The sequence below is a fragment of the Desmodus rotundus genome, chromosome 2, assembly GCF_022682495.2.
Source record: "Desmodus rotundus isolate HL8 chromosome 2, HLdesRot8A.1, whole genome shotgun sequence".
Taxonomy (NCBI): domain Eukaryota; kingdom Metazoa; phylum Chordata; class Mammalia; order Chiroptera; family Phyllostomidae; genus Desmodus; species Desmodus rotundus.
This window is the reverse complement of record NC_071388.1, coordinates 81,054,716-81,126,804: the sequence shown is the minus strand read 5'-3', so window position 1 is coordinate 81,126,804 and position 72,089 is coordinate 81,054,716. Positions and strand designations below refer to the sequence as shown.

Below are 72,089 nucleotides of genomic sequence, written 5' to 3'. Positions count from 1 at the left end.
GCATCCTAGCAAACTGACACCGTATCACATCATACCTTCCCCTTCTACTCAATATGAAGTCCTCATGAATTCTGGAAAATTGCACAGTAATTCTTGCCCCCGACTTTTACCCAAGATATTGTAGATTTCTTGCCTGTAATATATATAGCCTTCATCTCTTGCTTAAAAGTAGAGGTCTTTGAAGTCCAATAAACCCAGGTTCAAATCCCAGCTCCATTCACTGAAAAGCCATATAACTTTCATTAACTTCTCTAGGACTGTTGTCTCAGTCTTAGAGAATGGGTGTATTAAGTCATTCAGAAAGAATGTGGGCTAAGGGAGGTGGAATACCTGATATGCCTTAGAGCCAGTCCTGGCACACTATATGCACTCAATGATGACAGTTACAATTGTCATCCATTTTTCAAAGTGCTGTTTAGTACTTGATTGTTAAGCATGTTAGCCTCTTTGGACCACCAACCCACCTTGGAGAGAATATAGAAGAGGGGAATCATGGAGTCAAGTTTGCAGCCCAACCCCACCTGGCCTTGATGCCACCGGAGAATGCTGGAGTTAATATAAGCCATGGGAACCCATTCAGGCTTTTTGAACTCAGTAAAAGCATGACAAAAGCCATGCTGCAGGAAGGACAAAGTGGTAGCTGTATGTAGGTGACCTGCAATAGTCAAGGTGACAGGTCATGAAGGAATGAACTAGAGTGGTGCCTAATGGGAACAGAAAGGGGAAATCATTGAGAGAAATATTACAGATATGCTGTAATCTATAGGACTGGCAACAACTGAGCACAGAAAGAGAAGAGAGTCAGAGGTAACTCCAAGGCCTTGAGATTGATAGCCTGGTAACACCCTGAACAGAAATAGAAATGCCAGGCGAAGGGGAGTGCGGAGGCACTGAGTTGGGTTTTAACCTCCACGTCCCACTCCCAGGGCTGCCCCTGCCGCTGCATGTCACCCTGTCACCTACAGTCTGACCAGGGCAGGCTCCGTGCCTTTCTCTTCCAGTAAAACTTCAAGAAGGCATTTCAACATTGACTCACAGACTAATTAAATTAATTCATTAAATCAATCAATACGTAAACAGTAACCTTTCCCAAAGGCTTGCATTTTAAGAGAGGCCCCCCAAAATGAACAACGGTGAAACCTGGGTAACTGAGAAGCCTAAGTGAAGTACAGGGCGGAGAGCGCCTGTCTTTTAACATTACCACCACCCAGCCCGCTCCGGTCTGCTGCAAACCTCCCAACTGGCTGCAACGCGGCACCACCCTTAACACTTAGATGTTAGCATTGTTTCAAAGGACCTCTTCCCCGTGTATGCTGAGTACTGTTCAATACCCCAGATAAACAAACAGAACTGTTTTCATGCTGTTTAAAATATGTAAAACATCAGCAGAGAAGAGCAGGGCTGAGAAGGTCCATGATGGATCAGCATGCGCCCCCCTTCAGACAATTCTAGTCCTGCATGATGATGCCGGAGATGCCCAGGGTAAATTCGGCAGCCTTGTCTTCCACCCCTGACTACACCCACCTCCTTTACCCCTAACGGAGGCATAACAGAGAAAGTTCTTGCAGTCTTCAAAATAGCTTTTCACAGATTAGAAAATAAATAATTCTTTCACTTGTTTTCCCCTTCTCGGCTATTTGTTCAACCAAAACTTGCATAGTGACCACGTGCTTACCCTACAGAGATGAGGAAAGAGGTAGAGGAGAGGAAAAGAAGGGCGACAATCCGAACTCACATAGCTCCCATCCTCCATGTGTTCTCGGTTCAGTTCCTCTTCATTCGCATCTGTGGGCCACCTTTGCAGCTCCGCCCTTTTGAAACCTCCCACAAGCCTCTCTAGGTTTCTTCTAAATGTGGCATTGCATGGCAGATGGTCCACATTTTCAAAAAGATCTGACCGGTATTCTGTAAGTTCATTACCTCAACGATTCTCCGAGGAGTTATTCCTGGTGACGCACTTACTGTAAGCGCGCACACAGTAGTCTGTGGACACAAGGGTAAGCGTGTAGGGGAGGTTAACTTGTTTCCACGGTTGGGTGCTGAACATGCAGCACAGCATTTACTCTGAACTTCAGACCCCTCCTGTCATGCTTCATGGTGCACACATTTTTTCACTGCACTCTGCCAAACACTACACAAAATGAAATGAAAAGAAAGCATGGTGCAGCTGCTATAGAAAATGACATGGCAGTTCCTCAAAATATGAAATGTGGAGCTACTATATGATCCAGCAATTCCACTTCTAGGCACAGACCTAAAAGAACTGCAAGCGGGAGCGCAAACAGACCCTTGTGCCCGCGTGCTCACGCAGCACTACTACCAACAGCCAAAGGGGAAAGCCAACCAAGTGTCCTTCGGGGGATGAACGGGTACATGAAATGGGCGTGTGCACATGCGATGGGAATTATTCACCCTTCGAAAGGAGGAAATTTCTGATGTGTGCTACTACACGGGGGAACCTTGAGGACATTATGCCAGTTGAAATAAGCCGGTCACAAAAAGACAAACATTGTAGGATTCCACGTCTACGAAGTATCTAGAGGCGTCAAGTTCATAGAGCTAGAAGGTGGAGTGGCGGTTGCCAGGGCTTGGGGAGAGGGGTGGGGATGCAGTTTTTAAGGGATGTGGAGCTGCGGACCGAGAAGGTGAAAAACGTCTGAAGAGGACTAGCAATGACGGATGCTCAACAACGCGAAAGTACTTAATGCCTGTGAACTGCACACTTAAAAACGGGTACAATGGTCAATTTTGTCATGTATATTTTATCACAATTTCTTAAAATATTAAACACTGTTAAGGATATAACAGAAGAGATTATTTCTGAAAAAAACCATCCCTCTTCTGGAAGCGAGTATTTTAAAAACCCGTGACAATGACGCAGTCATAGGCAAGACACTAAGACCCAACAGGCCAGAAAAAAATCCTTTCGACCTCGATCGAGTAAGAACGTGCAGAGCCCTCACAGCTGTGCATCGCAGCCTTGCTTTATCATCCTGCTCCCTAAGGAGACGTTGCAGGATTCTTTTCCCACATTGTGCCCTGATAAAAGTTTAAATCCACAGCTACTGTATACAACCGTTAACGTGCTGCGGTGCTTTAGATGGCCACGAACCATCACAACCTCTAAGGGATGTCACCCCAAGAACCAATTTTTCCCTCGGGGACAATATAGCCCTTTTTGACAAGGCGTGATGTGTGGGATTAGGCACTCTGAAAAAATGGGCGCCGCGACAAGCAGCAAATTTGACTGAAACAATCAGAGCACTTGGGATGCACTCATATAAGCCAATGCTCAAATGTATTTAAAAGTCTTATGCCAATATTAAAAATGTCTGCACTCTGCGAAACATCTAAAAAAAGTAAAAATTAATTTTTAATGTCTTCAAATATCTGGAAATTGCCATTGTATGAATATAACATCTAGGGGATTAACAAAATTTTGAGAAGTTTCATTCAGCTATTTGGGGTCATGCATAGAGAATGTCGCGTTACCAGTGTTGTTCAACAGAACCACAACACGATTTATTTCCCTACATCAGCCATTTTCAACCCCTTTTATCTCATGGCACACATAAACCAATTACTCAAATTCTGTGGCACATCAAAAATATATTTTTTTTGCCAATCTGACAAAAAAAAGTAGGCATAATTTTGATTCATTCATATCGAATGGTTATTGTTACGTTGGCTGTTGTCATTTTTTTAATTTGACAATCTAAGGGAAAGGAAGTCAGTGGCAGACTTCCAGTCAAATGGGGGGTAGGTAAATACGGCTCACCATCTTGCACAACCACATCAAAATTACAACCAAACTACAGAACAATCATCATTTAGAAGCTCCAAGCTGTATGGAAGTTCTACAACTACAGAATTAAAGAAGAAACCACATTGAGATTGGGGGCAGTGATGTGGAATGGGCTGGTCCCACACCTAAGTGTGGTGGATAAAAATAGGGAGGGATATCTCAGAGGCAAGGGGTCCCAACCCACAGCAGGCCCCCCAGCCAAGGGTTCCAGTGCCAGGAAGATAAGTCCCCATAACTTCTGGCTGTCAAAACCAGCGGGGTTGAGGCTATAGAAGTCAGAATCTGTTAGAGTCTCAGGCATCTGCTCTGAAGGGGTCTACGTACAGACTTACTTGGACTCACTCCCTCTGAGCTCCAGAACGGGGGCAGCAGATTGAAAGTCATCAGAGACACATGGCGAGGAAGTGAATTGTCTGGCATCAGGACAAGAGCTGGGGGCAGCTTTCTGCCAGGCAGAATTGCTAGCAGAGGCCTCTGTTCCCTTTCTTGAGCCCTCCCCCAACAGAGCCACAGAGCTGGCAGGTAGGCACCACACCTAAGTCTCCATCAATCTGCCTCACACTGTTTGCTCCACTGTGATAATTCCTTGAGGCCCTACCCCACCTAACTTTCAATCACATCCAAGCTGTTTCCAGTGGCTTTTCCACGTGAATGGCTTATCTTGGCCCTTGCTTCAGATTTTCCTAAATTCTCTCAAAGAAGCAGCATCTGGCTTTAGCAAGCCCCATACCTCTCACTAAGTTGCCCCAGGCCTGGCACTAACAGCAGTCAGCCTTGGTTCACAGCTTGGCACTGCCTGGGCACCTCCAAGCCTAGCACAAGTAGCAGCCATCTGCCGATCGCTTTGTAGCTAATGCTTCCCTAATTTGGTGAAGGAAATAGGCAAGTCTAGGAAGCACAGAGAGTCCAAACAAGATGGATGCAAAGAGGCCCACTCCAAGACACATCATAATTAAAATGCAAAAGGTTAAAGACAAAGAGGGAAATCTTAAAAGCAGCAAGAGAAAAGCAGTTAGTTACCTAAAAGGGATTCCCCATAAGACTATCAAGCTGATTTCTCAAAAGAAACTTTGCAGGCTAGAAGTAATTGGCAAGAAATATTCCAAGAGACAAAAAGCAAGGATCTATAACCAAGATTACTCTACTCAGCAAAACTATTATTTAGACTCAAAGGACAGACAAAGAGTTTCACAGACAAGAAAAAGCTAAAGGAGTTCATCACCACCAAATCAGTATTATATGAAATGTTAAAGGGTATTTTTTAAGAATAAGAAACCAAAAATATTAACAGTAAAATGTCAATAAATCCATATCTATCAACAATTGATTCTAAAAGACAAAATAAATAAGCAGAACAGAAACAGAATCATAGATACAGAGAATGTGTTGATGGCTGTCAGATGGGTCGGGGGATGGCTGAAAAAGGTGAAGGGATTAAGAAGTGCATATTGGTAGTTTCAGAATGCAGCCAGTGATGGGGATGTAAAGTACAGTATAGGGAATATAGTAGGCAAAGAACCTGTATGCAGGACCCATGAACAAAGACAGTGGTGTGCGGATTACCTGAGGGAGTTGCGGGGGGAGTGGAGGGGGGAAAGGGAGAAAATTTGGGACAACTATAACAGCATAAACAATAAAATGTAATTTTTTAAAAGGTCAGTGTCCCTAAAAATTTTGTGGCACACTGGTTGAAAATCACTGTCCTATAGGGTAAAATGACATATGCAGATTTTATAGAAAAACTCCATAATTTTTCTCATGACCTGGAACTTAAGGAGCCTTATAATTCTGCATCTCAAATGGTGGACTTGGGCCAGCACCATCAGCATCATGTGGGAACTTGCTAACGATGCAGAATTACAGGTTCCACCGAGACCTACTGAAACATCCGTAGTTCAAAAGACCTGCAGGAAATTCTTATGCACATTTAAATTTGAGAAACATTGCCTTAAAAGACAAATATTGAAATTGTTCCTTAATTCATCAGAGAATTTTACTTTTTAACCATCCAAATAAATTTATTACTCCGCTCACCTTATACTAAAGAGCCCATGAAAAATGCAAACTAGAAAAGAATCATGTAAAATTAAAAACAGCAACAACAACCAAAAAAACCCACAGGAGATACAAAACATAAAAACCTCTATCCATGTCCACCTCTGAAAGACGGTAACTCACTCTGCAACAGCAGGGATGGTAGAGGGCAGGTGAGTGAATGGGTTTGCCAAGTGCCCAAGGCTCCTCTCTCCGGAAGCAGCAGCAGTGGGCCCTTCCCCAGGGGTGTGACAAGGAATACTCCTCCAAGCCCTAGCTTTCAAGCACAGGCGATGTCCTGAGAGGAGCAAGGTGACCCAGCAGCAGGATTCCCCTTTTAAAACCCCAGCTGTTGTGTCCAAAAATAAGTAAGAGGCTGCCTCTCCCCAAACACGAGCCTAACCACTCCCATCAATTCCACCTATAGCTTCACTCCGAGAAATGAAAGATTTTCCTGCAGGCTTCTTAAAATGTCAAGGGTTAGGTGGTTATCACCTAAAACGTTATCGGTTAAATCTGAACAGGGGGCACGTTGTAGCCAGTTGTGAGCTAGGCAAAGGGAAGGACCCTAGGGTATTCAGAGCCCTAGACAAATGTTGACCTCTCTCCGTTGTACCTCTACTAAGCCCCAGTGGCCTGGTGGCAAACGCACTTGCTACAGAGACAAACCCTCTCAGAGTCAAATCCAAGCTCTGCCACTTACTATCTGGGGGACCTTGAACCAACTGCCCAAACCCTCTAAGTCTCAATTTCCTCACCTATAAAAGAGGCTAATTATAACTACTTCAGATGCTATTACGAGGGCTAATGGGATCTTGCTGGTCAACTTCCCAAATAAGTATTTAATAAATGTTCAATCCCTATCCTCTAACTTCCCCAAGGAGCATAAAATATTTTCATCCCCGAAGTCTGGAAGGAAAGTGTTTTACGTCACAGATGGTCCCAAATGAAAGGAACAGGAAGTGCTTTACTCAGAAACCACACATGCTGGCTCCAATGAGCACCTTCACGAAAACTGTAGGGGCACAGTGCTCTGAGTCTGCTCAAGATTACATAACCCCGAAACTGTCAGTTAGCAGAGAGCCGAATTCCCCTCTGAGATGTGTTATTCATGTGTCCTCCTCTCACGGAAAATAATGGAAATTCAAATTGATTAAAAAGACGCTAAATCACTACAAACAATCTTAGTTCACAAGAATCACAGTACAATGCCCATAAGTACACTTCACGGTAACTTTGAGGAGACTTCAAAAAGTGAATGATTGAAGAGATCTAAGAATCGAAACCATCCCACTGCCCATTTCCATATGACTACATCAGCCCAGGCCCAAGTAACATCTGGAAATATCCACCTTGCTCACCCTCGAGAGTTCAGCATCAGGCCCAGAAAGCCAAAAGGTAACGTTCTGCTTCCTGATCTTCTGGTAACCTGGGTGGGGGATCAAGAGACAGCCAAATCATTGTCGGCTATCAGCCAAAAGGAAATGGTTTTCTCCAGAGCAATTCAGTGTGGGTCTCAACGATTATAAAATCTTTTCACTTGGTAGTGCTGCCCATGGCTCTAACTTCTGAGACGGTTTCTTTTGCTTTCTGAGAGCAGGACAGCTTTCAGAACAAAGTAGAATGAGAAATGTTTGCCTCCATTTCCTCAGTGAGGAAAAGTCTGTATCTACACAAATTAGGCCGTTAGATACAAGTCTGTATCTAACTAAATTAGGCTATGGTCTTCTCTTCCACGGTGGGAGAGGTGCTACCAGGTGTTTAATTATGTGTGGCATACTCTGATTTCTTGTGCTAGCTAACTCATACCAGACTGGCTCTTCTATTGGCCCAGGGCTCCTCGCCTGGACCCTGCCCTACTGGGTCTTTAGCCTACGCAAGGTGTTACAATGGAGAGAGACGGTGGACCATACACTGTGATCCGGAGCCACATAAAAAGAGGTCAGGGTCACCAGCATGTTCACATGACCTGTGTGGTTGAGCCCCTCCTCCATCAGGCATTACTGAGGGCAGTGAGTACGTTTTGGAAATTTTTCTCCTTTTATTGTCTAAAAACGTACCGTAAGAGAACCAAAAAAAATACTCCACCCGACCAGATGATATATTTTTTCAGATGCCAGATTTAAAGTGGGGGAATACATATTACCAAGAGCTTAAAATTTACATATTAAATGTCATCCTCTCTGGGACACCCCCACCCCACAAAAGCCAGTTCACTTATCCTTGTGGAGAGAATCAATTCATCCTACCTAGAAATGTTCTTTTATTTGCACAAAATCCTCTAAAATACTTTATACAATTGTTATATATGGGTGGGTCCCACAAAGTCATTAAATTTCAGATCTCTCTTGTTCACAAAATGGTCTTATAATATTTGTCTTTACTGTCACAGAGGTAATGTAAGAATTAATGAGGACCTGATGTAAAACATTTCCATCTACTCAGGTATACTTTTTCATAAAGAAGTAATTCTATGCCCACCCTTGGTGAGAAAGTATACATCTAAACCCACACTCGAACCTCCTGGGAGATTTCTGCCACGAGGTGTCACTGACTAAAGATAAATTGTTACATTATATTTATGCTACTTTTCATCACTTAACCCATCCATCCTCTCCATCAGCATCTTAGTCTGCCCTGGGCCTTCAAGGCAAAAGGAAACGATTCACAGACATTACCAAACTATACAAACATCCTGGATTTTCTTTCCCCAAAACACTGCCCCCAATATTTTGCCCCAAAACAAAGATGGTTATCCAAAGATCAGAAAGTGACTCCAAAGGAAAAACTCTGTATATGGGGACAAGGGGAGGGAGGAGCAGAAGCTTAGCATTTAAGATCCTTTTTCATACTAAGTATCAAATAATAAAAATATACCTCTGTGTTTGAAGAGTCAAGTCATTCAAATATGTAAAGGCAAATCAATTGCTTCCAGCTGTAATCAGCGGTCATGCCCCGAGTACGTGAGAGCATGAGAAAAGAAGACCGGTCAGTTTCCTTTTGAGGTTACATGATAAGCAGCGGCAGTTAAGCAGCCTTTTTCTCTAAGAACTCGGCGTCTGACCTCCTGGCAAGAGAAGGCCAGCCCCTCTCATAGCCCCCTTTATAGAGCTCGCTTTCAGTTCACCCCTCTAGAGAGGCGGGAGTGGGGTGGAGGGGTGCTGGAGTGTGGGGGGCGGGGGCGGGGGCGGGGGCGGGGGGGAAGCTAAAGAACTGTTCTCTAAAACACAGAGTACGGTCAAACTCTCCCTTAAAAGAGCTGCGTGGGCACAGAGGAGGGGCAGAGGAGGCAGGGAGGGGGCAGCCAGGACTGGGTTCGTGAATTTTTTTTCTGCATACTGGAAATTCCCAGGCCGAAAAGGTACTAGCTCGAGTCCCGGACATTCCCCTCGAGGGAGGGCTCCAAGACCTGGACTGGAACCACGCAGGGGAATCAGAAACAAATCAACAAAACGTTTTTCTTAGGGATGCCTCTGTAAAATGTCTCAATAAATCCATGGCCAGGCATTAGCGTTGCCTCATTAGATTCACCTCTTATTTCAATTTTTTCTCTGTGGCCTCTGCATGTGTGTGAGGAGGGGGAGACTATCTGCAACACAGCTTTTGCAATCAGTAAGGATTGCTATCCTGTGCCTTTGTTGACAAATTACAGGTCGTGGAATCTGCGACAAATAAAGCAGTGGTCCTATAACCTGAAGGTCACGCTGCTTCCAGGTTGCGTGGGGCAGGCAGAGTGGGTGAATTTAAAGAGAATGAACCACTGCACAATACCGAAAGGATTTTTCCTGACATTTGGTTTCACTGTGCCTTTTCTCCTTCTGGGACATTCTACGGCAATCTCTGCACTGCTTCCCCACACTCTCCCCGACCCCGCCCCGGCAGTGCTCCAATCCAGCCTTGTAATTAGACAGGAAATGCCTGGCCCTCCAGTAGGAATGGGCATCTAGAGCTAAATACCAGAAGGTCCTTCTTATAAGAAGCCTAACTTCCTCTCATTTAATGCAGAATATTAAAAAGCAAAAAATAATACACTTAAGTTCACACTTTCAAAAAGTTAAAATGTAAGTGCACTTTGAAGGAAAGGTTAGTATGAAGTTGGTGAGGTGCATTCTGTGCCCTTCTACTTTCTGTATCCTACAAAGTCCTGCCCTTGGACCCTTGGGCTGTGGTCTCACTTTCAAAGAGGAAAAGAGCACCTTGGCAATCTTATTTATTGCACACGGAGGAGTCTGGCATCCTAAGGGCACCGATAACGTACTGTGGTCACAAACACTTGGGAAGACAGTCCTTAACGCACGAGAATAAGTGGAATTTCTGGCGTAAGTGACCAGGTAATGTTGAGAAGCCGAATTTCCTAGACCCACAAAGACAACGTTGAGCAGTTGGTTTTTTTGCGGGGAGGAGGGGGGTGTTTTGTTGTTTCCCTCAGATGTTCACTTTCCGGTACCTCTCTCAGTGATTGCTATTTCCTTCGGTAAGACCAGAAACAGGCTCACCTCTGGCATGTGACACGTGGAGATGTAAAGGCTCACGACATAGAGTCTGGTCAACGACCCAAATAACATCAATCTGAAACTTAGCACCTGAAGCCAGGAACTGTCAGTCAACGGTTTTTAATAAAATGACGGCTGTTCAGAATGGTAAATGGATCGTATAAGAACACCAAAGGTCTTTTTTTGTATTTGCTAAAGAAAGGTTGCTGGTAATAGGATGACGTCTTTTAAAATCTAATTTGCATAGAAGGGCCGTAGGAATTTTCCCTCTCACGAGTTGCATCAAATCAGTCATTTGAGTTCTAGAATCTGAGCAGATCCACTAGATGAAATGCATGCTGTCAGGTTCCAAAATAAAATCCATATTTTAACCCAACTAAATTATATATAAACACTGTTTTAACATTTTATGATAGACCTAAATGTCCAACTATAAGGCCAACATATATAAATAGTAACATCATTGGCTGAACTCTTGGGGCAACTTTTATAATTATGTTATGGAGACTACTCAATGCAGAAAAATTCTGAATGTTAGGAAAACACAGATACAAATTACATATTCTGTGATAACGGCTATGTGGTTTAAAAAAATCTGTAAGAAAATATATCAAAATGGTAATGGTCATTGAGTTCAGACCATAGAAGTATGGATTCTAGATTTTACAGTTTTTAAAAATTATGATGAAAACCATCACGGGGATGCAAAGTACAGCACAGGGAATGTAGTCAGTACTGCTGTGATAACTACATAAGGAGTCAGGTGGGTACTAGACTTATAGGGACAATCACTCATAAGTTACAGGAATGTCTAATCACTAGGTTGTTACCCTAAAACTAATATAATATTTTATGTCAACTGTAATTGAAAGATTAAAAAATTTAATTGTTTCCATTTATGATGGAAAATATGTATTTAAAACAAACTATATTATTTGGCTGGCATGCTAATATTCACAACCATATGGTACTGGACTAAAATAAGCTTTTCAGAAGAAATTAAAATATATTTTAATTATTCTGAGAAAGACTTAGATAATATTTCAAATTCTACACTTACGCTTTTTTTTTTTTAAGTGTCCAAACCAGAGAGTAAAAAGCACAAATTAGAAGGGGGAGAGATGACTGAGAATACTTCCAGAAACTGTGTCATCAAATCTTTAGGACCTTATGGCACTAAATCAAAAAAAAAAAAAAACAGAAACTGGACAAGATCACAAGTAATCATTTGCACAAACAAGCAGCACTCCAAAGCCCTAGAGAAGCAGTGTCCGCTCTCTCCTTGAAATTCTCCAGGGAAGATGATAACTCGGCCTCCTCCAGCAATCCTTGAGGAAATGCTCAAAACTTCTTCCAAAACAAGGAAACTTCTCTTTACAAAAGTCCAACAAGTTGTGGTGAAAAGTGCTAAGGGCTCTCACATACCTCACTTAGTTCAAAACCCAACTCAAGTTCCTCATCTATGAAATGAAGTTAAGCACCACCTACACTATTAGATCATGATCAGAATTAATTGTTATAGGTAAAGCCCCTGAAATAGTAGACAAGGCATGCTTTAAGCATCCGTCTTCATCTCTAAAGCCTCCCCCGTTTCTCACGCATCCATTTAGGGTAAATAAAACTAGACTATAATCTACTGTGGCCAAAAAAGAAAAGAGCACTTACAAATGGCCCCAAATTAACTTAAACTCATTTAAATTTACTCAACTACAATTTATTTGAAGATAGCCAGTAGGAATAGCAGCTTTTGAATCCCAACCAGGAGAGAATTGTATGTACCTTGTGCCCAAATCAAGAAATACTCGTCATAGAGTTCAATATCTAACTTTAATTTCCAATGAGATTTTAATTTCTAATTTTGGTATGCTGTTGAAAATGACATAGTAGGCAGTTAGACAGGCATGAGCACAGTAGGGATGACAGCCCAGGTATGGAAGGTCACCAGGACAAAACTGGGAGGACAAGTAATGTAGGGTGAAACTTTGCCCCCAGAGTGAAAGTCTCCTCCCCTGGCATGTGTCTGGTCACGTGGTTTAGACCCTCTGACCTTTCATATCACCATTAGGACCCTCCCCTGACCTTCCCTCCCCGGGCATGCCTCTACTCATGTGGTAGACCCCCTTAGAGGAGGAACACCAAGGCCAGAGAAGAGTCTATTCAGCTCCTACACAAGCCGTCGCACAACCACTCCCTTAAGCCCTCAAGACAATGAGGTTCTGATCAGCATCAAGTGATCTTAGGAACAAAGCCTCAGGTCTCTTGACCACAGAGACAGAGTTTTGGTCAAACGAAAGGTAACGTCTTGGCCTCAGTTATGTTTCTGCTCCAGGCACAGTAAAGCAGCAAGGCCAGGTGATGCCCTCGCTGACCTCAGGACCAACTGCAATGACTAAAGACCCCCTGCCCTGGCCGATCAATCAGTAAAGACCTCGATCCTGAAAAGACATACCGGAAAAGCTGATGAATATTCTATGTAGATCCTCCTTTGAGACCTCCAGATAAAAACCCTCAAGAAAAGCACCGAACAAGGCTAGCTCGCTCGTGCTCGCTCTCTCGCGCTCTCTCTCTCTCTCTCTCTCTCTCTCTCTCTCTCTCTCTCTCTCTCAGAAGCACACCCATGCCTTTCCCTCTCCCCTTCCCCCAGGTGCATTTTCTTTGCCTTTCTTTCTCCTAAGCTCAAGGGCCCTTCTTCTGCTTCTGTAACTTGTTTCCTGAGTCTATGGGGCCCAGCTGGCTTACTTCTTCCTTGACTCATTTCTTCTGCTTCTGGGACTTTCTAAATAAACTTTCACCTATATTTGAGTTCCTTGGCTCTGAATTCTTTTCTTAGCCAAACTCAAGGACCGAGGTCTAACATCTGGTGCTATTTCACCATTAACAAAAATAACAACCAAAAAAGAAACAACTGAAATAGATGGAAATGATTTTTACAAATTTACCGTAACAGTAACACTCTTTACATAAAAGTCGATTTTTAAAACCCTCAAGCTTCAAAGCACAAAAATAAATTTCCATGTATAGATTTTACTCTTCCAGTTCCAAAAGTGGTTATTTTAGAATAAGTATTCACAATACAAAATTCAGCTGAACTAAATAAATAAGTAAAATAACCCAATGCAAATGTCAATTGAATACTGAGATTTCGTACACAGTACTTTCCTGTCTCCCTTTTGCTCCTTTTCTAGAGAAAAGCAGGACATCGTAAATATTCTCACTAAAAATTCTGGGCAAGGACACTGGTCTTTTCAAGTAATGCAGAAAAAGTGGATTATCACGGGAACAGACTGGCAGTCTTCAGTGTGGTACAGGAATCACTGATTAGAAGCCGCGTTAGTTCGCCCGGCTGAAGAGCGTCTGACGGTGCTGTTCATGCCGATGTGCTCAATTTTCTTTGTCAGATAAGCTACAGACACTCCAATGCCAGCCAGATTGGTCCCTTCCATTTAGGTCAGAGCATTTTTCACACTTTTTAGCACAGTAATCTCCCCTCCCAGGAGAAGTTAGTTCAAACACACTTATTTGCATCTTTGGTTGCAAGGACAATACGGTGTGTGAATGGTGTTAATGGCTAAGTCCAGACTGGAAAATATCCCATAGGTAGACATAATGTAACCTGCATTTTCTAAGCTCCTTACAAGTCATTATATAAAATCCAGCCCTTTCTGAAAGTTCATATATCCATGGTGGCCATCTCTCCACAGGGCCATCCATAAACCTTCTGTAATGCAGGTGATGGCAAAGGTCACTGAAAGTGATTCCACCAGTCCCCTTTCAGGGCAGGCTAGGTCTCCAAGGGGCACACAAAGGATAAGAACATGTCTAGTTGGTTCTTTACAATAACTTCATCCGGATGGAGCTTGTGGGGTAGATAATGAGCCAGGGTCATCTCCCAGGCATCGACGAGATATACTCCAACCCCTGAGAACATCTTCCGAAGGACGGTGTCCAGCTGAAAGTTGTACCAGTCACTGTTGAAAAGGCTCACCTCAGGCCCCAGCTCCTGGGCGTTGGCTGTCCGGATAACTACTACAGTCTTAGGGCTTCGATCCAAGAGCTGGACCACTGCTCGACGGATGTTCCTGAGCCGCCGGATATACACTTCCAAGGGGAAGGTGCTGAAATGCGACCACACAGCAATGGCAACCACGGTGTTCTTCCCTCCCACGATACCATTCAGCTCATTCGCCACGTAATGGAGCTCACTGCTAAAGACGGTTGTGAAGCGGATGGGCGGACCGTGGCAGCGGTACTTGAGCAGGATGTTGTGCTTCTGGTCCACCGCAAGGAAGGGACCCACATTCTTGGGACTACCCAAGTTAAACTCCATTAAATCTGAAATAAGGAAAACTCAAATTCATAAAAATGTTCAAATCAAGTACATATATTTTGATTATTCTTTTCTTGGCGGCTTCAGAAAGTTTTTAAAATAAAAATACAACAACAAAAAGACACAATACAAATATAAAGGGAACACCTAGGTTCACTGCACTTTGGCCCGCTTTGCCTCAATTGGCCTTGATTCTAACATAGTTATTATTTAAATCACTCCATAAACATAACATTACACGTAATAACATCAGTGATAGATTCTATACCTATGTCTATGCCTAAGAAGCAAAATAATCTGTTTATCTCTGTTAGGGCAAGAAATCTTCCTGTTTGTACTGATTGTTGAATATCTAAAAATCAACTTAACATGTACACATTATTATTGGAAGAAATAAATATTTCTTCCAGGGCAAGGGCTATAATTTCTGCTTTTTAAAGAACACATATGGTAATCAAATACCTCTTCTTGCTATTGTATAACTAAATACCCCTTTTTGCTATAAGCCAAAGAAAGGAGCAATTCTGTTCTTTTGACTTGCAATTTCACCCTATGGATGGAAAATCATGTTAATATCTTAGAGAACTTCTAGCTCTGTCATAAGAATAACAAAGACAGACGCACAACTTAGAATTCCCTTCTCTCCCTCCCCTTTATGTAGGTTGTGTTTCAAAGTCCTGCTCCTTTGAGATCTCCTGAAGATCCCAGAAATCACTGGTTCCTTGTTACTCCTAACAAACTATACAACTCATCACTTAATATGCCCCACAAGGAAAGAACCCTGTCTCACATTCCAAAATATTCCAATGGATGCCTTTCAGAAAACAGACTAAGTAATCTTTGGCAACTCAATACAACGAAATTTCCCAAGCACCCACTCAGTGCCAGCCACTACAGTGCTAAAAGCCAGCAAAGCTCAGATGAAGAATCCACACTCCTTGCCCTCAAGGTGTTTCCAGTCGACTCTGAAGAAGTAATACCAAACTATAATTGCACTACATTCCTCTGAGGGTTAAAGTGAAGGTTTCACTCCCCTTCCGTCCCAGGCTCCTCTTCTGGACTGTCCTACTTAAACTACTACTACTTAGCATTTAACCCCATTTAAACTGACTAAAAGCTCAATCTACCATTCTTTCTTTTGATCAAGATCAAACACTGACACAAAGCTTTATCAGTAAAGGGTACGGTGGAAAATGATCGAGACAATGTGATCGCTGCTATCAAAGGAAATACCAAACTACGTCATTAGAATTAAGAACCAAGCAACTCCTGGAAGGCCCGGCTGACTGGCCGACATCAAGCCGTGGCTAGCATCATGCCGTACAAATGATTTCCTTTCTCTTGATTTTTAATTTGTGCTTTATGGACTAGAACTCAGCTATGTCTGTTTCAATAAAAAAAAAAAAGCACAACAGAAATAGGAATTAACTTTTCACTTTTTAGAGTCCTATCTACTTCCTCCTTTCCTTCCAAAAATTAAATGTGAAGCCCCTTTGAGAAGCAAATGTCCTGTCCTGGGTCACACAGCTAATCAGTGGTAGAAACTTCAACAAGGACCCAGTACTTCCATCAATATGGTACAACCCCACTACTGATGAAAACCATCACACATCTTTCCAGGGTTAGGACACCTCTTTAGTCCAACAGAGAAATACCTGCTTTTTCACTTGATGCCCTTCTTCAGGCACCCGAGTGAGTCTGCTTATTTCAGAGCTGATTTCGCGTGTGTTGGAAAGAGTTATGCAACAAAAAGCAAAGTACCAACCTGGAACAAACGCAGTTAGGTATTCAAACCATTGCCTGATTGTTGAGTCCCCAAATAAATACACCACTTTTTTTTGTAAGCATTCTGTGACGTTGTCAGGGTCATTAAACCGGCGCATCTGGAAGTTTCTAGGCCTCCACTGATCTTTGTAGTAGTACCCGGAAGGAAAGGTTCCTGAGCCTTGAGATAGTTCTAGGTTGTTAGTTTCTGAAAAGAAAAAGAAAAACATGAGATATTTTGAAATTCTCCTCCAACAAGCCACACATGAAAAATGTCCCAAGAAATACAATTATGACCCAATATTTGTTAGCCTGACAGCATTTGGCTTACATTTCCTGCTGTCACGTCTCAAAGAAATCCCAGACTTTCCTCTTATTTCAAAAAGTTCTCCTTTGCACGAAAATGGGAAGATCTGAAATGGGTGTGAGGGTGTTGGTAAACAGAAGGGGACAAGGGGACTTTTCCTCTTTTTTTTTTTTTTTGAGCATTCCCTCTGATTAACCATGTGTTTACCAAAGCCAAAAATGAAGGCAAACAAAAAGCGAGGAAATGTGTAGATATAAGCACTGTCCAGCATTGTCTCAGAATAGAAGAGTTTCTCATCAAAATGCCTGTGAGGCAATTTAACAACTTAAATTCATATTTTACATATGCATAGTAATAATCCACTGTTTCTAGGCCCGTTAAAAGGAAAGTTTTAACCCATGGTTCCTACAGTCAAATATTAACTCAGGAAACTAGCAGAGAACCAAACCAATGACATGCAGTCTAAATAATTATTCCCCACACACAAAAGGTTCAGAAAACTGATACGCTTAATGAGCAATAGTAACAGCACATCGGCAGCATGTACTCATGGTTGTAGCCTAACTACACATGACAGCACAGTACCAGGACCCCTTTCAGAGGAAAAGTCAACATCCTTCTGCCCTAACACCTCCTTGGAAAATGCCACTGTGGAAACAACATGCTTTACCGGCACCAAAACAGAGAGGAACTATCAGTATTTCTTGCAAGTTCACTTTGCACCAGATGCTGTTGTAAGCAATTAAATGTATTGTTTAATAAGATGCTCACAGTAACCCTTTAAGGCAGGTCCCATTATTATCCCCCTACCTTTCAGAACAGTTACACAACATGACCTGGGCCCCAGGGCTGGTAAGCAGCCAAGCCAGGAATTGCAGATCCAAGCAGGTGACCCCCAAAGTCCCTGCTGTTAACCATCGTGCTACCTCGCCTCTCAAAAACAGATGTTTGTAGATGCCAGCCTTTAGATTTTGGCTTTTTCCTGAAGGAGTACACTTACTCATTTCTAACACTGATTCAAATCCAGCACCTTCAGAAAACCAGCAAACATCTTATATCACTTCCTTACACACCCCAAGATTCAAACCTCGATCATAATCCAGTAATTCTATAGTCTCACCTGTTAAACCACAATTCAAAATCCAAATGTTTATATGAGTCCTAAGTTTTAGTCCTCTATTTGTGACTATTTTCACCTAATTTGATTTACTGATATTATCCCTATTACTCAAAATTGTTTTGGTTTTAGGCCCTTCAAGAAATATGCCCTATTTAGTGGATAATACGTATTTAATCTTTTTTCGAAGGCCGTTGCTAATTTTTTGCGGGTTCAAGGACTAAATGGAAAAATAAACATCACTTCTGAAAGTTTTATTTGGCAAATATAATGATCAAAAAAGGGGGGTAGGCTATATTCTTTTGTTGTTGTTACAAGAATTAGGGGGGCAAAACTGCCAACGTGCTGGAGAGGTTTGTGAGGTTTGTGAATCACGGGCTGTGGCGGTGACGTATCAGAGTTGAGTTCTCATTCAGAATGATCCCTATCAACACAGACACTGTAGGAGGGGTTGCCACGGGACAGTGACCGGGCACACCCTGGATGGGGATGCAGCCAGGTATCTGTAATTCCCTAACCCATTTGTTGCCCCAAGATTCTTTCAAACTTTGAATGAAAGATAAAGTACAGCAACTGCCAGACCTTGTTAGGCATTTAGACATTTATTGAATAAATGAAGAGATGGATGAAGGAATGAGAAGAAAGAAGGGATAAAGATGAATTAGGCTGCTGGCTAAAGAAAAAACGCCCCTTCATTCTCTTCCTTCAAATATTTATTTGGTTTATTCAAAAACTACTTCTGAACATGTACTAAGTGTGGCTTTACCATGTTACCACACTTTGCCCAAAGCTCACTCAGTTCTATTGGAAGATCAAGCTGCACAGGCCAGAGAGCTCCAAAATATTTACTAGGATGGGAATTAAAAGTGATTTTGAAGTTACAGTTTTTACCACAGTTAATTCAGTAGACTCGGCTATTCTCTGTCAAATACATGTTATAAAGAAAAGTGTGTATCACACAGGAAACAATTACCGTTTCTATTCAAATGGTAATTATATTTACTACCACACTTAAGACAAGCAAAGCAAATCAATTACTGAACCTGACCTTTAAACTTGCAGCTCTAGGTAACAGAACATATTGAAATGCATGTACCTACATTGCCCTCTTCTGGTCAGCTGGGACAAAAACATTTCCTGACAGGATTTTAAACAGCCAAGTGTCAGCATTTCTTAGAACTCAGAATACATTTTCACATAACATAACTGAGGTATGAAAGCCTCTTAAACCAGTAATATGACCCCTAGTTACTATACATGTGGAATAAAAGTAATTTTAAAAATGAATAATGCCTTACTATGCAATTTTATGGTTATCTTGAATATAGACGGTGAAGTTTACACAGAGATGGCTGTAAAGGCAGATACAACATCTTCAAGCAAAACACAGGGGATAGTTTTAATTATTCACAGGCAAGGTCCCTGCTTTTCTAAAATATCTTGGCTTCTTTTTACAGCCCATGGCTTAAATGTTCCTCCAAACGCTGTCATTCATTCATTAGCCATAAGGAGGGCCGTTTAAACCACAAATGGGACAAAATTAGAGAAAAGCAGAGATAAATTTTCCTGAGTTATCTAGAAAGAGCTGGAGAGAGATACAAGACAATTAAGGATGGGTATATGTGTGCACAGTCCCTTAATGTTATGGCCCAGAATTACTCACAAAAGAACAGTAAAGGCCAGGCAGCAGGGGAGTGCACGGTTATGACAGGAAAGAAAGACAAGACAGAGAAGGAGCAGAGCCAAATAATCCCGTGACCAGGGAACACCGTGAGCACAGGGATACCTGGAGGCCACCCCAGGGACACAGGAGTGAGGACAGGGAGTCCAGCCGTTGAGGCACACTCAGTCAAGTGCTGGGGATATGAGGGTCCTGGCTACACAATTATAAGAGCTTGAATTTGAAGTTACCCTTGAAACCCCCTACAAAACACTGGGAATTTGGTTTTTTCTTTATATTTTTGTGCCCTAGAAGCTAGGCATTTTAGAGAGGAAAGCTAAACATGCTGTATACGTAGAAACACCTGCAGATTCAGAGAAGGCTGAGAGGGACCTCAGAGAACAGCTCGCCGAAAGGTGAAGACAGCGCATCCCAGTGACTTGCCAACGCTCCTCAGACCGTTGTGGAGACGGGCAGTGGGAGAGGGAGGTACTGTTTTCAAAGACGTACATTATATTCCTGATACAGTTGTGGAAGTGGGCTTCCTTCCCCAGATGGAATGTTAGTTGGAATTTTTATGTAGGATATGAGCCTTTTGATTTTCTAAGTCAACTGGACCTACATCTTGGTTTCACTGCCTATGAAGTAAGCTCCTAGTTATTGTAAAGGGCTGTGAAAATTCAGTGCTGTAAGAGTGTGAAAGCACATTTTTCAACAGTAAAGGGCTATACTGGAGTGCAGGAAATGTTCTAAACATTCTATATCTTAATCTGGGTGGTAACTTATTAGTTTTCTATTGCTATGTAACATAGCACCATAAATTTAGTGGCTTACAAACAAGGTGTATTTATTCCCCACAGCTCTGTAGGCCAAAAGTGCGAGGTGCGGCACAGCTGGGCTCTCTGTTCAGGTCTCACGAGTTGAAGTCAGGATGTCAGCAGGCCAGGTTCCTTTCTGAAGACTCTGAAGAAGAATCCACTTCCCCACTCATTCCAGTTGGCCAAATTCATTTCTTTGTGGTTATAAGGAATTTACTTCCCTTTACTCTCCTTGTGACAGAGTCTCTCGTTTCCTTGTCAGCCAGGGAATCCCCTTCATTCAGCTCCTAGAATCTGCCTCTGTTTCTTGCCATGTGGCTTCCTTCATCGGCAAAGCCATCAACTCAGAATCAATCTCCTTCACATGGAATCCTTCTCACATTTTTCAGTCTTTCTTCAGAAAGAAACGGGTCCCTGTTCAGGGCTTGTCTGATTAGATCAGATCTACCCAGGATAATCTCTTTCTTTTTTTAAGTTCAATTTGGCCATATAATTGAAGGGAAGGGATTAGTAAGGGCAAGGATCACTGGGCGTCACCTCAGAATCTAGCCTACCACACTTACAAAGGTATGTACAAGTGTAAAACTCCATGTACTATATGCTTATGATCTGTGTGCTCCATTATGTATAAGATATATTCCAACAGATAAAGAAAAACAGTGAAGAACTACAAAGATGTTCATATCAGATCTAGTCCTATCCTAAACTGTCAGTAAGCTCCCCGCAAAATATGAGCTCCGGTTTAGTTTTGAATGAAGTTAGAAACCATCAAAGTCCCTCAGCCGTGAGGTCATGATAGTCGGGGGACCTCAGGACAGTGCTTGTAGAATTCAGCAGCAACTGTGACACTGAGAAAGCCTGTCAGAAGCCGGCCCTCGTCCTGGGTAAGGAAGTCTCATCGAATTAAAAGTTGTGCTGCTTTGCTTTTGACCGGAATTACACCCATGTATGGGGGCAGCACTGGCAATCTCAAGCAATCCAGCAGCCGCTGAATATGTACTTTAGGATAATTTTACCTTATAGAAAAATCATTTAGCTAATACATAAATAACAGAATTTCATAAGGGAAAAAACCCTCTGAAATATAAGATTCATAACTGAAATAATAAAAGGAGAAAGACTTTGAACGCTTCCAAGGCCAGGACGACAAAAAAAAAAATTCAACATGGGCCTGAAACATCTTGTGGCGCCAGGAAGGAAGCACTCAACAAACAAACCAACGCGAAGCAGAAAATGAGGAGAGCATGTCGAAAGGGCATAGAAGCCAGACTGGAAAAAGTTCCCAGCTGCCAAACTATTTTGAACAACAAAAAAATGGTTGAATTGAATTATAGTCCAAAAGTTGAAACAGATAATCATGAGTCAGTACTGATAATAAATGGGAAAGAAGGGACAACTTTTTCTTACAGAAAAATTCCAATTAACAAATGTCTTAAGAATGATACATACAGCAAGTCATCATTAGAAAACCACAGAAATAACTGCTACAAGATTTACTGATGAATATTAAAATTAGTGGGTGAAAGTTTAAGCAGAAACAGAGTATGTAGTCTCTGTATTAGTTTCCTGTGGCTGCTGTAACAAATTACCACAAATTCAGTGGCTTTATTCTCTTACAGTTCTGGAGGCCGAAAACTTTAAATCAGTATCACTGGGCCAAATCCAAGGCTGCTGCAGAGCCACACTCTCTCTGGAGGCTGTAGGGAAGAATCTGTGTCCTTGCCTCTTCTAGAGCCTCTTCAGGAGTTGAAGTCAGGATGTCAGCAGGCCGTGTTCCTTTCTGAAGCCTCTGGAGAAGAGTCCACTTCCCCACTCATTAAGTAGACCTATTCTTTAGCTCCCGGCCCCTTCCCCATTTTTAGAGCCAGTAGCACGGCAGCTTCTAATCCCTCTCTGCTTCTACCTTCACAATATCTTCTGCCTTCTATACACAATCTCCCTCTACCTCCCTCTTAAAAGGACACTTGTCATTGCATTTAGGGCCCACTGAGGTAATCCAGACAATCCCTTCTCATCTTAAGGCCCTTATCTTAATCACATATGCAACATTCATTTTGCCATATAAGGTAACAGTTACAAATTTGACGGATTAGGATCTGGGGGAGACATTATTCAGCCTATACATTTTCAGAGTAGCTCTCAAGAATACTGAGTAAACACAAAGATACAAATAATAAGTCTTAAAAGTAAAGAAATAAGTAAAAATAAGTTTACAGTGAAGAACCCTGGCAGATACCACCTTAATCAAGTGATCGAGGCTAACATCATTAGCCATACATATCAATATCACGTACCCCTTTTAAAGGGCACCGAGGTTAACAATGCACATGGTTAGCAATGCACATTGACATCAGGTAGTCCCTGAAAAGGATACAACATCGTTTCTGTGCTTTTCCTTCCAAAAATGCGTAAGCGCATTCTAATCAGAGGAACACATTAGACAGACCCAAAGTTAGAGATATGCTAAAAAATATCTAATGAATGCTCTTCGGAAGGGTCCAGGTCATGGAAGATACTGAAAGACTGAGAACTCCCACCAAGGGAAGACTACGGAAACATGGCAAAGAAATGCAACGTGAGGTCCTGCACCGGATTCTGAACAGAAAAGGACACTAGTAGAAAAACTAATGAAATCCAAATAAATTCTATAGCTTAGTTAATAATATTGTACTGATGTTAAATTCTTAGTTTTGGTAAGTGTTCTGTGGTCACTTAAGATGTCAGTGTAAGTTAAGCTGGGTAAAGGCTATGTGGGAACTCTAGCATTTCTGTAACTCTTGAATCTAAAATTATCTGAAAACAACAAAAAAAAACTCTTAAAAGAGATGAAGGAATGAAGGGAGGGAGGGAGGGGCAGTATGAGTCCTTCATTTAGGATCTTTGAGGAACCCCTCATAGCAACAGGGTGAACTTCAGTGAACTTCTGCCAAGCTGGACTTCCATAACATACACGGGGGTGAGCAAAAGTAGGTTCACGGTTGTGAGTACGTGAAACAGTTTATTCTTGTATTATCATTTATTAATTATTATATTATGTATTTGTATCATTTACCTTCTTATTAATGTTATTGTTATTATTGTATATCCTTACTTCCGATTTTTCTTTTATGTAATGATGGCTGGTAATTTAACCTCCTTTTGCCCACCCTTGTACAACTACTGCCCTTTTCTTTCCAATTGTGTATGGTACCTGCTCCAAGATGGTTTTCTTACAGCCAGGCTATTCAGCTCCTACTGATTCATGGTTGCTTTCTCTCTCTAAAAATCTTTCTCTAAAAATCCATCAAAAGTCTCACTAATTACTGAATCTGCCTTCTTTCTAAACACAATCCTATGTCACAAACCCACAATCACTTCTTGGATGAAATTCAAGACCTGTCAGACACAAGTAAACCATCCAAAACTCCTCCCACCAACCATCCCACCGGACACCCAGAGACATGGCAAGGAGGGCAATCCAAACAACAGGTTCTGCAGGAGAGAAGGAGAGACGCAGTAGCGGGACAGGGCTTCCCACGGTATCAAAGAGGAGGAGGTGTGAGGAGTTCAGTACTACTGGGGATAACAGGTCTACTACCATCTCAGCTGCAGGGTTGCGGGCCAGGCAGGGAAAGATAAGTAATGCCATTAATTATGTTCCACATGTGTATCTTCTCCAATTAGTAATTCACTGGGTTTAAGTAAATCAAATACATCTCCTCATTAGGAAAAGACTGGGATTTCTTGTGGTACATGATTGCGGGCACCAGACATACAGACTGGTGGTGTTCTGCCAGCACCGGGGGCACTGACAGATTTTATTTCGTCCACACAGTATTTTAAAAGTTCCAAACTGGATGTCAGTGTTTGGAAATCTGCAGATATCATACTAAAAAATTTCTGGGTTTTCATGGAAAAAAATCTATCGATCTTGCCAAATTGGGTCTATATTTCTTCAAGGAAATGATGCAGCAGGAACTGAGAAGAGGCTGTTCCCCACCTTTAGACGGTCTTTGCTCTTTAGTTCCTCTCCACCACTCACACAAGACATGCATGTGACTAATACCCACCCTGCTGGATTCAAGCGTGTTATGTACCTAGTCCCTGTGGCATTAGTGTTTGCAATACCTGCTGTGTGATAATATACATGCTTTTAACATTAAAAGGACATTGCTTCCATCTGCACTTGATGTTAACCGAAAGGCCAAGAAGCGACTGCCTGCCACCGGCATGAGCCTCCATCATAATGTGCATCCTTTCTTTCTACTGAAAGTCACTATAGCTAATTATATCTATTTTGCGAAAACACAACACATATATTAACTCTTCTGAATTTCATTCCTTTAAGAAACATCCTATACCAATGGACCGGAGCCACCTGGAAGGTTTATTGAAACACAGACTGCTGTGCCCACCGCCCAGAGTTCCCGATCCGGCGGTCTGAGGTAGCACCCGAGAGTGTGCAGTGGTGGCAAGTCCCCTGGGAGTGCCGCTGCTGCCAGTCCAGAGACTCCACTTTGAGAACAACTTCCTCTCACTAACCAAGTGCTTTTGATTTAAAACATGTCCACTCATTTCTACCATTTTACACTCACTTCCCCAGTGTTACTCAGTTCCTGAACACAGCTACAGCAGTGATATCCAAAAGCACTTCCAGTGATGATACACACGTTCTTTATAAAATGTTGTCCGATATGGCAGCCACTCGCCACGTGTGACTATTCAGCATGTGTGACTAAAGAACTGAATTTTTAATTTTATTTCATTTTAATTAGTTTTAATTTAAATAGCCACATATGACTAATAGCGACTCTAAAGGACAGAATAGCTGTGAAGGCTCTTGAAGAGCCAAAGAGAGAGGGGAGTGGGGGAAGAAGACAGCTCTTACAGGAGCGCAAATAGCCAAACCCTTATGCACATTGGTCTAACTGACTTACTTTAATCTAACAGCTCTTCCGTGCTTGCAGTCGCGCTCACAAGTAACCGTGTCACATTACAGGGAAAACAGGGTTTTCTAACATCAGTGAAACTACAGAGCCTCCCCCCATTGGCAAGAAAAACAACAAACCATAGAGCTCATTCCTTTTTACCTTTTATTCTCCTGGGAATTACAGTCACCCAGTCAGGTCCACTGGAGTTGATTGGCATTTTGATATTGACACCACTTTAAGAGGAATAAAAAGAGTACAGGCTTAGATTCAGGGATGCTTATTTAATATGTATCTTCACAAATAAAAAATGGATATGATTTCATAGACCCTCGTAAGAGAAATATTCTCACAAGTATTAATCAACACAATAACTAGTAACTAGCTTTCTTAGAATAAGCAGGTCGTATAATCTGAATAGGAATTAAATAGGTTAATTTTTCACTGCTTAGCCTTCAACCCAAACTCCAAAATGACAAATTCTGGCTTGAACTGCTTACTCCCCCTGGACTGGGAAAATGGTCCATGCTGATGACTGTATCTATTTTGTCACTACCTAGTATTCACAGTGCAAGTCTATGCAATTGAAGTCACATGTCAGAGTCCTTAGGCCTTTCCCAGGACTAACGTGAGCCCTATCGCAGACACTCGGCCCTGATATGAGCTCAGGCAGCACTGTGTTCATCATTGCTATGGCCCTTTAGTGTCCGTTCCCTTTACTAAAATACATGCTCCTTGAAGACACAGATTGTGTCCCATTCGACTTTTGTTTCCTTTACTTACCAGCACAAGCCCTGGACTAGAGTTTGTGCTTGGAAAGTAGTCGATGGAGGGCCATGTGAAAAAAGTAGGGGAGACTGGAGACCCGGAGAAGAATAGTGAAACCTCCATGAACTACTCCAGAAACTGGGTCACAATAATGAGGTCTGTTACACTGAGACCACAAACAAATAAAAATAAATAAATAAAATGCTAACTTTCCAAACTTTTGATATGGGAACTTGCAGTCATGATTTTTTGCCTCATCAAGAAGTAGTCAAAAAAATATTTGTCCTTAAATAATTCTTGAACTTTACTGTGTGCTAGGCACTCTTAGATGCCAGGATATAATAGTAAACAAAACCCCACAACATCTCCTTCTTTATAGAACTGACATTATAATGGGGGAGAGAGACCAAAAACATTAAGGAAGGAAGTATATGGGGCTACATTAGAGACTAACAAAATGTCATAGTTAAATAAGTGGCATTTAAGAGTGCACATGACTTTTAAAAGAGCACATACAAACTTGCTTTCACTGGCTTGGGGCATTAAGGTAAGGAAACGAAGAAAATTTCACCTCTGCAATTTGCCTGAGAAAATGTTTGACGTCACTCCCTCACTCTAGTCGAGCAGAAGCAACAAAGCCGCAATTCCAAATTAAGGGACATTCTACAAAATGATGACATCAAAATTCTTAAGACTGTAAAAAACAAAATAACCTAGAGACCTCTTCTAAATTAAAGGAGATTAAAGAGATAACTAAATACATTGTGTGTGAATACAGAGTCAATTAGTTAAAATAAAAAAGGTAATTAAAAAGGACATTATTGGGACCGCTGGAGAAACTTGAACATGGACTTCATATTAATAATATTGCATCAATGATAAATGTCCAAAGTATGGTAACTGTGTTGTGGTTAAATGTTGGAGAAAGCCCATGTTCCTAGGAGATGCATACTCATGGGGCTCAGTGCCATGGTATCCGCAGCTTACTTTCAAATGGTCTGGGGGTGGGGGCTGGAAACTATACACATACACACACGAATGCACACATACAGAGAGAAAGCAAACGTGGCAAACCATTAACAACGATGACTCTAAGTTAAAGACGTGGGTGCTCACTGTTACTACTTGTGCAGAATTTCTAAAGATCTGAAGTCTTTTCAACACAAAGTTAGAAAGAAAAAAGTATAGAAGATGAAAGTGTAGGTAAACACTGCTTGCCTCCTTGCACAAGAAGAGCAAAAATTACAACTAGACTACAAAACAAATAGCACCCACAATTGTCAGAAAAATCAAGCTATATGGAAGTGTGACAACCAAGGAATTAAAGAAGCCACATTCATCCAGATGCGTAGGAATGGTGGAGATGCTGAGACACATGGAGATGCAGAGACAAGGAAGGGGCAGTCCCACACTCACATGTGGTGAATAAAAATACCTCTAGAGCAAGGGATCCCAGCACCACACCAGACCACCCACCCAGCCCAGGGTTCCAGTATCGGGAAGATAAATCCCCATAACTTCTGGATGTAAAAACCAGTGTGGGTTGGGGCAGAGGAAGAAACTGAAGGATTCTCGGGAGTCTCCTCTTAAAGGGCATGCAATGGAGTTAGGACTTATGCCGACTCACTCCCTCTGGACTTCAGCACCAGGGAAACAGCAGGAAGAGCTTGGCATATGGGAAGAAACTGAAGTGTCTGGTATCAGGGTAAGTGTCAAGAGACGGTTTTCTCCCAGATAAAACTCTAGAGTCCAGGCAGCAGCACTGCACCCGCTCTGAACTCTCCCCCATTGAGAGCCACAGAGTATGGAACAGGTTGCCCAGCCCTGGCGATTACCTAAGCCTCCACCCCATCCAACTTACTGGTGCACTTTTCTACAATAGACCACGCTATTAAGACAGGAAGTCAAAGCAGCTCTACCTAATTACACAAAAACAAACACAGGGCAGCTGCCAAAATGAGAAGACAAAGAAATATGGCCCAAATTAAAGAAGAGAACAAAACTCCACTGAAAGAATCAAATGAAATGCAGATAAGCAATCTATCAGCTGCAGAGTTCAAAACATTGGTTATTAGGATGCTCAGGGAACTCTTTGGGTACTTCAACAGCATAAAAAAAAAGCCCCAAGCAGAAATGAAAGTTACACTAAGTGAAATAAAGAAAACTTTACAGGGAACCAACAGTAGAGTGGATCAAGCTGAGAATCAGATGAATGATTTGGAAAATAAGGAAGAAAAAAACATTCAACCAGAACAGCAAGAAGAAAAAAGAATCCAAAAAAATGAGGATAGGCTAAGGGCTTTACGGAACTTCTTCAAACACACCAACTTCCACATCATACGGGTGTCTGAAGGAGAAGAGAAAGAGCAAGAAACCGCACATCTATTTGACAAAATAATGAAAGAAAACTTCCCTAACTTGGTGAAGGAAACAGACATGCAAGTACAGGAAGCACAAAGGGTCCCAAACAAGATGGACACAAAGAAGATCAAGACACCAAGATACTTCATAATTAAAGTGCAAAAGGTTAAATAAAGAGAGAGTCTTAAAAGCAGCAAGAGAAATGCAGATAGTTACCTACAAAGGAGTTCCCACAAGACTGTCAACTAATTTTTCAAAAGAAACTTTGCAGTCTGGAAGGGACTGGCAAGAAGTATTCAAAGTGATGAAAAGCAAGGACCTACAACCTAGATTACTCTATCCAGCAAAGCTATCATTTAGAATCAAAGGGCAGATAAACTGCTTCCCAGACAAGGTTACGCTAAAGGAGTTCATCATTACCAAGCTGTTATTATATGAAATTGTTAAAGGGACTCATTTAAGAAAAAGAAGATCAAACTATGAACATTAAAACATCAATAAATTCACAATTATGAACAATTGAATCTAAAAAACAAACTAAGCAAACAAGCAGAACAGGAACAGAATCATAGATATGGAAATCATTTGGAAAGTTATTAGCTGGGAGAGGGAAGGAAGAGAATGGGGGAAAAGATGCAGGGATTAAGAAGTACAAATTGGTAGGTACAAAATAGACAGGGGGATGTTAAGAACAGTATAGGAAATGCAGTAGCCAAAGAACCTAAATGAATGATGCATGGATATGAAATAAGAGGGGGACTGCTGGAGGGAATGGGGGTTACTGGTGGAGGGGGGCAATGGGGGAAAATTGGGTCAACTGTAATAGCATACTCAATAAAATATATTTTATAAAAAGAAAATTAAAAAGTGTAAATCATGCTATAATAAAGGGAAGCTTTTTATGTAATAAGCTCATTCTTTCAAAAGGTCTTCCCTTGTATTAACAGGATCTTTAATGCAAAGTACTGTTGTTCTTTCCAAAACCAAAACTTTTTTCCTTAAGAGTAAAAAACAAAGACTAAATCACCTTATTTACCCAGGGACCCAAAGACCAAGAGTAAGCTTCTTAATCCTTTCTGAATTAAGCAACACTGTGAACCACCACGGAAAAGAGGTTAAAATGGATATCAGCTTACCATATTCAGGCCATAAGGTGAAAACAGTATACCTAAAGATCCTTCAAATGATCAAATTCAATCTCTCTTTTTCTTTTCAGTTAGCCTGATGCAAAATTTCAGAATTTTAAGAGTAAACAAATGCAAAAAATAAAATCAGCACCAGAACTCTGTCAAATGTTTGTTCCAAAAACTTATTCCACCTCATACACTGTTTTGCCAGCAAAGTTCCAGGTAAGTAACTTCTTAATGTTTCTACTACAAAGTGTCATCAGCCAGCCTCATCCAGGATATGCAAGTAAGGGCAGGGACAGGCATTACTTTACCCTCCTAGGTTCACAGGTGTTTTTGGTTTTCGTAGTAGGACTGGTGTTAGACATATTTTTAAATTTTACACCAATTTCATTCTCTAACCTTTCTCCCACGTGGACTCTGAGTGCATTACAAGCTACGTTTCTTGCTCTTTGTTAGGCCACTAAGTGAACTGACAATACAACCCATAAGCAGTCTTTATACATAGACAAAAAATGCACAGAAATAAAACAATTTGCTCGTAGTCATCAATAAGTAGCATGTCTGAGATTGAACACAACATTAAAACTAAATCTAAAGTCCTTTTGTAATAATCCATACAAAAAACTAGGCCGTCTTCTCAAAGACAGTACAGTAAATACATTGAGCGGTGCTCCCCCTGCTGGCCTTCTAAAAGCATGGCATGAGTCCATCAACAGTTTAGGTGTAGGTAAACTGTTGGGAGCAAAGCTGACTCCAGAACTGGAAAATCAGAGGGTTTATTTTAGAAGTTCCTTTGGACCACATACCTTGTGGTAGGAAGTCTTCCCCTACCTACCAATGATTGGACGTAAAATATAAAATGTTCAGGGTGCGTATTAGTACTCAACAAAAATATCTCTCTACCACGGAATGTTTAAGAAGTATATATTCATTTAAAAATTTTTAAAGTTCTTTACATTCTTTCAAATAATTGTATGTTTGACCATGTAGCTTTTATAACTTTTTATGTGTTAGGAATATTATTTTAATGCAGAACTATATGCAATGTTGAAGAAAACAAAAATTTTAATTCATACTGATTTCCCTGCATTCCACTGTGCACATCAGTAAATATACTGATCACTATGCTAACAAAGTTTTATATTTACATTCAAGAATAGAAAACTGTTAACTTAAAATATATAGTTTGCTGTGGTATTCCTGGCTCCCCATGCTTACCATGAAATTAAGCCTGCAATGCTGCTATATTCTTCATCGTTTTCCCTCAGTAAATGTATATGTGACTTTTTAACAACTATGTCACTTAAAATTATTTGTTTATTAGACATGAAGCTAAAACACTAACTACAAGACCTCTTACCAGCCCTGTTTTTAGGTGATTTTTTATCTGTTCTGTGAATAAATGATCTTGCTTATATAGCTATAGATGTGCTACATAGTTCTGAAATAAAACACAGGTAATGAGGGTAAAAAAGTGAAAATTCGAGGGGAAAGATCTTTAATTTGAACTGAAATAAGCACGAAGCTTCACTTTTAAACAACTAATCAGAAAACATAAATCTGTATTTTCTTATTCACCACCTCTCCTGAATTGGTTCAAACTCAGAGAGATATAAGTAACACAAAATCAAAACAAGAAAGTCTCCTAACTATAAAAATGTCTCCGAAATGGGACAAAGGCAGTGAAAGGGAACACTTAAATTACCCGCAAGAACAAGGAGCACGCACCTCTGGAAGAAAGCACTCTCTGCAGTAGTGAGGAGGCCCTTCAGGTATCCGCCTTTGAAATGGTTAATTCTGCTGCTGCAAGGGAGCTTCTTTGGTTTGAAGCAGAACCAGGGCTCTCCAGTGTAGAGATCTGTAAAGTTACATAGGGGAAGACTCGTAGGAAGACACAAGTTGCACTCAGTAGTTTCAGAAATTCTTCCTGAACGAAAGAGACTCTTGAAATAGACCCTGTCAGGTTTCTCCTCCTGTAAGTGCTGAAGAACTCTGACCCCTTCACCAGGGTGGACCAGAGATATGGACACTTTAACTTTGCCTGGCCAGAGCAAAGTGAAAAAGACCTTGTAAAACCCATTCTGGTAGTCTACCACTCTGCCCACGGCCCCAGCCTGCAGCTCAGGGGAGTGAATTCTGGCCTGCAGGTAGTCTCCACCATACTTCTTGGGCTTTCTTTGAAAATCCTGTATGTGAACCAGCACTTCTAGCTGGCTTCCCACCTTGAAGAAGGCTGCAGAGTTCAAGATGACAAAGTAGCTGGAAGACGGGTCACTGCTCTTCAAAAAGGGAACAGGGCCCACATCAGGCACTTGCCACTGTAAGGCAGCCAGCAGGGAGTCCTCCTCCATGCGCTCCTGGCTAGACAGAGTCTGGTGCTCATAGCCACAGTAGGGACTCCGGCTACTTCCTATCACCTGGGATGAAGCGAACTGCCCACTACTGTCGATGAATGTGGCCGAGACAGTCTCGTGGTCCAAGTACTAAAGAGGAAAACACAAAAACAGAAACCACAGTTACTATAAATCTCCTCATATTCAACCACATAAATCTCTGCTTCAGTTTAAATTTAAACGTAACTACTGGGGATGACACTGTTTCAAAAACTAAGCTCGTTAGTTTTACAAGGCCATATTGTGAGAGAACAGTCATAGAGGGATCCCCACACTCTTATGAAATGTACCTCCAGGAGCTTGATCAGGTTCCCATAGTAAATACTGGAGGAAAATCTCCCTGTGCTTCCATTAGAAGTGAAAAGGTATCATTCCAAAATGTACCCGAGCATCCTGTTCTTCTTAACAAGGCCTGACCGCAACAGAAAGTATTTTACCAGAGGCTAATCCATTGAGGTTTTATCAGTGCCTAAACAAACTGGGATAAGGAACATACCCAACTCCAGCCTATTTCTAACCATTCTGTCCAACTTCAGGGGTAAGGGGAAGCCTAAGATGCATGTTTTAAGGTCACAGCCCAGGAACACAGGCTCACTAGGGGACTGAGGCTTTAATCACAGGACTATAAAAAATTTCATCTCCCCCACACCTTACCACCACACCACTAGACGCCTATTTATAGTAGTTCCTTTTACCCAGTACATCATGTATAGCTTTCAACAAAAAAAATTACAAAACATACCAAAAGGCAAAAAAAAAAACCCATAGTATGAAAACACAGAACAAATATCAGAAATAGACTCAGTTATAGAAAGGATGTTGGAATAATCAGATCAGGAATTTAAAACAACTATGATTAATATGCATTAATATTTAATGGAAAAATCAGACAACATGCAAAAACAGATGGGCAACATAAGAAGAGAGAGGGAAATTCCAAGAAAGAATCAAAAAGAAACGCTACACAGAGCAGAGAGAATTTTTAGAGCAGGGGAAATACTCTGTATGATACTTTAATGATTGACAGATACCATTATTGTTTGTCCAAACCCACAGAATATACAACCAAGAGTGAGCTCTACAGTAAACAACAGACTTCGGGTGATTACAATGCATCACTGTAGGTTCATCCTTGGAAAAAACCGACAATAATAATGGGAGAGGGTATGCATTTATTGTGGCAGGGAGCACATGAAAAATATCTGTAACCCTTCTGTAGTATAAACCCTGCCAATTACTTTTTCTTTTTTGTCATGAAAGTGCCTGACTTCAATTGCCCAGGCACCCATTTCAAAGAGGCATCTACTTCAGAGATGGCTATTTTTATTTTTTAAAAAAAGAAGAAGAAGAAGAAGAACAGCCTGGCTATGTGGCTCAGTGGATTGAGTGACGGCCTGAAAACCAAAGGCTCGCCAGTTCAATTCCTAGTCAGGGCACAAGCCTGGGCTGTGGGTCAGGCCCCCAGTAGGGGGCGCACGAGAGGTAACCACACTGATGTTTCTCTCCCTCTCTTTCTCCTTTACTTCCCCTCTCTCTAAAAGTAAATAAATAAAATCTTTAAAATAAATAAATGAAAATTAAAAAAAATTTAAAAAGGACACACACACATATTGCCAAGCCATACAACTAAATAAAGAGCTAGGCAGCTCCCTTCCTCACCAGGCACCTTTGTTTCAAGAGCCTTTGATTTAGATAACTATTTGGGCCACTACTTTTTCTCTTCTCATGTTTTAAATTCTCACTCATGTTTTAAATTCACCAGTAAAAAGTGAACCCATGAAATCCCAGGCCCCCACACTTGACCCCCCAAAAATAGAATCCCAGGTCCACAGTCCCCCTCTTTCTCTACCCACAACCTCACTGTGTGGCCCCAGGTGTGCAGTGTACACGCTGGGACCTTTGAGTGACAAGTCTTATTCTTTTTTTTTTAGAAGTTTCCAGATGGTTATTGCTCGGTGTGCCCTGTAATCACAAGAAGAACCACAAGGGCCAGTCCAGACACAACTCCGGTTATCAAAGACCGAGACTCACAGAAAACACTTCTCTCAATTCTGTCAGAAACACAAAACTTCTCATAATAAAGTCTTTAAAATAGAAACTAAAAAACTCGGAGAAATGCCAGAGATCAAAAACACTGTAAAAGAAACGAAGAATGCCTTTGAAGGGGTCATCTGAAGAAAGAATCTCTGAGCTTGAGGCCATGTCCACAGAAACTTCCAAAACTAAAAAGCGAAGAGAAAAAGGGGGCTCCAATGCACATGAGCTGTGGGACAAATCCCACACACCCACACGCTGGAAATTGTTGCATAAGCTTCTTAGTACGTAACCCAGGACTCTGCATCATATATTATGCAGTGAGTTAAACTGCAAGGGGGAAAAGACAAATAAACAGTAGCAACAAGGCAAAACCAAAAATTACTCTCCTCCACAGCTAATATAACCTATTACAAACCACTAAAATAAGGCCCAGGTTCCCGATCTATGCCAAAAACACTTCAAAGTACTACACAAGGTTAAAATGATCCCATACAAGGTAAAAATAGTCCCCAAATACAGGAATTTTTAATGATCTTCTTAAGAATCTGTATTGTTTTAACTCTCATGTTCTTCCACAAAACTTTTACTTATGAAATTCAAAATATAATAACTGAATACAACTTTTAAATACAGATCTAATAACGAGAAGAATGGGGGAAATACATTAAAGTTAATGTTCCCTTTCTATTGCAAATGTTCTTCTCTATACACCATTCTTACGTCTTGGGCTGTACCAAAACAGGTGACAGGCCACATTCTACACTTACATGCAGATATCTTCAACTGAAAGTTTTATTACTTCACGCACATTGGAATGAAAACAAAAGCTGGAGTACCAATACTTATACCAGACAAAACAGACTTTAAAACAAAGGCTATAATAAGAGAAAAAAGACATTTCACAACGATAAAGAGATCACTCCAACAAGAGCATATAACCCTTGTAAACACCTTTGTACCCAACATAAAAGCACCTAAATGTATAAAGCAAATCATGATAGACAGTAGTACAATCACAGTAAGGTACTTTAACACCCCATTGTTATCAATGGGTAGATCTTCCAGAGAGAAAATAAACAAGAAAACAGCGCTCTTAAATTACACATTAGACCAGATGAATTTAATGAGATTTTTTTGAGGACTTCACCTCAAAGCAGCAGAATATACATACTGTTCAAGTGCACATGGAACATTTTCCAGAAGAGACCATATGTTAGGCCACAAAACAAGTCTCAACATATTTTAGAAGACTGAAATCATATCAAGCATTTTCTCTAAGCACAAGAGTCTAAAACTAGAAATCAATTACAAGAAAACTGAAAAACACACAAACACATGCAAACTACTAACATGCTACTAAACAATGAATGGGTTAACAATGAGATCAAGAAGAAATCAAAAGATATCTTGAAACAAATGAAAATGAGAACACGAAGCCCCAAATCTATAAAACACAGCTAAAGCAACCCTCAGAAAAAAATTCATAACAATATAGGCCTAACTCAAGGAACAAGAAAAGTCTCAAGTAAATATCTAACCTTACTTATAAAGAAACTAGAAAGAAGAATAACAAACTAAGCCCAAAGTGAGTAGAAGAAAGGAAATAATAAAGATCAGAGCATAAATAAACAAGTCTTAAAAAAGAAAAATACAAAAGAGCAATGAAACCAAGAGCTGGTCAAACAGACTAAGGCTCTTGGGAATCTCACCTGCAGCTTGCCACCTGAGTCAGATGTTTCAGTACCCCGAACGCACGTGCTGGCACAAACAGCAGAAGGACTGAATGGCCCTTGGCTTTTGCTCCCAAGTATACCAGGGGGCAGAGATCATCAGCTAAAGCTTCATAGAGCAGTCAGTTACAGTAAGAATATCCATCCCAATAGAGGGTAGATAGAAGGATTATTTATAAGACCCACTTCAGCTGTTGCCCAAGCCTCCACTTGCAGAAATGGCACGCATATTTACAACAGCACAGGGCTCTCTCCACAAGTCCCTTGGGCAATGAGTTACATGCTATGCTAGGGCCAACATATTACAACAGTACTACAGCTCCTACTGCAGAGCACCCCACAGAGATGCCCTCACCAGTGAAAGGTATATCCCCATTCCCCAAAAAGCATGGTATTTTTAAATTATATTTTATTGATTATGCTATTACAGTTGTCCCAATTTTCCCCCTTTGCCTCCCTACACCCAGCACCACCCACTCTCTCAGGCAACACCCACACCATTGTGCATGTCCGTGGGTCCTGTGTGTAACTTCTTTGGCTGCTCCATTTCCTATACTGTACTTTACATCCCCATGGCTATTCTGTAACCACCTATTTGTACTTCTTAACCCCCCTCACCTCTTCACCCATTCCCCACAAACCCCTCCCATCTGGCAACCATCAAAACACTCTCTGTATCCATGATTCTGTCTCTTCTTTGCTTAGTTTGTTTCTAAGATTCAATTGTTGATAATTATGTATTTTTTGCTATTTTGCTGTTCATAGTTTTGATCTTCTTTATCTTAAACAAGTCCCTTTAACATTTCATATAATAACAGTTTAGTGATGATGGACTCCTTCAGTTTCTCTTATCTGGGAAGCTCTTTATCTGCCCTTTGATTCTAAATGATAGCTTTGCTGGGTAGAACAATCTTGGCTGTAGGTCCCTGCTTTTCATGACTTTGAATATTTCTTGCCAGTCCCTTTGAGCCTGCAAAGTCTCTTTTGAGAATTAGTTGACAGTCTTGTGGGAACCCCCCTGTAAGTAACTAACTGCTTTTCCCTTGCTGCTTGTAAGATTCTCTTTTTATCTTTAACCTTTGGCATTTTAACTATGATGTGTCTTAGAGTGAGCCTCTTTGTGTCCATCTTGCTTGGGACTCTCTGTGCTTCCTGAACTTGCATGTCTATTTCTTTCACCAAATTAGGGAAGTTTTCTTTCATTATTTTTTCAAATAGATTTTGAATTTCTTGCTCTTCCTTTTCTCCTTCAGACACCCCTATGATGTGAATGTTGGTATGTTTGAAGTTGTCCTCATTTTTTTAGATTCTTTTTATTTCTTCCTATTCTGTTGGTTGTTTTTTGCTTCCTTATTTTCCAAATCATTGATCTAATTCTCAACTTCATCCACTCTACTGTTGATTCCCTGTAAATTTTTCTCTATTTCAATTAGTGTATCCTTCATTTCTGACTGGATCTTTTTTATGCTGCTGAGGTCTTCACTAAGTTCATTGAGCATCCTTATAACTAGTGTTTTGAACTCTGCCTCTGATAGATTGTTTACCTCCATTTTGTTTAGTTCTTTTTCTGGAGTTTTGTTCTGTTCCTTCATTTGGGTCATGTTTTTTTGTCTCTTCATTGGGGCAGCCTCCCTGTGTTTGTTTCTTTGTGTTAGGTAGAGCTGCTATGACTCCCTGTCTTGGTAGCATGGCCTAATGTAACAGGTATCCTATAGGGTCCGGTGGCACAGCCTCCCCTATCACCCAAGCTGGGTACTTGAGGTGCGCCCTCTGTGTGGGCTGAGTACACTCGCCTCTTGTAGCTGAGCCTTGATTTCTCTTGGCAGGTCAATGGGAGGCATTTACCAAGGCCAGTCAGCTGCAAGGACTGGCTGTGACCTCTAACCATTAACCTCTGCCCTCTGTGGAGGGTCAACAGTACAGGGGCAGGGTGGTGGTGCTCTGATGTGGTCTGTAGCTGTCCACTGGGTGCTCAGGCTCTGAGGTTTCCCAGGTGGTGAAGGCCAAAGTCAGCCCCCACCGAGTTCTGCCCATTCCCCCCATATGAGCTATAAAGCAATCTGAGATGGCTGCCAATTGTGCTTGGCTTGGAGATTCCATTGGGAAGCCGAGTTCTGAATCTACAATGGCTGCAGCTAGTGCCATGCCTTGGGACACTTAGCAAGAGGTATGGGGACTGGGGGTTCACTGAGGCTGGCTGTTGTTTGTTTTAGAGAATTTAGGAAGTTGTAAGGCATGAGCCAAGACCAGCCATTCATATGGAAAAGTCACAGTTAACATCTTGGGTGGATCCATAAGTTGAGTGGGATGGTCTCAGGTGATCTCCAAGGCAGGGCAAGTGTTAGCCAGGTCGATGAAGTCTCAGCTATGGTACCCACCTGGTGTCTCTGTGGTTCTGTAGGCATAGGTTTCAGAAAAGGGGAAGTGCCCTCTGCCCATCATCCTGTCTAGGAGAAAGCTGTCCCCCAGCTCTTGCCTTGATGCCAGACATTTCAGTTCCTCCTTGTATGCCACTGGTGCCTTTCAAGCTACTCCCCTGGTGACGGAGATCAGAGGGAGTGAGTCTAAGTAAGTCCGTATGTGGGATCTTTGAAAGGAACTGCTTGGGACTCCAGAAGTTTTATTCACTGACTCAATCCCCACAGGTTTTTTCAGCCAGAAGTCATGGGGACTCATCTTCCTGGCACTGGAACCCTGGGCTGGAGGGGCCTGGTGTAGGGTTGGGACTCCTCGCTTCCAAGATATTCTTCCCGAATTTTTATCCACCACATGTTCCACCAGCCTATTCCATGTCTCTGCCCCTCCTACCTGTCTGGATGGATATGGTTTCTTTAATTCTATAGTTGTCAGACTTCCATTCAACTTGATTTCTGATGATTCTGAGTGATGATTGTTCTATATTTTAGTTTTAATTTTCATGTGGTTGTGCGAGAGGTGAGCCATGTTTACCTATCTGCCATCTTGACCGGAAGTCCTAAGCATGGTATTTTAAAACCACAGCTGCATGCCCATTTGCAATCTCCCAACATGCACAGGTGGGAAAAGTTCATTGCCTAAGCAGTTAGGAAAATAAATTTGGCCAATACCAGCATGGGGTTGTCTCACTACGAACACTTGGGAACTGTTACACAGGACATTCCACTGACCACATCTGCTGGAAAGCTACGGCCTGATGCCTTGATGTCATAGCTGAAAAAGGGCCAATATCCACTACTGTTCAGAGCTCCTCCAGGCATCGAACCAGGGGAGGCTAGGGAGACAGTGAATGGGGGCTGGCTGGCAAGTTCCCCCAGGTTGGATATGACACTTTTTGACAGAGAGTAATGACTGTCTGGCGAGCAAAAGTGGTTCCCATTGATCCTGTTGGTATCTGAGCCTAGACCCTCTATGTATGACTACAATAGACAAAAGTCAACACTAAAGGGCACTGTAATTGACCACTTAGCATCTTTTGCCGCTGTGTTCAAACTGCAGATGATCCCAGCACCCTCGCCCCTTGTACTACGTGCCTGGTATGCACCACCTGTCCAGATCCACAGGCTACATTCATTTTGACTAAAAAGGATGAAACTACTACTGTTGTCATAATTGCAGGGGAGGGCCACCCCAACCAAATGCCTGCTAAACATTTGTCTTACTGCCCTTAATTTGCTCTTCCTGGGGGAATGTCAGGGAACACCTTCCTCCCCAGGGCTGCCACTTACGCAGAAATACACAGCCAATGGGATGGCTGGGCCTGTGGATTGCTGCCCACATCCAGCAGAGAAGGAATATCTTGGGCAGGGCTCCCATCAACCTCTCTGGGAACAATGAATGGGACAGGCATCCTGTGTGAACCTGGGAAGTCTGACTCCGGGGACTAGGCTAATGGTCCCTCCTTTAATTGTGAACTTACTACAGTCTCTGGTTACACATCACACTAACTCTTTTCTGATCCTCACTGGCTATCACATTTGGGACAGCTTAGGTGGGGTATGAGCTGGACATTAAGGACCAAGTCATGCACAGTGTGCTCACAACACACCCCCTCTCCTTCCTGCCCCATTCCTCTCTTCCTTTCCCACTCTCACTCGTGTTCCCTGGGAGCCCCACCAACTATTCAAGACCAGCAGGCTGACCCAGGCAGCCCAACCCAAGAATCTCCAGACCCTTGGTGCTAAGCCACTTGAAATATTCACAAATGAAAAGGAATTTTTAAAACATGAATTGCTTAATTTTCCTAAATGACAACGCATTGCCAGGCCAATGATAAGGGTAACTCTGATTCAGAGCCAAGAGGAAATACCAGGGGTCATCCTGCAGCCGCTGTGAGCTGTGGACCAGAGGTTGCCGAGCCCACATCTGTTTCACGTCCCTGCCAGCTGAAAACAGCACTGCTGTTTCTGCACTGTGAGCTCAGGGTGCTTCTGACTGATCAAGCAACAACCCCAAGTGACTGATCCGGGAGTGGGCATGTGACCCAATCTGGGGCTCTGAGGAGGGTGCTCAAGGTCTCTCCTGGATGCCTGCAGCCATATCCAGATGCCCCCGGCCCCACTCTGCAAACGAAAAGATGCAAGCGGTCTCTTGAGAAGGGTTCTGAGGAAATAAATTGTATTTTACACTGGAGATGCACAAGTAAGCAACCACCTTTGTTACAGCAGCATCACGCAATCCAACCTCAAATGAGATAAAAGCCACAGATAAAACCTAACATGCAAAGGAGGGCACAGCTGAGAGACTTACAGAGAAACAGAGCCGAAGCTATGCCCACTTCCTATTTCTATCCTAAATGAGTAATATCTCTCAACATTACACTGGTACTGTTTCTATAGTCAGAAAAATATATATGCTTAAAATGTCAATGAGTAAGGAGAAAACAAATAAATACAGGTCATGCTCAAGGAGAGATTACTGAAATATTAGACGACAATTTGCCCTCCAACCTTTTGCTGGTATTGCTACATATGCCTCCTTCTCATGTTATGTGATACTTCTAATTAAAATCGAGTCTGGCTTTTTAGAAAATGCTCACATGCTTCAGTCACAAAAAGAGTTTAATCAGATCAGAAACACAGAACGGAAAGGGGATTAATGGAGGGGAGGCTGCCAAGTTTCAAAGCCTTTCCCACTCCCCTCCACCAAGTTTTTTCTTTCTTTTTTTCTTTTCTTTTTTTTTTTTTTGTCAATTATCATTACAGTAATAAACTGAACCCTTTAAAAGCCATGACAACATTTGCGTCCTTGACAAGATGACCTCTTAGACAAGGGAAAATGTTTTACCACACTCCAGTAAAAGAGCTACTTTTTATTTTCAGTGCCAGAATTGTCTTAATCATTTATTTACAGCCATCCCACCTTCTCCATTACTGTTCAGTCTATGTTTGTACAAATAATTGAGCTGATGATGTTGGCTGACATGCAGCCCAGAAGTTTCCAAGAAATAGTGCAGGACTATTAGGGGAATTTGATAACATTCCTTCCTGACTCTAACATTAATGATGTGGGACTCTGGCCTACTGTCTGAAGTCTTTCTTTTTTTTTTTTTTTTTTTTTTTTTTTTTTTTTTTTTAAATTTATTTATTGTTATTTAATTACAGTTGTATGCCTTTTCCCCCATCCCTTCACCCCACCCCAGGTGAACCCACTTCCCTCCCCCCTCTCCACCCTCCCCCTTGGATTTGTTCATGTGTCCTTTATAGTAGTTCCTGTAATCCCCTCTACCCACTGTCCCCGCCCCCACCCCCCACCCCCGCCCTTGCTATTGTTACATTGTTCTTAACTTCAATGTCTCTGGTTATATTTTGTTTGCTTTTTCCTTCTATTGCTTATGTTCCAGTTAAAGGTGAGATCATATGGTATTTGTCCCTCACTTCCTGGCTTATTTCACTTAGCATAATGCTCTCCAGTTTCATCCATGCTGTTGCAAAGGGTATAAGCTCCTTCTTTCTCTCTGCTGCGTAGAATTCCATTGTGTAAATATACCATAGTTTTTGGATCCACTCGTTTGCTGATGGGCACTTCGGTTGCTTCCAGTACTTGGCTATTGTAAATTGTGCTGCTATGAACATTGGGGTGCACAGATTCTTTTGGATTGGTGTTTCAGTGTTCTTAGGGTATAATCCCAGCAGTGGAATTACTGGGTCAAAGGGCAGTTCCATTTTTAGTTTTCTGAGGAAATTCCATATTGTTTTCCACAGTGGCCTCACCAGTCTGCATTCCCACCAACAGTGCACTAGGGTTCCCTTTTCTCCGCATCCTCTCCAACATTTGTTTGTGGATTTGTTTATGTTGGCCATTCTGACTGGTGTGAGATGATACCTCATTGTGGTTTTAATTTGCATCTCTCTGATGGCTAGTGATGCTGAGCATCTTTTCATATGTCTCTGGGCCTTCTGTATGTCTTCCTTGGAGAAGTGTCTGTTCAAGTCCTTTGCCCATTTTTTAATTGGGTTGTTTGTCTTCCTGGAGTGGAGTCGTGTGAGTTCTTTATATATTTTGGAGATCAGGCCCTTGTCTGAGGTATCATTGGCAAATATGCTTTCCCATATTGTTGGTTCTCTTTGTAATTTGGTGCTGTTTTCTTTAGCCATGCAGAAGCTTTTTATTTTGATGAGGTCCCATTTGTTTATTCTTTCCTTTATGTCCCTTGCTTTAGGGGATGTGTCTGTGAGGATGTTGCTGCGTGGAATGTCTGAGATTTTCCTGCCAATGTTTTCCTCAAGGACTTTTATGGTGTTACGGCTTATATTTAAGTCTTTTATCCATCTTGAGTTTATTTTCGTGTATGGCGTAAGTTGGTGATCGAGTTTCATTTTTTTGCACGTAGCTGTCCAGATCTCCCAACACCATCTGTTGAAGAGACTGTTTTTGCTCCATTTTATGCTCCTGCCTCCTTTGTCAAATATTAATTGATCGTATAGATTTGAGTTTATTTCTGGGCTCTCTATTCTGTTCCATTGGTCTATGAGCCTGTTTTTATGCCAGTACCAGGCTATTTTGATTACCGTTGCCTTGTAATACAGTTTGATATCAGGTATTGTGATACCTCCTGCTTTGTCCTTCTTTCTCAAAATTGCTGCTGCTATTCGAGGTCGTTTATGGTTCCATATGAATTTCTGCAATGTTTGTTCTATATCTGTGAAATATGTCATGGGTACTCTAATAGGGATTGCATTGAATCTATAAATTGCTTTGGGTAGTATGGCCATTTTGATGATGTTAATTCTTCCAATCCATGAACATGGTACATGCTTCCATTTGTTTGTATCTTCCTTAATTTCTTTCTTCAGTGTTGTGTAGTTTTCTGAGTACAGGTCTTTTACCTCCTTGGTTAGGTTTATTCCTAGGTACTTTATTTTTCTTGTTGCTATATCGAATGGGATTTTTTTCCTGATTTGTGTTTCTGCAGTTTCGTTGTTGGTGTACAGGAATGCCTTTGATTTCTGGGTATTGACTCTGTATCCAGCTATTTTGCCAAATTCATTTATTAGGTCGAGTAGTTTTTGAGTGGAGTCTATAGGGTTTTCCATGTACACTATCATGTCGTCTGCAAACAGTGACAGTTTCATTTCCTCCTTTCCAATTTGGATGCCTTTTATTGCTTTTTCTTGTCTGATTGCTGTGGCTAGGACTTCCAATACTATGTTGAATAGGAGTGGTGAGAGAGGGCATCCTTGTCTTGTTCCTGATCTTAGTGGGAAAGCTCTAAGTTTTTGTCCATTGAATGTGATGCTGGCTGTAGGTCTCTCATATATGGCCTTAATTATGTTGAGGACTGCTCCCTTTATTCCCACTTGGCTGAGTGTTTTTATCAGAAATGGGTGCTGTATCTTATCGAATGCTTTTTCCGCATCTATTGATATGATCATGTGATTTTTGTCTTTGCTGTTGTTGATGTGATGTATTATGTTTATTGATTTGCGAATATTGTACCATCCTTGCATCCCTGGGATGAATCCCACTTGGTCATGGTGGATGATCTTTTTAATATATTGCTGGATGCGGTTTGCTAATATTTTGTTGAGAATTTTAGCGTCTATGTTCATCAGCGATATTGGCCTGAAGTTTTCTTTCTTCGTTGTGTCTTTATCTGGTTTTGGGATTAGGATGATGTTGGCTTCATAAAAAGAGTTTGGGAGTCTTCCATCAGTTTGGATTTTTTCGAATAGTCTGTGAAGGATAGGCGTTAGTTCTTCCTTAAATGCTTTGTAGAATTCTCCTGTGAAACCATCTGGTCCAGGGCTTTTGTGTGATGGGAGTTTCTTGATGACTGCTTCAATTTCCTTTGCTGATATTGGTCTGTTCAGGTTTTCTGCTTCTTCTTCAGTCAGTTTTGGAAGATTATATTTTTCTAGAAATGTGTCCATTTCATCTAGGTTTTCAAATTTCTTAGCATATAGGTCTTCATAGTAATTTCTTACGATCCTTTGTATTTCTGTGGTATCAGTTGTAATCTCTCCACTTTCATTTCTAATTCTGTTTATTTGGATCCTCTCTCTTTTCTTCTTGATAAGCCTACTTAAAGGCTTGTCGATTTTGTTTATCTTTTCAAAGAACCAGCTCCTGGATTCATTGATCCTTACAATTGTGCTTTTAGTCTCTATGTCATTTAGTTCTGCTCTGATCTTGGTTATTTCCTTCCTTCTGCTTGCTCTGGGCTGTCTTTGTTGTTGTTCCTCCAGTTCTTGTAGGCGTAGGGTTAGGTTGTTTGTGTGAACTGTTTCTAACTTCTTAAGGTAGGCCTGTATTGCTATGAACTTCCCTCTCAGGACTGCCTTAGCTGTGTCCCATAGGTTTTGGGTTGTTGTGAGTTCGTTTTCATTTGTTTCCAGGAAGTTTTTGATTTCTTCCCTAATCTCGTTCTTGACCCATTCATTGTTTAATAGCATGCTATTCAGTCTCCATGATTTTGAGTGTTTTGGGTTTTTACCCTTGGGGTTGGTTTCTAGTTTCATACCCTTGTGGTCAGAGAAGATGCTTGATATGATTTCAATTTTCTTGAATTTGTTGAGGGTTGCTTTGTGTCCTATCATGTGGTCTATCTTTGAAAAAGATCCATGGACACTTGAAAAGAATGTGTATTTTGCTTCTTTGGGATGAAAAGCTCTGTATATATCAGTTAAGTCCATTTCCTCTAGGGTATTGTTAAGTGACACAATATCTTTGTTAATCTTTTGTTTGGAAGACCTGTCCATTTTTGATAGTGGGGTGTTAAAATCCCCTACTATAATTGTGTTGCTGTCAATATCTTTCTTGAAATCCTCCAAGATTTTCTTTATGTATTTGGGTGCTCCTATGTTGGGTGCATATATATTTATAATGTTTATGTCTTCTTGGTGGATTCTTCCTTTGAGTATTATGAAGTGACCTTCTGGGTCTCTCTTTATGGCCCTTCTTTGGAAGTCTATTTTGTCTGATATGAGTATTGCTACCCCTGCTTTTTTTTCCTGTCCGTTTGCTTGGAAAATTTGTTTCCAGCCCTTCACTTTCAGTCTGTGTAAGTCTTTTGTCCTGAGATGGGTTTCTTGTAGGCAGCATATGTGTGGGTCATGTCTTCTTATCCATTCAGCTGTTCTATGTCTTTTGATTGGAGCATTTAATCCATTTACATTTAAGGTTATTATCGATAGGTAGTTATTCATTGCCATTATTTCCTACCTGTGTTCCTCTGTCTTTCTCTTTTCCTTCCTTTCCTTAAAGCAGTCCCTTTAGCATCTCTTGCAGAGCTGGTTTGGTGGAGCTGTATTCTTTTAGACTTCTTTTGTCTGGGAAGCTCTTTATTTGGTCTTCTATCTTGATTGAGAGCCTTGCTGGGTAAAGTAGTCTTGGTTGGAGGCCTCTGGTTCTCATTACTTGGAATATTTTTTGCCATTCTCTTCTGGCTTGGAGCGTTTCCATTGAGAAGTCAGTTGCTAACCTTATTGGGGCTCCCTTGTATGTTACTTCCTTTTTCTCCCTTGCTGCCTTTAAGATCCTCTCTTTGTCTTGGAAATTTGCCATTTTAATTATGATGTGTCTTGCAGTGGGTCTCTTTGGGTTCCTCTTGTTTGGGACTCTCTGTGATTCCTGGATTTGGGTGACTTTTTCTCTCCTCAGATTAGGGAAATTTTCCATCATTACTTTTTCAAACAGGTTTTCTATCCCTTGCTCTTCTTCTTCTCCTTCTGGTATTCCTATTATACGGATATTGTTACGTTTCATGTTGTCCTGCATTTCCCTTATTGCCTCTTCATTCTTTCTGAGCCTCTTTTCCTTTTCTTGCTCCTTCTGGGTGTTTTTTTCTACTTTATCCTCCAGCTCGCTGATCCGATCCTCTGCTTCATCAAGTCTGCTTTTAATTCCTTCTACTGTGTTCTTCAATTCAGAAATTGTATTCTTCATTTCCTCTTGGCTCTTGTTGATATTTTCTATTTCCTTTTTCATGTTGATATAGTTTGCAGTGAGTTCATTGTAGTTTCCTTGTAGTTTCTGGTAGTTCTCTTTGAGCTCAGAGAGCTCAGTGAGCTTCCTGATGACCATTGCTTTGAACTCAGTATCTGATAGTTGACTTGCCTCTTTTTCGGTTAGCATTCTTTCTGAGACTTCCTCCTTTCCTTTCATTTGGGAATTGTTTCTTTGTCTTCCCATTGTTTGTGAGGCTCTTCTTGTTGGCCTCTGCTTCTTAAATTGCTTTGTTCTGAATCCCTGGGTTTATGATATGAACTTCTATGGTAGAATGCCAATGGGATTCGGTGGTGCTGTCTCCTTACTCTCCTGTGCTCACTGGTCTTGAGCTGACGTTTATGTGTTTAACACGGTCTAACTCTAGTCTTTTCAGCACTCCAGGTTTTGTTGTCGCACCTGTGGGAAAAATAGAAAGGGGGGGAGAAAGAAAAGGAAAAAACAAACAAACAAACAAACAAAAAAAAAAAACCAAAGATGGGAAGGAGGGAAAAAGGAAATAGGAAAGGAGGAAAGGGAGGAAGGAGGGAAGAAGGATTAAAGAAAGATCGGAGGCAAGATAAGAAGGAATTTTAACAAAAATTAAAACATAGAAATAGATAAAAGAAGGCAGGAAGAAGACATAAAAATGGTAAAGGATGGGAGGAAGAAGGAATGAAAGAAAAAAAAAGAGAGAGAGAGGAAGAAGGAGTTCAGGTGGAAAGGAAAAGGGGAAAAAAAAAAAAAAAAAAAAAAGGGGAAAAAAAAAAAAAAATCTTCTGTTGGCTTTAAACCGTTCAGGTTATTTCTGCTGTTGTCCTGTCTGTGCAACGGGAGGGGGTGGTTGGAAGGATTGGTTTTACTTTTCTTCCTTCCTGGGTCACACTCTTCACTGTTTTGTAGGTGTGGTCCCTGGCAGGCAATCAGGCCGTTGATCAGCCAATCCAGCAGCTTTGTTCTTGGGACTCTCGAGTGGCCGCTCCAGCCGCTTTGGCTCCGGACGCGTGCGCGCGCAGCAGGGGAATCCAGCCGCTTCGGGTTTGTGACGTTATTTGGGCTCTGAGCGCGCAGCCGGCCGACCAATCGAGCTGCCCAGGCTAGGGAGGCTGGCGCGCTGCAAGCTGCTGGTTCAGCCGCCTTGGTGTTACGACTCTCGCCAGCCCCTTTGTGCTTGGGAAGTGTGCATCCAGCCGGCCCTACGCTTGGTGAGCGCGCAGCCCGCCGCCGAGCCAGAGGCTCTACGCTTGGGAGCCCGATCCAGCCGCCCGGGGCTTGAGACTCTCGGGTGGGCGGGGCCGCCCTGGGACCGAATCACGCGGTCCTCGGTTCCGAGGTTTTGGGTCTGTGGGTGGAGCAGCTAGTCTCTGCTCCAAAAGATCTCGGAGGTTTCAGGTGTGGGCGCCCCTCCGGGGTTTCACGTATGGGCCCCGTTCGCTAATCTGCGCGCGCGCTACCGCGCGCAACCGGACCTCAGGTGAGCGCCGGTGCTGCTTATCCCCGCGTTCCCCGTTCGCAGTCCAGGGGCGGAGGGGGGAGGGGCGCCAGGGGCCTCGGCCACCACCGAGAGTTCTCTAACTAGCCCCTGAGTGTCTCTATTTTCTTTTTCTTTTTGAGAAATTCCTCCTTTTCAAGCCCCCCTGGTCCAATCAAGCACCTGGCTGCTCACAGCGCAGCCTGGCCCTCTCCCAGGACTCCTGCAGCAGCCCCTGCGCCAGGGCTGGCGCCTCTGCCGCCCTTGTACCGCGCGGTCCCGGGTCCCGGGGACCTTATTGTCCTTGAGCACTCTTCTTACCGTCAGATCTTTCAATGTCCTCTATCTTTGGTCTCTAATCTTCGTATATGCTGGAGTACTGTTGGCTGTTCGCTCTGCTCCTCAGATCAGCTAGGTATTTCCCTGGCGCTGAGTGGAAGTGGTTTCCGCTCCCACCTATGTTGCCGCCATCTTCCAAATCCCTGTCTGAAGTCTTTCTTTCGCCCTTTGCCTACCTCTTCAGCTATCCCAGACCTACACAACTATCTTGTTTCTCTACTCTTACACCCAGGCTGCTGAATGTGGTTAAAGAAAAACACACACTCAGAACTAGTGAAGATGAGTGCCACACACACTTACGGTCTTGAAATGTATTGCCCCTCTGTCGTCCTGGAGGATCAGCTCCATCTCCCAACCTCATTCTGTCAAGTCCCTGTACAGAAACCTCCTGGGCTCCACCATCCTTCCAGCTTCTACTTCCTGCACAGGCAAGAACTCCCTCAATGTCATACCTTCCAGCAGCACATGAATCCACATTGCCAACGATCACCACATCTTTCCTTCTTAGGTCAGAGGAAGGAGCATGACTCTTCCTACATAATAAACGGTAAAACGATAACAACACTCTCAATGCAGTGTCCCTCATCCTACATAAAGCTGTATGACCCGTTTGTGCTCTAGATCCCATCCTTTCCTCCAGCTTCTCTATCATCTCCTTCCCCTCAAAATCAAGTCCTTCAGACTTCCACTTCCACCCAAGATCGAGAAACAGTGAGATTTACCTCTCCACCTTAAAGAATTTTTTTTTTTAAAAAGAATCAAACTACATATAAAACATGGTTTTTCAGACACTGGACATCAGACAACAGAAGATATGATGCCTGAAAGACCAGAAACTAAAGCGTTGCTGACTGTTTCACTTTGCTACAGCCTTGAAGGTGTTTCCAAGCTGCAGCACAGGGAGGGGAACCCAGGTGGAGCCTGGCGAACTACTCCAGTTGAGGTGACGGAGCTGAGAGCCTCAAAAGACCAAAGTGATCAGAATCCACAGGACAGAGCAACAGGAGCAAAGAGGTGCACGTAGAGAGAACTCGGGAGGTCTCCAGCGGGTCCCACTCCAGTATTCAGCAGCGTACTTAAGAGCATATGTGTGTAATGCGACCCCTAGAAGCTGGGGAAAGAACCCCTAAAGATCCTAAAAGAGAACAGTAACCTGAGCTCCCACACAAGGCTGGGATGGTGGGGGAACCAAATGTGCAGTCCATAGCAAAACCCAATAAACAAAGAAATACCGTCATTAGTTTGAACCTGTAACCTGAGGAGGACCACAAGTCAACAAAATTAAAGAGGACAGCACTATTTTATATAGAAACTACTCCAAAAATTTTGGTGCTAGCTCACGCTGGGGCTGGCAGGTATAGGGGAGGCAAATACTAAGTACATTCTTGGTGCCAGGCACTGCTGAGGATCCAGTACGACATGGTCCATGCCCTTGAATGCTATACAGTAGTCTTCAAAACAGACTCATCATCAACTCCCTCGCTGAAATACTCCTTTAGTTTTTTGCCAGGAGTGAGCCAAAAGGACCCCTCTTGAAAAGGCTTTCCTTCATCACCCAAAAGCTACTCTAGAGGAGTAGCCCACTTCCCTTTCTTTATAGTACCTTTCACAATCTCTAATTATCCTTCATTATTATGATGATTAAAATTACTTATGCTAATATTTTCTCTCATGCACATTTAGAATATAAGCTCCACAGATGAAGAACTCTTGTCTGTTGTCTTCACCACTGTACCCTTGATGACTAGCACAGTTTCTAACCATTGCAGGCACTCAAAGACTTATTACATTAATGTAGACAAGAACTGTGCCCAGGATAAGTTTTCTGATGGTCAACATTTCCCAAGGTATCTACATGGAACAGCATGCTGAGTACTCACCTCCACCTGAGTAACATTGATGACCAGCACCACCACCATCAGCACTGCAAGCAGGCAGCACAACGGCCGTGGTTTTAAGAAACTGAGCCCCATCATCTGGCTGTGTCTTGGTCACCCATGGCTGACACCATGCTACCTTCACTCCTCAAAACACCATGTCTTTGTTTTCCTGAGCTGCAGGGGAGCTTTCAGCTTAATTTGCTTTTTTTCTGCCGGCATCTTTAAGAGTTCTTCGTGTAAAGGAGCAGCTGGGACTGATTTAAGAAACACATTTTTCTCCAAAGGACTCCTGCAAAGAGGGGAAATCAGAAAGCACATCACCAAATGTAACAGCCTGGGATGGGGTAAGAGGAAAATTACCGCGTTTCCTCTTCTTTAGCCTCGAATGCCCAAAGTCAAGCTGAGAAAGCAAAGAGCCAGAGCGGAGTAACATCTAGTCCCTGCCAGAGAGTTTCCTGAAACCCAACCCCAGGCTTCTGTGTAAATACAATTACATTGATCACACTACCAATCTAGGTTTTACCTTTTTAAGAAAGCAAAAAAAAACAAAAACAAACAATGTCTTTAAATTCTCAGAAACTGCAAAGTTAAAGTAACTGTTAAATTTCTACAGAAGTCTGAGTAAATAAAATTACTTCAATTCCATTACAGTTCAAGTTACATCACATTACTGGAGTAATTTTATTTACAGAGCACTAACAGGAAACATTGTGACTTCATGAGGAGTTCCGGTGCACTCTGGAAAACAAAGAGTGCTGTCCCTCTGTGTGGCAGGAGACGGGAACCCTTTGGGTCCCCCGCCCCACCAACACACATGTGTTCCCGCTGCTCCCTCAGCTGAGTAACAAGGCACGGGAGGAAACACAACCGTCCTAAAGATGAAGGAAACGAATGCTAATCTTAAGGAATGAGTGACAGGACACCCAAATCCTTCATCACATCCGCTAGAGGCAGAGGACTTCAGATCTGCTGCTACTGTTCTCCCATGTGATGAATTCAAAACGTTCTCTCCAGTTGCTGTTTTGATAGAGGTAAGCAGAGAAAGTGCTGGTATTTTATTCCCAGTGAGGCTTTCCATGGAGGACACGGGGCACAGGTAAAGGTGAAAAGGGCAGACAGTCATGGTGCGGACCTCGGAATGCCTCAGCTGCACCACCGCTCCCTGCAGCTTTGTGTTGGACTGGTAAGCCCTCCCTTCCCTCGCTCACCTACTCCCCCCGTCTAATTCACCCCCTACCACGAGGACCATGGCAACCCTTCCTCATCCCAGCTCACTGAGGAGGCAAGGCTAAGCTATTGCAACATACTCTCCATCCTCGAAATTCCCACAGCACTTAAGATTTTCACTTCTTAGCTGATCTCTGTATTTGTATGTATTTCTTGTCTCCCACCTAGACTATACCATTTATGGCTACATTAAAGAGAGAAACAGAAACCATATATCATAAAAAATACAACTTTATGATGATAATGTATCATACTTTTTGACCCTGTCACAGTACTTATCTCTTTACACGGTTATCAGTTGATTCAACATCCCACATAACAAATAATTATGGAGGCCTAGTCTGTACTGCACCCTGTACCACGTGCCAGAAATCCCCCTGGAAAAGCTTATACTCATATTAGGCAAAAGGCAGGTTCCTGCTAAATAAGGAAGAATGAATCCACTGGCCCACCTCCACAGGGATGCCAGGTACTGTGAAAGCCTGCATGCACTTAGCCATTTCATAACCCCCAACACTGCCCCTCTGCAACACCCACGCCCCCACCCACGCCCTCACCCACGCCGAAGCCCACCCACGCCGAAGTGCCTGGAAATTCTCAAAAGAAAATGGCCGTGAAATACAAGAAGTAACGATGTCATCAGGGCCCCAACTGCTCCTCTGTAGAAATTCTTCTCGAGGAGTTGGCCATAAGAATCAGGTTTCCCTGATGGCCAGAGAGGGAGAAGCCCAGAGCTGAGACTCCGCAGGAATTCAGCTGCACCATGGTAGGCATGGCCTGTACTTGGAGAACACCGTCGGTTTAGACGTCAGTGTGGCTCGGAGCGAGGGAGCAGCAGCACGGCAGTGGTCAGCGGTGCAGAGGGACGGCAAGGGCAGCAGATCCCACAGCTAAAGGAACGGCAGGGCCACACGCAGCAGTGCAAACATGCAAAAAGCCCCTCCTGGCCAGGGGCTTCTACTGAAAATCATTATGGAGGATCATGCCAGGAAAAGACCGGACTTCCTGCTACGAGCAGTAGAGCATTAAGATTTGAGAGACCATTTGTATATCTAACTAGGTGGAGCTTGAAGAGCACCAAACAGACCTCTCTTTGAAAACACATATACTAAAATTTTGACTAACAGTGGTCACCATTGGCCAGTTTTCTTCAAAGTACTCCTGCAAAGAAGGGAGACCTCCATCTTTATGTCCTAATTGTACACCAGGAAATAAAAATCACAAGCATTACGAATAAAGCTGGTCTCTAAAACTAATAACTAAAGATATGACAGAAGGAGAAACAAGGTATTAAATCTAATATGGGAAAACAATTTAAAATGAAAGATTTAAGACTTTAAAACAAAGCCTATAGTAAGAGACAAAGAAGGACACTACACAATGATAAAGGGAACAACCCAACACGAGGCTACAACCCTTGTAAACATGTACGCACCTGACATAGGAGCACCTAAATATGTAAAGCAAACATTGATGGACATAAAGGGAAAGATTGGCAGTACTGCAATCCGAGTAGGGGAATTTAACATCCGACTTCCATCAATGGAGAGATCATCCAGACAGAAAATACACAAAGAAACAGGAGCCTTAAGTTACACACTAGACCGGATAAATTTAATTGACATGTTCAGAGCATTTCACCCCAAAGCAGCAGAATGCACATTCTTTACAAGAACACGTGGAACATTTTCCAGGATAGATCACGTGTTAGGCCACAAAACAAGTCTCAATACATTTCAGAAGATTGAAATCATATCAAGCATCTTCTCTGACCACAATGAAAAAACACACAAATATATGGAGGCTAAATAACATGTTACTAAACAACGAATGGGTTAACAATGAGATCAAGGAAAAAATCAAAAGATACCTTAAGACAAATGAAAATGAAAACACAACAATCCAAAATCTATGGCACACAGCAAAAGCAGTCCTAAGAGGGAAAATTCACAGCAACACAGGCCTACCTCAAGAAACAAGAAAACTCTCAAATAAACAATCTAACCTTACACCTAAAGGAATTAGAAAAACAAACAAACAAACAAAAAACAATGCCCAAAGTAAGTAGAAGAAAGAAAATAATAAAGATCACAGTGGAAATTATCAAAATAGAGTCTAAAAAAAAATACAAAAGATCAATGAAACCAAGAGCTGGTTCTTTGACAAGACAAACAATATTGATAACCCTTCAACCAGATACATCAAGAATAAAAGATGACCCAAATATAAAATCAGAGATGAAAGAGGAGCAGTAACAACTGACACCACAGAAATACAAAGGATCATAAGGAAATGCTACCAACGATTATATGAAAACAAATTAGACAATCTGGAAAAAATGCATAAATTCCTAGAAACTTACAATCTTCCGAGACTGAAACCAGAAAACAGAAAAGCTGAACAGAAGGATTGCAGTCAACAAAACTGAACCAGTAAATCAAAAAGCTCCCAACATATTTATCCAAAGAAACCCAAAACACTAAGGCAAAAAAATATACGCACCCCTATGTGCACTGCAGCATGATTTACAATGGCCAAGACATGGACACAGCCCAAGTGCCCGTCACTGGAGGACAGGATAAAATAGCTGTGGTACATTTACACAATGGAGTATTACTTGACCATAAAAAAGAGTAAAATCCCATCATTTGCAGCAGCATGGATGAACCTAGAGGATATTATGCTCAGTGAAATGAGCCAGAGAAAGACAAATACCATACGGTTTCACTCATATGTGGAATCTAAAGAACAAAGTAAATGAACAAACAAAATTAAAAGAGACTCAGAGACACAGAGACCAGACTGGTGATTACCAGAGGGAAGGGTGATTGGGGGACTGGGTAAAAGAGGTGAAGAGACTAAGAAGTTCAAATTAGTAGTTTCAGAACAGTCACAGGGATGTAAAGTACATCACAAAACTATAGTCAGTAGATGGTGATAACTATGTGTGGTGCCAGGTGGGTACTGGAAATAGCAGGGGAAACACTTGGCACACGATTGTCTAATCACTATGCTGTACACCTGAAACCCATACAAATAATACTGAAAGTAACTATAACTGAAAAATAAATCCCAACTAGCACAGGTGAATTCCACCAAACGTTCAAAGAAGAACTACTACCTAGCCTCCTCAAACTATTACAAAAAATGCAAGAGGAGGGGAGACTCCCAAGCTCATTTTATGAGACCGGCATTATCCGATTCCAAAATCAAATAAAGGCACTACGAAGAAAGAAAATTACAGGCCAATACCCCTGTGATGGGCACAGATGCAACAATCCGCAACAAAATATTAGCAAACTAAGTTCAGCAATACAAGGAAAAGATCATACACTATGATCAAGTGAATAAAAACGCTGTGGTACACATATGCCATGGAATATAACTCAGCCATAAAACAAGAAATCTTACCATTTGCAACAGCATGGACAGACCCAGAGGGTGCTGGCTCAGTGAAATAAGTCAGTCAGAGAAAGACAAATATCTCATGATTTCACTTATAAGTGGAATTTAAAGAACAAAATAAACAAACAAACAAAATAGAAACAGACAAATAGATGCAGAGAACAGACTGACGGTTGCCAGAGGGACTCGTGAAAGAGGTGAGGAGATTAAGAAGGACAAACTGGTAGCTACAAAAGAGTGGCGGGAGTGCAGACTACAGCGTGGGAGACAGAGCCAACAACACCGCAAGGGCGCGCAGGTGGCAATTACCGCGCTTCCGTCTGTGAAAGTACTGCTGAGACGCAATCTTGTGTTGGTGATGTTATGTTTCGTCTTTATGAGGGTGAAATCATGACAGACTGACATGGGCAATTCTGAGAGAAAGAAAATAATAATAATAACAATAATATTGTAATGGCTATGTATGGTACCACATGGCTACTAGAAATATCAAGGAAACACCTTGTAAAGTATATGATTGTTTAACCACTATGCTGTACACCTGGAACTAATACAAAATAATACTGAACGTAAACTGTAACTGAAAAATGAAATTTAGGTTAATAAATAAATAAGATGAAAGGTTTCAATGTGAAAGAAATATGTAACAGGTTTCTGTGATTCTCCTACAAATGTTAAACAAAGGGATTATAACGAAAAAGCTATTTACAAAGAGAGCAGGAAAATATCCTTTAACATCTCAAATTGTACTTAGAATTGAGTAATGAGAGTGCTAGATGGAAATGACTCTGGAAAAAAGTTTCCTAGATCAACCAAAAAATAAAAGAATAAACGTAATTCACCTTTTTTCTTGGAAATTTCCAGTTCCCAAGAAGAGAAGCTTATTAGAACTAGAAAATTTAAGTTTACATCTAACTTTCTTCCAGTGTAAAGTCCTGACCTCAGGCAATCCTGAGAGCAGCCCTTATTCTTTTCTTGCCACAGTCACAGCACATGTTGAGTTTTTTCATTTCTACACCATTATTCTTGCTGCAACAGAGATACGCACAATGAAAAAGTTAAAGATACTGAAAATTAGGTAAAGAAAAAAATACTTGAAATAAAGAGTATAATTTTATAGCAAAGGTGTAATACAGACTTAGTACAAAATAGTGGGACGAGTGGAGATAGGAACATTTCCTTTCCTACCAATAAAAAACGGTAACTGGCTATCTCTATATAAATATGGCAAATCACTCTCAGATCTGAGCTGAAGGTCAAAACTTTATAAACAGCAATATAGCTGGAAAAAAAAATAAACCAAAACTAAAAAGCTCCATGTGTCACTTTTCTTAAAGACTAGAATAATCATGTGGTTCAACAATTCACCCTGCCACTGCAGAACACAAGAGGCATCCAGACCGATGTAAACGCTATAATTGCCCCACGGGGAATCTCAACTTGACCAGTCCTGTTTTCAAATCTTTCTCAAGGGTCAGTCCACCACTTACTCATGCTTCCTATTTATGTTTAAGAGACAAGCGAAAAGTCAAATGCATGGTCTGTTCTGCCAAATTTTGATTAAGACTACTTACCAGCCAATCTAATTTTTTTATGGCCCTTGGCAACAACCCTAGACTACCAGTAGGTAACCGTCTTCCTATCCATTATCTCACAAGAGAATTACAAAGTGATGTTTACATCACTTGGAGTTACAATTGTCGATAATGCAAATGAAATACTTGAGTTCAGTACTAAACAGAAAATTAGGCAGCAACCCCATCCTCTGGGGAGCTAATGTTCCCAGACAAATATTCCACAAATATTTTAGAGGACAACCATATACCCAGTTTTGGAGGGACAGTTCCCATCCTAAATACTATGACCTGTAATTAATTGTACTTGTCAGAGCAAGTGTCTGAAATTTTAATTCAAAATACACGAACTGCACTACATAAAAGTCCAAAGCACAGATTTACATGGAATAAATCCAAACTTAATTGTTTATATCTAAACTTTTCAGAGTGGCTGTGTTTTTCATAGGGTGCTGAGCAAGACCTTAAACTTAATAGGGTAGGGTCTAAGGAGAGAAAAAGAGACTCATCTAAGACACGGACAATGATGGGTCAACCAAATAAGGTCAAGGCTTGGGCAAAGGTGAAGCAGGGTGACAGGTCTGCAGGACTTGTTTTCCCAGACCCCCCTTCTCCTTCACACACCCCCACCTCACAGGCCCGGGTGCCTGCCTATGCTTTCACTAATGGTGGAGGGAGGAGGTAGAGAAGTAAACAAATCAGTTAAATAAGTCACAGAGTAGTAACTGTTATAAGAAAAAACAGGGCACATTGATAGACGACGGCCTTCAATCTTGCATGCACAGTAACATCATCTTGGTGCCTTTAAAAATACCAGTGCCTGAAGGACACCCCACCAAAGGAATCAGACAGAATCTGTGGGGGTAGGGCGCCACAGATGATTTTAATGGAGAGCCAGGTAGTGGAACCACTTCTACAGGGTAGTCAGGAAGTGTTATTTCAAGAATGGCCTTTCTGAGTCCCATTTTCCTTCCCATCACTACTGGTTCCCTGTACATTTTCCTTTTTTTCTCTTAGCATAGCCTTCATTTTTTCATCTAATTTGCGACCAAATTCAACCAATTCTATGAGCATCCTGATTACCAGTGTTTTGAATTGTGCATCTGATAGGTTGGCTATCTCTTTGCTGCTTAGTTGAATTATTTCGGGAGCTTTGATCTGTTCTTTCATTTGGGCCATTTTTTTGTCTTGGTGTGCCTGTTATGTAAAGGGGCGGAGCCTTAATGACAGCAAACTCACAGTTATTAACAACCACACCTAAAACAAAAACAAAAGCAAACTAGGCAAACAACTAGAACAGGAACAGATTCACAGAAATGGAGATCACATGGAGGGTTATCAACAGGGGAGTGGGAGGGGGAGAGGCGGGGAAAGGTACAGAGAATAAGTAGCATAGATGATAGGTGCAAAATAGACAGGGGGAGGGTAAGAATAGTGTAGGAAATGTAGAAGCCAAAGAGCTTATAAGTATGACCCATGGACATGAACTATAGGGGGGGAATGTGGGAGGGAGGGGGTGGGCAGGATGGAGTTGAGTGAAGGGGGGAAATAGGACAACTGTAATAGCATAATCAATAAATATATTTTTTAAAAAAGAATGGCCTTTCTGAAATGTTTAAATTGTAACTTATATTATACCCTCAAGACACTCCAATTGTGAGCAAAGGGAACAGCCAACAGCACTTGAGCGACCTATCCCTTTGTTTCCTTTTTCAGAAAAAATCAACAGCACTTTATCAGGCCCAGACGATTGTGAAGACAATAGACATGGAGAGGAAATACTCAACAGTCAAAGGAAAGCAGAACCAAGCACTGTGGGTGGAAGAATACTGTACTAGCGCCTCTGGGGTGGAGGGAGACCGGGCAGTCCCGCCAGCTTCAAGCATACACACCCTGATGTTCCAAATGATAATTAACTACTGCTTGGAGAGGGGAGGCCTATCAGAACAGTGTGACTCTTTTTACCTTCTGGAAATGTGACAACGATTCTCCTTTACAGTAAATAACGAAAAATAAGAAAAAGTTTACAAATAGGCAATTACACGCAATTTTTTAAACAGTAAACCTTGCTGCCCTAACTGGTGTGGCTCAGTGGGCTGAGTATCCTCCCACCAGTCCGATTCCAGCCAGGGCAAGAGCCTGGGTTGTGGGCCAGGCCCCCCATTCGGGTGTGTGAGAGGCAACCAATCGATGTTTCTCTTGCTCTTTCTCCCTCCCTTCCCCTCTCTCTAAAAATAAGTCAAATAAAATAAACCCTGGCTGAGAATCCCTCTTATCACCCTAGTGGCCCCTGATCAAACGGAGATGGGCAACAGGCCAGGGTCTCCACGTCACACCTTGTAAAGTCACACCTGTTTCCCGCCCCCATGACCTGAATGTGATGGCTGTGAGGCCAGAACAGTCCAACACGTTGGTGCCCAGAGCAGCGATGAGCCGCGAGATGGGGCTGGAGGGGTGGAAGGTGTCTTAGCTGCAGACCCGCTGTCCCGAGGTCTGGCTCCGCAGTGCTGCGCCCGCGGCTGCACCTGCCGGCGTTGCAGCAAGTTGAAAACATTGCAGATGGAAATGCACACGCCCAGCCCCGCCCCCTCCCTGCCGGGACTCGCAGAGGCTAGGACAGCAGGGTCCACGGCTGCAGCAGCCTGGGACTCCAACTCTGCTCCCGACTTGGGCCGGAGCCTCTCCTTCCAGGTTCAAACGCCCCAGCTGTGCTGCACTTCGTCGGCACCAGGCCACACAAGGACAGGGACCCGGCAGCCTGAGCGTGATGAGGAAGGAGCTTGGAAGCCGAGAGGCGCGCAAAGGAGCCGAGCAAAGGCTCGTTCGGGCGGCAGAGGCCCGGGCCGATGCCGGCACCCAACCCGCAGGTCCGCACTCACCGCCAGGTCCCTCCTGGTCGTCAACGGCAGGTCACTCCTGCCGTCGTGCGCTCTCCCGCGGCGGGGTGCACGGATGCCCAGATCGGTCTCCGCTGAGCCCAGCCGCCTGCCCCCTGCTTCCGGACCCCGCGACGTCGTCTCACCCCCGACCCCGGCCTACGATTGGCTGAGCTCTGGGAGGGGCGGGCTGAAGACGCCGATGGACAGTCGCCGGCGCGGACCGGCGGGAGCAGAGTCCCCGAGTCCCGCCCGTGGACTTGGGCCTCCAGCGCTTTCAGCCACCACTCCTATTCCGGCTCCTTCGCACCAGGGCGTCCTGCAGCTGTCGCACTGTGGCCTGACTCTGGGCCCTCTCGGGACCTAGCTCCTTGTCGTCTTCGGACACCAGGGAGCATCCGTTTCAAGTCTTTTCTTGTCCGCGAAGTGTCCAAACCGGAGATGCCCCTACTTGGGCCGTCTTTCCTCTGAGTGGCAGAATGCATTGTTCCCAGCATCAGAGAACCGTAATTTGCCAAGCACGAGCACTTTGACGACTGGTCCTTGAATCTTTACTTGCTTGTTAACGATCGACTTATTCTACTCCTTGCCTTGCAACAGCCCTGTTTCTGTTACTAGCCGTATATACGAGAAGTGGGTCTTCCGGCAAAATGCCTGAATGTCCCCCCTCACCCCCGAATTCTGAGCTATCCTATTTTGCACATTCTTCTAGCCGGTAAAACGTCCGTAGCAGCCTTGTGAAATTCAGGAACTGACAGGAGTCCTCAGAAGACAGACAAGCCCTTGCTGAGGAAGCAGGAAGGGATCACAGCGCTGGGAGCGCAGTGGATTTAGACCGAATTTATCCAAACAAAGCATAGGCTCTCGAAGTCGACCTGCCCCTATTACCTCAAGGTTGAAGAATAAAAATTCACATAAATTACCACTAACATTAATCATTCTTACATGTATTGACCACAACGGACTCCACTTGCCTATTTCGATGTTTTCGTGGCAGTAGTACATGCATGAATGAGTGACCAGACTCACGCATGGAGCAAAAGGAGGTTCTGTATTGGGCAGTCTCTTCTGGAGTAAGCATTTCATTCTCCTCATTCCTCAAAGAAATTTAGCCTTCAAGGGCCTTTTGTAATCATAAAAAGTGTTCCATTGACTCTGTGCCTAATGATGAAGAGCCCTATATGATAGACTTTTGCTCGATCAAGTCCTGTCTCCCTGTAGGTGGACTCCCAGCCACCTGTCTTTCACAGTTTGGCTGTCGGGCAAGTGGAAAATACTAAATGGGAGATGCTGACTTCTAAATCATGGTTTTGGACTGCATTAGTGATGCTTATTAACCTCATTTGCACAGGCAATCATCACACTGAGGAATTTGAGTGCTCTTACATATATTTCACACTCATTACAGCCACAAACAAGAGTGGCTGGACCAGAGAGGCCTGTCCATCACTACTAGATTCTTAAAAGATCCCTGACTAGAAAGCCACCACATCCCTATTGCAGAATGCTACCATACAAAGGATTTGCACTTTTGTATCCTAGCCTACCTGGGTCTGGTCCACAGCTTAGCCTCTTACTAGCCATGCTATCTTAGGCAAATTACTTCTCTGAGCTCCTTTCCTCAGCTGTAAATTAGGGGCAACACTACCTGCACTTAGGAATAAATGAGATGACAAATGAAAAGTGCCTAGTGCAGTATCTCAAATCTCTTCCTCTTGAATTCCCTATCTCAGGTTGTGACACAGTGTAACAAATTTCTAAATGTTGAACATGTGATAACCTAACTTTGACAGCAGGAAAAACAATGAGAACATACATAAATATATGTATGTTATGATATAAAACCAAAGGAATTGGTCATCTGACCTGTCTAAAAAAATAGATGCTAATGTAACTCAACTTTATTTCTTAAGCAAAACAAAGTATGGATCTTAAGGTTAGATAAGCAAAAGTGAATTAAACCTGCTTCTGATGTGTCGGGGGGCTTTAACGCAGCCCCCCCCCCCCCCCCCCCCCCCCCCCCCGGTTCCGCCACGGACGAAGAAAAAGACTACCAAGACATGATCTGCTTGGGGAGGAAAGGTGGCCGTTTCTCTCAAGGGGAGAAGGGCCCCGAGCCTCTCTCTCCAGGGGCTTTTATTAGGTTCATTCGCATAGGAATACAGATAAAGCTCATCAATCATTGTCAGCCAGTAAGGGTTAAACAATACAAGATTTACAGAGAACTCTGAGGGCTTATTCTGAGTTACAGCCAATTAGTTAGAGGGCCATAAAACTTTAGGCACCAGACTCATCTCAGGTCTGGACCCTTATCTCTTAAACTAAGGGTACAAATTAAGTAGGTTTCACAGGAATGTATGTATTTTTGTTAGGCCTGATTCCCCATGGAATCTGCCCCTCCCAGCACAGGACTGCACTGCCCTCTGTTATTGCTTCAGGCTTAAGTCAGGCAAGGAAAGTAAGGCAGCCAAGAGATTAGGAGACTTCTTGCTGACAGAATGAGGACTCAGGCTATTTCAAAGCCGAGGGGCGAGGGTCCATCACCCCCTTTTTCCACAGCCCCCCCAGTCCTTCCCTGCAGGCCTCTTCCGTGACCAGAGCCTGTCTTAGGTTGATCCTCCCTTGAGGATTCTTACCAGTCATTGGCTAACTGGCCAAGCTCAGGGCCAAGCAGGGTGAAGTGGGCAGAGGTGGCACTTCTGCCAGGGAGACAAGCTTTGTCTCCTTAGTGGCTTATGGTCCCAACTCTGACTCAGCCTTAACCATGGGGGATTACAGCCTCTGAAACCAGGCAGGGCGGTTCCCAACACTGATGCAGCTACCATGGGGAATATTCACCCGCAAATCCGGCTACATCTCTGGTGGTAGAAGCTTGGAGGACTTAGTTCCTTTGCTTCCTTCCTTTGAACAAGTGTTTGAAATGGGGGCCCCAAGGACCATCAAAGAAGCACTGTTCAAAATAAGTGACTGCTGTCACATTTGGTACCAACCACCCTTGTTCAAAAACACCATGAACCAACCAAGAGTAGCAGACTAGAAGGAAGAAGTGTTTGGTGCCTGTATTAGTCTGCTCAGGCTGCCATAATAAAGTAGTACCGCAGACTGGGTGGCTTAAACAACAGAACTTTATTTTCACAGTTCTGGTACTAAAAGTCACTGATCGAGATGCCAGCTGATTCAGTTCCTGATGAGACCTCTCTTCCTGGCTTGTAAACACCTTCTCACTGTGTCCTTGCATGGCAGGGGGAGAATGAGAACTTTTGGGCGTCTATTCATCCTCTTAAAAGGACATCGATCTCATCAGATTAGGGATCTACCCTTATGACCTCATATAACCTTAATTGCCTCTTGTGGGGAAAGGCAGTCTCTTGCACACAGTCTGTCACGCACTCAGCCTTGTGGAAAGATAGTATCTTTCAGAGCTAATGCCTATTGTTTGTTCTGCTTAAGAGAACCCAGAGAGCTCCTTCACCCCTTCTACCATGTAAGGACCTAGTCAGAGGATGGTAGTGAATCAGGAAGATAGCCCTCCCCAGACACTGAACCTGCTGGTGTCTTGAGCTTAGATTTCCCAACATCCAGAACTATGAGAAATAAATTTCTGTTGTTAAAGCCACCGAGTCTCTGGCATTCTGTCACAGCAGCCCAAATGGACTATGGAACTTACACTATCCAGTCATAAGCAGTGTGCCAGAGTTACTTAGGTCATCTGCCTTTCTCCTGCCCTCTTCCGTATGTTCAGGCCATACATTCATAATACAGTTAAATTCATCATAGTCCACATTCCATCGTCAGGTCTCCTGACACCCTACGTGAGATGTGAGGGGCTAAATGTGCACGGAGTAGAGCTGCAGTCTTTGTCTACTGTCCTGTGGGTTCTGACAAATACACAGGATCAGGTACCCACAACCATAGCACCGCATACAATGGTTTCATGACCCTGAAATTCCAATGTGCAGCCGCTTTCTCAATTCCTGGCAACTACTAATCTGTCTTAAAAGGTCATATCCTCTCAGCTCTATATGTTAGATTATCTAAATTTGAAAGAATCTTGTTTGAGGTGCAAAAACACTTCTTTAAACAGAAATGGAACATAACAAGAAAAGCTTTGTTATTCTGATGACTTTTATTCCCTTTCCAGAGTGCTCCCATTTCTACCAAGTTGTTTGTTTCCAAACCAGTTTATGCTACTTGTGTTATTACATAATTACATAATCTATTATATGAACCTTTGAAATCAAATGTAAAAAAGAGAGAATATTCTTGGAAAACAATGTTGAATGCTTTGGAAAGACTCAAAAGTGAATTGCTCAAAATAGTAAAACAAAAATCTGCTATTGGGTTGAGTATGCACAAGGAAATTACCAAAGATCAGGGTGAGAAATTATAAGAATCTAGATGTATTTTGAATTCCGATGGGTTTATGAGTGTGTTTACGTTCTCACTCCATTTTAAGGAATTAAATTTGAAATGGTGCATGGTGGGTAGAACTTACAAAAGCCACAGAACTCAGAACATCTATACTCAAGGAAAACAGCGTTGAAAAACAACGCAGTTGAAAGACTTCCATTACCTAGTTTCAAGACTGAGTGGAAAGATACAGTCATCAAGATAGTGTAGTACTGAGATATAGCCAAATTAATGGAACAGAATGGAATCCAGAAACAGACACATGCATATTTGGTCAACTAATTACCAAGGTAGTTAAATGGGGAAAGGCCAATCTTTTCAACAGCTGGTGCTACACAACTGGATAATCACGTGCAAAAATAAACCTCAAACCATATAAAAAAATAACTCAGCATGGATCATAACCTTCAATGTAAAAGCTAAACTGTAAAACTTCTAGAAGGAAAGGCAGGAAAATCTTAGAGGCATCAGGTATTATAAAGATTTCTTAAATACAGCACAAACAAAGGCATAAACTATTAAAAATATCAATACATTAGGCTTCTTCAGAATCTAAAATAGTTCTCTTTCAAAAAATATAATTATGAACATAAAAAGACAACTCACAGACTGGAAAAAATATTTGATATTTGTTGAAGGATTTTTATCTAGATAATATAAAGAACTCTTACAACTCAAGATGAGACAAACAGCCCCATTTTAAAAATAGGTAAGTTTTGCCCTGGCCGGGTAGCTCAGTTGGTGGGAATGTGGGTCCAATCTCCAGTCAGGATACCTACAGGAATCAGCCAATGAATGCATGGATGGGTAGAACAACAGATCTCTCTCTCTCTTTCTCTCTCTCTCTCTCTCTCTCTCTCTCTCTCACACACACACACACACCCCTAAAATTAATACTAAAAATAATATTTTTTAATGGGCAAGTTTTTGGAAAACTTCACCAAACTTTGTGACACATCCAAAGAAAACACACAGATGACAAATAAATTTTAAAATGTTGTACATCATTAGGCATTAGGATAATGTAGATTAAAAACCACAAGGAGACACTACTATGCACACATTTCAATGACCAAAATTAAAAAGATTGACCATACCAAATATTTGGTGAGGATGTATAAAAAAATGGAAGCATCCTATACTTCTGGTGGGAGTGCAAAACATTATGATCAACTTGGAAAATAAAATTGGTTTGGCAGATTCTTAAAAAGTTAGACATATACCTACTCTACAACCCAGACATTCCATTGCTGGGTATTCACCCAAGAGAAATTAAGTATATGTCTATACAAAGACCTATACACAAAATGTTCATAGCAGTTAATTTCTAATAGGCAACAGATGAATGGATAAACAAATTGTAGGGTAATATCATCAAGATGGCAACATAATTTATTCAAAATTTCAGTCTGCTTCAAAAGATGACTTAACAACTATCCATCGACAAGGTACCTTTGAAAATCCAAGAAGCTGGAGGTGGTGAGGCTGAAAGCACACTCCTGGACCACACTGGGAAGGTAAGAGAGCCGCTACACTCCGACCACATCACCCCTCCCCCAGGCCAACACAGCATCACTGGGAGGGACACTGAGCCTACATTTCTCCAGTGGAAAAGAGAGCCCAAGGTGGACATGAAGTTTCCCCAATATTTCAGGACACTGGTAGGGAGGCCAAAGCAGGTCTCATTTCCTGGGAATCACCAGGGAAATTTTGGGAGCTCTACCACTGGGAATCAGATAGAGATGGAGAAGAGGGGCAGAGCTTACAGCAAACAGCCCCCAGATTTTGGTAGACATGTTCTAGCTTGCAGCAGCGGCACCCCAAGGAAAGATCCCAGTCAGCAGATTTGCCCATTTGCTGATCTGAACCAGTCGCCCTGTCTGGACAGGGAGCTCAGTTGGCAGTTGTGCCTGATGTGAGTCCTGGGTCGACAGTGCTGGCTATGAAGCCCATTTTACCACCCCGCCCAAGCAGAAAGGAAATTCACAGCCTGCCAACCCTGAGCACAGCCTCAGGTTCCACCATCCAAGAAGCCTGATCAGAGAACCCAGGCAACTGTGGATAGAGCCCAGACTCCAGCACCAGCAAGAACCAATGGCATTTTTTTTAAATTTTTATTAAAATTTAAAAAATTTCTTTTCAATTACAGTACATATTCAACATTATTTTATATTAGCTTCAGGTGTACAGCATAGTGGTTAGGCAACCATATACTTTACAAAGTGATTCCCTCCATGTTTCCAGTACCCACCTGGCCCCACACATAGCTGTTACAGCCTCATTGACTGTATTCCTATGCTGTACTTTACATCCCTGTGACTTTCTTGTAACCACAAATTTGTACTTTTTAAAAATTTTTTTGATATATTTATTGATTATGCTATTACAGTTTTCCCATTTCCACCCCTTCACTAAACTCCATCCTTCCCACCCCCTCCCTCCCACATTCTCCCACTATAGTTCATGTCCATGGGTCATACTTACAAGTTTTTTGGCTTCTACATTTCCTACACTATTCTTACCCTCCCCCTGTCTATTTTCCACCTATCATTTATGCTACTTATTCTCTGTACCTTTCCCCCCTTCTCCCCCATCCAATCCCCTATTGATAACCCTCCATGTGAGCTCCATTTCGGTGGTTCTGTTTGTGTTCTAGTTGTTTGCTTAGTTTTCTTTTGTTTTGGTTTTAGGTGTGGTCGTTAATAACTGTGAGTTTGCTGTCATTTTTACTGTTCCTATTTTTTTATCTTCATTTTCTTAGATAAGTCTCTTTAACATTTCATATAATAAGGGCTTGGTGATGATGAACTTCTTTAACTTGACCTTATCTGAGAAGCACTTTATCTGCCCTTTCATTCTAAATGATAGCTTTGCTGGATACAGTAATCTTGGATGTAGGTCCTTGCTGCGCTGTGACGCTGTAGGTGGGGAAGGGGCCCAGAGGGAGCAATGGCACCCGCTCCTCTCTCTGCGGGATTTCAATCACTCCCTCCGCTACCCACAATCAAATTGGGCCCCTCTGGTGCTGGTTCCCGAGTGGGTGGCCTTGTGCACACTCTAGGCCCCTGTGGGTGTCTCCAACGACCTCTCCTGTGAGGCTGGGAGTCTCTCCTGCTGCCGCCCCAACCCCCATGGGTGTTTTCAATCGGAGGTTTGAGGCTTTATTTCCCCGAGCTGGAGCCCTGGGTTGTGTGGTCTGCTTCGCTCCCCGCCGTTCGTCCGGGTTTATCTGTGTGCGAGTGTGGGGCCGCGGGGTGCTACCCGCCGCTCTGCCTGCCCCGTTCTCCGCCACTCTGAGTCCAGCCCTCTCGGTTTATCTGTGTGCTAATGTGGGGCCACAGGGTCTGCTAGTGGTCAGACTGCCTGCCCCGTTCATCCCACACTCCGCCAGTCTCGGTCCTGCCACGGCCATGCGAGTGCTCTCTGCCCCGGTGCCTGTCTCCGCCCCTCCTACCAGTCTGGATGTGTTTCTTTTTTTTTTTTTTTTTTTTAAATATATTTATTGATTATGCTATTACAGTTGTCCCATTTCCCCCCCCACTCCACTCCATCCTGCCCACCCCCCTCCCTCCCACATTCCCCCCCCATAGTTCATGTCCATGGGTCATACTTATAAGTTCTTTGGCTTCTACATTTCCTACACTATTTTTACCCTCCCCCTGTCTATTTTCCACCTATCATCTATGCTACTTATTCTCTGTACCTTTACCCCCCTCTCCCCCTCCCACTCCCTTATTGACAACCCTCATGTTCTAGTTGTTTGCCTAGTTTGCTCTCATTTCTGTTTTATGTGTGGTTGTTAATAACTGTGAGTTTGCTGTCATTTTTACTGTTCCTATTTTCGATCTTCTTTTTCTTAGGTAACTCCCTTTAACATTTCATATAATAAGGGCTTGGTGATGATGAGCCTCTTCAACTTGACCTTATCTGAGAAGCACTTTATCCTCCCTTCCATTCTAAATGATAGCTTTGCTGGATACAGTAATCTTGGACGTAGGTCCTTGCGTTTAATCTTGGGTAATGTAATTATGATGTGTCTTGTTGTGTTCCTCCTTGGGTCCAGCTTCTTTGGGACTCTCTGAGCTTCCTGGACTTCCCGGAAGTCTATTTCCTTTGCCAGATCGGGGAAGTTCTCCATTATTTGTTCAAATAAGTTTTCAATTTTTTGTTCTTCCTCTTCTCCTTCTGGCACCCCTATAATTCGGATGTTGGAACGTTTCAAGGTGTCCTGGAGGTTCCTAAGCCTCTCCTCATTTTTCCAAGTTCTTGTTTCTTCATTCTTTTCTGGTTGAATGTTTGTTTCTTCCTTCTGGTCCATACCATTGATTTGAGTCCCAGTTTCCTTCTCATCACTATTGGTTCCCTGTACATTTTCCTTTGTTTCTCTTAGCATAGGCTTCATTTTTTCATCTGTTTTTCGAATAGATTCAACCAAGTCTGTGAGCATATTGATAACCAGTGCTTTGAACTGTGCATCCGATAGGTTGGCTATCTCTTCGTTGCTTAGTTGTATTTTTTCTGGAGCTTTGAAGTGTTCTGTCATTTGGGCCATTTTTTTTGTTTGTTTGTCTTGGTGCGTCTGTTACTTTAAGGGGCGGAGCCTTAGGTGTTCACCCGGGCGGGGTAATGCTGGTGGCTGCGCTGTGATGCTGTACGTGGGGGCGGGGCCGAGAGGGAGCAATGGCGCCCGCTTCACTCTCCTCCGGATTTCAGTCTTTCACTCCGCTACCCACAATCAAACTGGGCCCCTCTGGTGCTGGCTCCCGAGTAAGTGGGCCTGTGCACACTCTAGGTCCCTGTGGGTCTCTCCAACAACCTCTCCTGTGAGGCTGGGAGTCTCTCCTGCCGCCCCAACCCCCAGGGGCGCTTTCAATCAGAGGTTTGAGGCTTTATTTCCCCGAGCTGGAGCCCTGGGTTGCGCAGCGGTCTGCTTCTCTGCCCGCCGTTGGTCCGGTTTATCTGTGGGCGAATGTGCCGCAGGGTGCTACCCGCCACTCTGCCTGCCTCACTCTCTGCCACTCTGGGTCCGGCCCTCTGGGTTTATCTGTGCAAATGTGGGACCGCAGGGTCTGCTAGTGCTCGGACTGCCTGCGCCATTTGTCCCACACTCCGCCAGTCTCAGTCCCGCCACAGCCACTCGAGTCCTCTCCACCCCAGTGCCGTCTCCGCCCCTCCTACCAGTCTGGATGAATGATTATTTTCTGTTTCCTTGGTGTTGGTCCCCCTTGCTGTTCGATTCTCTGTCAGTTCTGGTTGTGCGAGGAGGCGCAGTGTGTCTACCTACGCCGCCATCTTGGTTCTCTGTTCGATGTGTTTCTTTTTTATCTCCTTGGTGTCGGACTTCCTTGCCATTCGATTTTCTGTCAGTTCTGTTTGTGGGAGGAGGCGCAGTGTGTCTACCTACGCCTCCATCTTGGTTCTCAAACTTTGTATGGCATTTTTTTTAAGAAATAGAAGAAAAAAATCCTAAAATTCCTATGAAACCACAGAAGACTCTGAATATCTAAAGCTAAGACAGAAGAAAAAAAATGGGAAGCATCGGAGGTCAAACTACACTATAAAGCTATAGGAATCAAAATACATGGTACTGGCATAACAGACACACAGACCAATGGAACATAAACATCATTTATATATATACATTCAACTAATATTTGACAAGCAAGCCAGAAGTGCTCAGTAGGGAAAGGATACTCTCTTCAGTGAATGGTACGGGAAACTGGATATTTATATGCCAAAGAAAATGGAATCCTAAATTACACCACTCACAAAAATGAACTCAAAATGGAGTAGAGACTTACACATAAGACCTGATACCATAAAACTCTTTGAAAGTTGTACATAGGTCTTAAAAGTTTTTAACTCACACATAAAGCTATAACTATATGAGGTGACGAGTACATGTTAACTAATGTTATTGTGGTGATCATTTTATAAGAAACATCAAACCATCATATTGTATAACTTAAACTTGCACAATATGTCAATTATTTCTCAATAAAGCTGGAAAATATTTTAATAAAATTGAAGAAAAAACTCAAAACACAAATTGCAGTTAATACATCCAGTGGGACACTACTCAGCGATAAAAAAAGAATGAACTATCAGATGAATCTCTGGCATAATTATGCTGAGCAAAAGAAGCCTCTTAAAATAAGACGGTTCTGAAGGAGACGAGGAATCTTTTGGGGGTGATGAGTAAGTTCATTATCTCAATTGTTGTGAAGGTCTCAAGGACACGTGCAGTCATATACTGCTTAACGAAGGGGACACATCCTGGAGGAGCGTGAGGCAATTCTGTCCCCGTGCCAACCTCAGAGTGCCCTTACACAGACCTACACGGCAGCGCAGCCTCCAACACACCTAAGCTACGTGGTCCAGCCCACTGCCCCTGGGCTGCAAACCTGTACAGTACGTTTCCATATGCAGTACTGTAGGCAATTCTAACACAATGCTATTTGTGTATCTAAACACGTCAAAACATAGAAAAGCTACAAAAAAAACTGATATAAAAGATTAAAAATATGGTACAGCTGTACAGGGTACTTACCATAAATGAGCTTTCAGGAGCATAAGTTACTCTGGGTGAGCGAGTGGTGAGGGAATGCGAAGGCCCAGGGCTTATTGTACACTACTGGAGACTTTATAAACACTGTACACTTAGGCTGCACTAAATTTATAAAATGACACAAGATTAAATCAAGCACAAGAGAATATGACTCAATCAAGTTCCATGGTAAACATGAGATGTATGAGATGCTGCCAGCATAGCATGGCATACTGTATCACAGCAAACGGTTTTTGTTTTTTTAAAGATTTTATTTAGAGAGGGGAAGGGAGGGAGAGAAACATCAACATGTGGTTGCCTCTCACGCACCTCCCCCTGGGGACCTGGCCCACAACCCAGGCATGTGCCCTGACTGGGAATCGAATTGGACACCCTTTGGTTTGCAGGGCGGCACTCCATCCACTGAGCCACCCTAGCCAGGGTACAATCTGGTTTTTTATAAGTAGAAAGAGTACATATGACAAGTATAGTAAATACAACACACAAATCACTACATAGTCATTTATTATCAAGTATCGTGTACTGTGCATAACTGTATGTGCTATACTTTCATAGGACTGCCCAGACAGTAAGCTCACACCAACATCACCACCAACATACAATGCCTTTGCAAGAGTTACGTCACTAGGCAATAGGAACTGTTCCTCTCCATCATAGTCCCGTGGGACCCGTTGCATATGCAGTCTGATGTTGATCGAAGTGTCGTTATACAGCCTATGACCACGTATGTGTCGGAACTTACCACAAGGCCTGCTTTAAATAAGTGCAGGTCACAGCATGTCAATTTTATTTCATGAAGTTTTTTTTAAGTACATGTCATTTTTTTGTGAATTCCTATTTTAGCCAATTTTTTGATTAATCAACTATATTAGTCTGCTCAGGCTGCCATATTTTCAGAAGCTGGAAGTCCAAGATCCAGCAGGGTTGGTTCCTGGTGAGAACTCCCTCCCGGGCCTGCAGAGGGCTGCTTTCTCACTGTCCTCAAATGGTCTTTCCTCTGGGTGTGCATGGAGAAAAAAATCTCTTGTATCTTATGGGAACACCAGACCTATTGAGAGAGGGCCCCACCCTTATGGCCTTATTAACGTTAATTACCTCCTTCAAGCCCTCATCTCCAAATAGTCACACTGGCAGTTAGAGCTTCAACATATGAATTTAGTGGGGAGTACAATTCAGTCCACAAGGCCAACCACACGTCCTAATTGTGTCCAATCAGAGGGCACCTACACTGCTTACCCGGAACGCTTTGAGCACCCACTGTTTCAACAGCATCCGACAGTGCCACCTGCGCTCTTAGCGGGCTAACAGCTGCTTTTCTCTGCCCAGAGAATTATAGGGACTGTCTTGAAAGTAATTAAATCCATACCAAATGAAACTAAATGAGCATTCCTTCCATTTCATATCCATTTTCTTAAGGCTAGGACTGTTTTATTGCAAATTCACTTATATAACAGTAATACTCAGAACTTTCTTTGGTAGACTTCTGTCTGCAGTCTGTTCTGAATTATAATTACCCATTAATTGACAAGCACAATAAATAACAACCATTACTACTAATTATAATAAATGGATAATCACTAAAACAAATGTACAAATTTTTTATTTAGAATTAGAGACTCAAATACAAAGTACAATATAAAATATGAAACCTTCATAAAACAGACCATAACCACTTGAAGTCATCTATTTCTACAACAAAATTAAAGAAAAACCTAAAAGAATCCCAAATCAAATTATTTTAAATGTTTGTTGTCAACACTGAAATTACCACAAAATACTTAAAGAAATTTAATTAGAAAATGAACGCAGCTACTGCAGAGGGACTTCTGCTAGCTATTCACTAAAATCAATTATGGAATTAAAACAGTACGAGTTCCACTCATTCACAAATAAAAAGCACCTCATTTTAAAAAGACAATTATCTGTTTCTCTCCAGGCTGCAAGGACTACTTTGTTTACATGACCTTCAATTTTAATTTGGCACAATAGATTTGATCAGTAAAAGTAGTTATCCCTAAAAATGTTTACAATGTTCCTTTCAAACGCTTTCTGCTTCACTTCATGAAAGGGGTCAGGTATTTAAAAGTTAAGACATTACAATATAATAGATGTCCCTTATTAAGGTGCATGGCAAAATAAACATTTACATTAGAAAATAAGGTCTCTTTTTTTTCACTTAAGAATGGAAAATTGATCAGACTCGTTTTATATTTTCCCCTTTTACTAGGTCTTAATTCTCCAGAAAAAAAACAAAACAAAATGAAATTTTAAATTATCGTTATAAATC

The 72,089-nt window shown here is 42.4% G+C and overlaps 2 protein-coding genes and 1 non-coding gene across 7 annotated transcripts in view; 1 reads left to right on the top strand and 2 right to left on the bottom strand.

Annotated features, from left to right (window-relative positions):
• Window positions 1-12,140: 12,140 nt before the first annotated feature.
• Window positions 12,141-59,011, bottom strand: NXPE3 (neurexophilin and PC-esterase domain family member 3). Of its 3 annotated transcripts, none has more exons than XM_024578080.4 (6): window positions 58,828-59,011; window positions 49,743-50,031; window positions 31,220-31,974; window positions 25,395-25,468; window positions 16,425-16,631; window positions 12,141-14,664 (listed from the first exon to the last, which is right to left on the bottom strand). In XM_024578080.4, the coding sequence occupies exons 2-6, from the start codon at window positions 49,836-49,838 to the stop codon at window positions 14,114-14,116; spliced, it is 1,683 nt and encodes a 560-aa protein (XP_024433848.1). In that variant the 5' UTR covers window positions 49,839-50,031; window positions 58,828-59,011; the 3' UTR covers window positions 12,141-14,113. The 3 variants fall into 3 exon arrangements, with proteins under 3 accessions (XP_024433848.1, XP_045041867.1, XP_045041868.1); XM_045185932.3 differs by lacking the exon at window positions 58,828-59,011 and adding an exon at window positions 48,163-48,282 and having other exon boundaries at window positions 49,743-49,851; XM_045185933.3 differs by lacking the exons at window positions 49,743-50,031; window positions 58,828-59,011 and adding an exon at window positions 39,937-40,173.
• On the top strand, window positions 54,666-54,787 carry LOC112320732 (small nucleolar RNA SNORA69). The gene has a single exon (XR_002976443.2). It is a non-coding gene; the product is annotated as a small nucleolar RNA SNORA69 (small nucleolar RNA).
• Window positions 59,012-71,386: 12,375 nt separating the features above from the next.
• Window positions 71,387-72,089, bottom strand: part of CEP97 (centrosomal protein 97) — a 21,321-nt gene continuing 20,618 nt past the window's right edge. For all 3 annotated transcript variants that reach the window (XM_024578169.4, XM_045185958.3, XM_045185959.2), the window contains one exon: window positions 71,387-72,089. This exon is cut by the window's right edge. The gene's annotated coding sequence lies outside the window, so the exon portion shown is untranslated.

Excerpts from the sequence above, each read along its gene's own strand:
- NXPE3 (XM_024578080.4), bottom strand. The coding sequence starts at position 49,838 with ATGATGGGGCTCAGTTTCTTAAAACCACGGCCGTTGTGCTGCCTGCTT. Across the intron at positions 25,469-31,219 it reads GAGAGTGCTTTCTTCCAGAG|TGGTGTCAATATCAAAATGC; the intron begins GTGCGTGCTCCT and ends TTCCTCTTAAAG. Across the intron at positions 14,665-16,424 it reads CCTAACTGCGTTTGTTCCAG|ATTTAATGGAGTTTAACTTG; the intron begins GTTGGTACTTTG and ends TCCTTATTTCAG.